Source organism: Canis lupus, chromosome 37, assembly GCF_048164855.1.
Source record: "Canis lupus baileyi chromosome 37, mCanLup2.hap1, whole genome shotgun sequence".
Taxonomy (NCBI): domain Eukaryota; kingdom Metazoa; phylum Chordata; class Mammalia; order Carnivora; family Canidae; genus Canis; species Canis lupus.
In genome coordinates, this window is record NC_132874.1 from 12973091 (window position 1) to 13045179 (window position 72089).

At 43.3% G+C, this 72089-nt stretch overlaps 2 protein-coding genes and 1 long non-coding RNA gene across 4 annotated transcripts in view; 1 reads left to right on the forward strand and 2 right to left on the reverse strand.

Moving 5' to 3' along the window:
* Positions 1 to 6863: 6863 nt before the first annotated feature.
* On the reverse strand, positions 6864 to 16804 carry LOC140626010 (uncharacterized). Its single transcript, XR_012025251.1, has 3 exons — positions 16556 to 16804; positions 9407 to 9498; positions 6864 to 7052 (listed from the first exon to the last, which is right to left on the reverse strand). It is a non-coding gene; the product is annotated as an uncharacterized lncRNA (long non-coding RNA).
* Positions 16805 to 38320: 21516 nt separating this feature from the next.
* Positions 38321 to 38719, forward strand: LOC140626287 (large ribosomal subunit protein eL31-like). The gene has a single exon (XM_072813979.1). The coding sequence runs from the start codon at positions 38342 to 38344 to the stop codon at positions 38717 to 38719; it is 378 nt and encodes a 125-aa protein (XP_072670080.1). The 5' UTR covers positions 38321 to 38341.
* An 18191-nt stretch (positions 38720 to 56910) lies between these two features.
* CD83 (CD83 molecule) overlaps positions 56911 to 72089 on the reverse strand; it is an 18827-nt gene continuing 3648 nt past the window's right edge. The window contains exons 3-5 of one of the 2 annotated variants that reach the window (XM_072813621.1): positions 61804 to 62008; positions 59332 to 59435; positions 56911 to 58067 (exon numbers count right to left, since the gene is read on the reverse strand). In XM_072813621.1, coding sequence (XP_072669722.1) covers positions 57942 to 58067; positions 59332 to 59435; positions 61804 to 62008 — 435 coding nt within the window. In that variant the 3' untranslated portion in view covers positions 56911 to 57941. Of the gene's footprint in view, positions 58071 to 59331; positions 59436 to 61803; positions 62009 to 72089 lie in introns of both variants that reach the window. The other variant, XM_072813620.1, reaches the window with a different exon arrangement.

Genomic DNA, 72089 nt, shown 5'->3' on the forward strand with positions numbered 1-72089 from the left:
TAATCATTAAATAAATATTTCGTGACCACTAGGTAAAAAGCACTGTGTACAATGCTGCGAGGAATTTAAAAATAAATGAACAGAACATAGTGGCAAAGAGGGAAGACTCTGTAATAAGGGCCTGAATTTAAATTCTGGTTCCAATACTTACTAACTGTGTGACCTTAGACAAAGTCACCTAACTTCTCTGTTCCTATGTGTCCTGAGCTGTGGAATGGGATAATCAGACCTCCTCATGAAGATGTTGGGAGGATTAATAAAACAATGCATATAAAGCATTTGCAATGGCACCCAGCACAAGTAAGTGCTCGATTTTAAAGAAGATTTCTTTATTTATTTGAGAGAGAGAGAGAGCGTGAGAGAGTACAAGTTGGGGGAAGGGCAGAGGGAGGAGACAAGTAGACTCCCTGTTGAACTGGGAGCTGGACACAGTGTCCTGAGATCACGACCTGAGCCAAAGTCAAGAGCTGGACACTTACCCCATTGATCTACACAGGCACCCCACCAAGTAAGTATTCAATAGCCGTTAACTGTTAGTCTCAGATAAATGAAATAGATATACCTAAGCCTTGGCAATGAGCAATTATTATATCAATGCTGTCCACAAACTTAGAGATTGCATTTTGCTCTTACTGTTTAAATTACCAATATCTGAAACCATAAAAATCTCTTCCTGTGATATACTAGTGATTTTCCACTCTCAAATCTTTTCTGTAATCAGGCTTTAAAGAAAGGAAACCACACACACACACATTTTTTTTTTCGGTGCCTGGCATTACACTAAGCACTTTACCCCTGGGTTTCTGTTTTGTCATGTTTTTAATCCACTCAACAACTCAATTTCCTATTTGTAGATGAAATCCTCTAGACTTCAAAGAAGATAGATAGCATCCTGGTATCAGACCTGGGATTCAAAACTCAATCTGCCCAGCTCCAAAGCCTGAGTTCCTAACCCTTATAGGAATCTCCTCACTGACCAGCTCTGTGATTCTACACTGGTCTGATTAAAGAATTTCATAACCTTCTAAGAATACAGTCAAGAAAGAAAAGATATCATTGTTTTAACCTGCCTCTGAATCTCAGAAATGACGGGCCTTGATATTAATAAGGCAGCTTCTCTCCTAAATGCAGAGGTCCCTTGAAAAGGGTATTTTAATCATGGGTGTCATATTTTATGATAGTGTCTGTTTGTATTTAGTACACTTGTTATCCTTGATGTTTTTGCCCTGAGGACATCCAACTGAACAAAATTGCATACATCGTTGTGGATTACCCTTTCTGCATCCATAAGTTATCCGCCCTTTTAAAATAATTTGCACTAAAACACCAAGTGTTTTTTCTAATGGGAATAGACAGCTAGTGTTTTTTGATGCAAATGACTTCTCCTCACTTCCCCCCCAGCCCACAGCGAAATCTGAAGCATCAACAGAGGGCTCTGTGCTTCCAGAAGCAATGTAAGCACAGCAGTTGGGAGCTGCGATGTGTCTTAAAAATCCCCGCTTGATGTTAGCAAAAGCTAAATGAGACATTGGAAAAAGATTCGGTGTGATGAGCAGTGATGTTTTAAGGGCACTGATTATAATATTCACCTTTCTTCTTTTTTTTTTTAAAGATTTTATTTATTTATTCATGAGAGACACAGAGAGAGAGAGAGAGGCAGAGATATAGGCAGAGGGAGAGGCAGGCTCCCCGCAAAGAGCCATATGCAGGATTCGATCCTGGACCCCCAGTATCATGTGCTGAGCCAAAGGCAGATGCTCAATTGCTGAGCCACTCAAGGTGTCCCTCACCTTTCTTCTTTTTAAGAAACCAGCTACCACTAAGGTAGTTTTGTGTTTGTGGGTGAAGATTAAAGTGTTAAATAAAATCATAAGCATAATCCATTGTATCACGGTATTCCATTTTCTCCTGGAGGTAATATGTTGGGCTGCTTCTTCTTCTTTCTTCTTCTTCTTCTTCTTCTTCTTCTTCTTCTTCTTCTTCTTCTTCTTCTTTACTTTGATAGTATTTCTGAACTCTATCCATGGGAAAAAAAAAAAAAACACCAAGATTCCATTTTAACTTATACTTTATTCCAGCACTTAAATGTACAGTGTTATGAATTCCTAAGTGTGTCTTTATTTAGCTACTTCTACCTGAATAACGAAGCCAAATCTCAGCTCAATACAACAATGGATTTAAATATTTAACCAGAGAAGGGGAGTGAAGCATTGCTCCCAGGAAGAAAAGTTGAGTGTGCTACCTCTTGGCTAAAAATAAATATATTTCTCACTCTAGTCCTTTTTCACTTATAACCGACTTTGGGGAGAAAAAAATGCATAGGAAAAAAGACTATCCTAAGATAAATGAGATGCTTGAGACATGAGCTCTGCAGGCAGAAGGCAAACCACAGAATTACGCGTGGCCTTCATTGTTGTTAGGACCGTAGTTAATAACTACACGTAGTTCTCAGCAGTCACAGCATCAGTGTCACTTCCAGCAAGGTTCTGGCTGGAGCACTGGGGACCCTGGGCTCCCTGCCTGCTTGCCCTTGGACAGCACTGTTCCTCTGCGGTGGGAATGGAGACAATTACCCTGGGAACCCTGACTTGGAGGGCTAGTATGTGAAATTGTTCTCAGACCACTGAATGATCTGCACGCTGGCGCAGCAGGGAGCCCCAGAGCAGCCCTCCATGCACTCCAACTCGTCCTCCTGTCCACTCAAGACCATCTGCATCCTTGTGAATCCTGCAGTGGATTCACACTGCAACCTGTACTTCCAAGTCAGATTGGAAGTGCTCCCCTCAGTCATTCTGGCATCTGCACAATTCTCCTGGGATCCTTGATTCTACACCCTTGTCTCCTTAACCTAGTGTTTCTCAGCGTGTGATGTGCAGATTCCCAAACCCTGCCCGGACCTATTGCATTGCCCCCCAAAGGGTCCTGGGAAAACGCTTTTGCTTGGCACCTTCCTGCCTCCCCCTGGTTCTAATGCATGCTGGAGTTTGAGAACCACTGTGCCAATCAGATGACTCACTTATCTTTCTTCCTCAGACTCCTCCCACTCTTGCTTTTTCTTCTTCTGCATCTCTCTTCTGAGAGCTCGCCAGAATTCCCAAAAAGAATACAGCGAAGACTCTGTGGTCCTCTCCTAAAAGCCTTCTTTCTGCTCAGTGTCAGGCCCTAAACTCTCTCATGAGGAGACTCAAGGGCATTTTAAATTCCACCCTTTTCCTCTCTCTCACTATAAAAGCAAATGTTTGCATCCTTTAAATAATCACTCTTGTGTCTCCCTGGCCTCTCTTCAATCCCTTTGGGTGTGGTGATGATCAGAGTACAGACCCAGGCTTTCTCTCTGCCTTCAGGAGGCAGGGGATCTGGGATCAGCCAACACAGCTTCCTACCAGGAGACTGCTGCCAGCCCCTCCCCATCCCACACCACCACCACCACCGGAGAGCCTCAGCCCTTTCTCTGGGTCATTCCAGGGTGTATTCCCGATAGAAGGAATGGGATTTGTGTTCAGACCAGCCAATGAGAACATCAAGTGTGTGATCATGCCCATCTGATATCAGCCCCCACGTGTGGTCCTGTCTACAGCTACACAGGGATTACAGACAGTGTAAGATGGTTCCACTGTCATGCTCTTCTGAACCCAGAGAGAGCCAGTGTGGATTGGACAGATGCCTTCTCTGTACTGAGTCCCCAGGGAGAGTTCTTTCTGTAGGTCATGAGGAGGGAAGATTGAGCTGGCTGGCTGGATCTTCTCAAAACCTTCCAGAGCCCCTTGGGTGAAAGGAGCATTATAAGTTCAAAGGATGGCCATCAACTTATTTAAAGAAAAAAAAAACCTTTCATCCTACACACGAGTTATAAATATTGAAAGCGGGATTGTTCCCACTTTTCTCTTTGTTCCCAGAGCAAAGACTCCATTGGAGTCAGAGGAAAGAACCTTCCGCATTTTGGCACAGAGGGAAGCCCTTGGTGCATTCCATTTTGTTTCTGGAATTGTGATATCCACTACCCCAGAGAGAGAGATTTTTTTTCCTTTATGGAATAGAATCCTTACTATTTTTCATACCAGTCCCGTGAGATAAAAAAAAAAAAAAAAGAAGAAGACTGACAAAAAACATTGAGGGTCTGAAATTTGACCTCACATTCTATTTGGGACAAGATGAATTATGTAGGAGAGATTTTACAGTGCTGTCTCTGACCCAAATAGTAAACGAATATCCTCCTTTCTTGCTCCCACTGCTTAAGCAAAAAACAGCTGTGCGCAGCATCTGGAAGAGTGGTTCCAACCTTGTTTCATCCTATTTGATTCCCACTGGCTTTTATGTTTTCCATAAATGATTGAAGAAAAGTTCTCAGTTGGAAATAGCAATAAAATCTTCCATAAATTCTTGGTTAGCACCAGCTTCAGGCAGCTCATTGGATTCTCACTCTGCATAGTCCCGGGGTCTGTGAAGGCTGGCTGGCCAGGATGAAAAGAGGGCCTGGATCCTGCCAAAGAGAAAGCCCCATGGCCAGCGTCTTCTCCTGGGCTCCTTTGGCAACCACAAAATACGCAGTTTCTCTTTCCAGCCACAGTACATTCCTTATGGCCTCTGTACATTCCTCTTTGTCTCAGAACTCGAACTTCTCCACCGATTGGATGAGGGTATCCACCTCTGAACCCTTAGGACAGTGCCAAGCCCGCAGTACACATTTATTATTATTATTATTATTATTATTATTAGCCATTCACTTAATATATAATAATGAAAACTATGCACATTTATTGACTGTGATAGGCATTCCACCTATTTGTGTTATTTAGTGTTTAAGACAGCCCTCTGATGTACATATTTTGACTTCATTTTATAAGAAAAAACGTAAAAGATTTGCAAATTTAAGCAATGGACCAGGGACTCTCTCATAAAGGGGGAAGCAGGGGCTGTGCTCACCAGAACTTGTGCTCTTTCCAACATTCAACATAATCCAGTGGCAAGAGCTTTCTGGATGCTGGGGATTCAAGAGAGATGAGACAGAGAAAATTCAAATCTCAGACTGTGCATGCCACTTGCCATGACTTCCTCCTCAAGTGGTTGGTGATAAGGTTGTGGGAAGAATATGATCGGAGAGCCACACCCCACTACCTGTCGCCACCATCACCCCCCACCCCCACCCCTGAGGACAGTCTCCGGGTCCTCCTCATGTGCAAAGTGGCCTGCTCCTTCATGTTCCTGTGGCCATTGGAATCCTCTCCCTGCCTGGGTGTTGTGATGCTCTCGGCTTCATTTCTATCCATTGGTAAAACAAGAGCTCTACCCAGACCAATTGTCTGTCAAATGGGCTTGGAAAATTCATGTTTCTCTTGGACAAGAACCTTCTCAGAAAGCCTGACTGAAGGATTACTGCTCCCGAGAGTTCAGTGTCTGAAAACCGGAGAGAAAGGAAGCCAACAGACAACAAGCATTAACAAAAACTGTGAGAAAACCAACCCAAAGACTGAGCAGCACTTTGCGTCTTCTGATGAGCACCATTGTATCACATCTCCAGGGCCACACTGGGTGATAATTTGACTCCAACTATTAACTATGAAAGGGGACTTTGCAAATTTATAATTTCCAAAGGGCACATCAGCCAATATTCTATAAATTTCTTAACTCCACTTCTTTCAATAAGGGGCTCTTTTTGTTCCCAAATGGGTCATTAGCTTTTTCCCCACTTTGTTTAATTTAACTCATATTATCAACTGCTGCCAAAGGTTGTCCGAATGGATAGAAAACTTTAGACTCTTGCTTTCACACAGTCTTTCACTAGAAGAAATTCCGTCAACTGCAATAGTGTTTAAAGGACTTTAAATTGGTTTCCTGTGATATTCTCCAAAATTGGAATGAATTAAGAGTGTTTTGCATTTCCCACAGGATAGTTGCGACCTCACCACAAAAATTAGTGCCAAATTGCATCCAGTTGAGGCTCCTTTAATAACTCAATGCCACAATCTTACCCGACTCAAACCATAGTTCATCTATCCCAAATGTCTCCTTCCACTCTACCATTGCCTGTTGTTTATTTTTTGGCCAAGAGAAGTTTACCTTCTGTTCTTTAGCAAAAGAGGCCACAGAGTCATGGGTAGACAATTGCACCATCAAAACCGTAAATCCCATACAAGTCTCAGAAAGTAATGGAATGAAATCACTTAGGGACCTCTCCACGAATCCCAAAAATTTCTGAGATGTGTGGAAGGGGAAGGACAAATGTGAAAGTTAGAGCGTTTCCCACATGATAGATTGGGAACTGACCGTTTCTAAATGCTAGCTTCCAGAAAAGGGCAAAATGGGGAAACAGGGCTGAAAGGTTGTGTGTTGGGAAATTGTTTTTATATCAGGATTTCAACAGCCCTTTCAGATGTGCTGTGGCGAACAACAATAGCACATCTCCTATCGTATCGTGAATCCTGGAAGACAAAAACAAAATGTACCAGTTCTGCCTCTCCTGCCTGTACTCCTTTCCCCATCAATTTTCATGGAAATGCCAACAACTAATTTTCCAAGTCTACTGGAATATGGATCACATCTCCTCCTCTCAGTCTAAAGAGCTGGGCCATGGGAAGGGACAAGAAAGAAGCTAGCCTGGGAGGGAGAAAGAAAAGAGCCATGTCCACAAACATGGGTATCATGAGCTCTAGTTGTGGGAGCCAGTGAAAACGTCGTTAGGCCCAAATATAAATATTTTGCACCTTTCTGCCAGGCTCTGTAGTTTATTACAGGAAGCACGGTTTAGAAATTCACAGGCAAATGTTATAAATTTGAGAACATAAGTTGGACCCCTTCCCGTTCCAATAAGCAGTCACAGGTGTGGTTTTCATGAAATTGTATATTTAGGGAGGGAGTGGGAGGGAGGGAAGGGAGAGAATTGCATGTTCTAAGCACACTGTATTTGCATACACATTATGCATGTACCCAACACACACTCGTGCAAAGATGATTAAATATGTTCTGTGTTGGCAGGCTCTTGGCGTGTTTCTTTAAAGCAGGAATAGCAAATAGGTTCCTCTTGCATGCCAAATCCAATCAGGCTGTTTGAAGTGCTATGTCGAGAAGGATTCAGAGGTCATATCTGGGTTCAGTCAACCATTTTTATTTTGTGCCGACTATGTCCCAACACACAACATGCGGTTGCTACATTTTATTACTTTGGTGGCAGCGTGTGTTATACTCCCAGAGAGTTCAATACCACCCATGCCTCCTGCAGTGGTACAACCCAGCTGCCCCAAATTCCAGGCCTTGAGATCTGAGATAGGTCTAGAAAGAATGTAGTGAGCAATTAGCAATATCTGCCGAGAAATCACACCAGCATGAGAGGGCAGGAGTGGGGTGGGGTTGCAGTGCTTGTGTCGTAGATGAGTCATTTCTGCTGAAGAACCATCAAAAATACACTCATCTCTCCATTTTGCCAACTAACATGCTTTGTTCATGTGAACGATCCAGCATTTCGTTCATGTGAACGAAAGCATTTAGAGTTGGGACAGAGCGATGCAGTAGTAACAACAGAATAAAAGAACCATCCTCCATCAATACAATGGGAGCAAGAGCATCATTTTGGTGGTCTTGAATGTTTGCTATCACTTTCATCAAAGACCAGGGCATATGGAAATTCTCTGTACTATGAATTTCATTTTTTTCTTTCTATAGCCAAGTACATGTTCACTTGGATATCCGTTAGCTATTCTTACAGGGTATTCACTGACATCCATTAAAGACTAGTGGGGAAGGAACTCAAGGTGTGTTTGTGGGTCATTCTACTGCCTTTGGCTGAGTCACATCCCTGGAGAGAACAAGGGTCTGTCCTGTCATGGAATTCCAGGTGAGGAACCTCCCAGCCAGCCTGCAGGCTCCAGGTCCTGTCTTCTCTACAATATTTGAGAGATGGTGGTTGAGCCACGACAAAGCAAGTTAAGACCATGCACATTGGAATATTCCATCCTTCTCTCAAACCTTTTATAGGTTCACCTGGGGAGTAAAGCAGGCAATCCCTGTCTAAGAAAGAGAAGGTATGGGGGTTCCCTGGCTGTCTCAGCGGTTTAGTGCCTGCCTTCTGCCCAGGACGTGATCCTGGAGTCCCAGGATCAAGTCCCACATCGGGCATGGAGGAGCCTCCTTCTCCCTCTGCCTGTGTCTCTGCCTCTCTCTCTCTTTCTCTCTCTCTCTCATTCTCTCTCTGGGTCTCTCATTAATAAATAAATAAAATCTTTATTAAAAAAAAGAAAGAGAAGGTTATGAACTAAACTTAATGGCAGGCTTTATCACCTGAGCCCATTAATAACTACAGATACTATAATTTCTTCTGCTTTTTCCTAGACCTACTTAAATGTTGTAGGTGCAAAGAAGCCTAAAAAATTATTAGAAATTCTCTTATTACGCTTTGTTGTATTTTGCATGACTGGGTCAGTTGAGTTGATGCTAGTTAGTCATGCGACAACCATTTGGCTCTGATTTCTGACCTCTGGGGCTGGGTTAGGATAAAAGGAAACATGCTAATGCTTTGAAAATGTACTTGTCAAATGTGCTTTGCCTTTGAAACAGCAGCTCCATTTCTAGCATATTTCCTAAAGAACCAATCAGAGGAGTGCACAGATAGGTAGGTACAAGAATGTTCATCACTGCTGCATTTATAATAGGAGAAAGCAGGAGGCAGAGAGAAGAAAGAGAAAACCACAGACAATCAGCAAGAAGGGGTTGGATAACTAAATCAAGACACATTCAGGTAGCTGGGTATAAAGTCATCTTGTAGAACTGTTTTTCTGATATGTGGAAATGTTTACAGTAGGTTCCTGAAAGGGAAAAAAGTCAGACTACACAAAGATGTGCCTCTGTCTAGGGGCCTGCAAATCATGGACCAAAAGGTGGTCTCTGGATTGGCAGCAGCATCGCCTGGGAGCTTGTTGGAATGCCAAGTCTCAGTGCCCACCCAGACCTCCCAAATCAAACCTGCGTTTGGGCAAGAACTCTAAAGGCTCTGAATGCACATTGCCATTTGCGCTGGTCTACACTACAGCCTGCTGTTCGCCTCTAAGGACATCTCCACAGGCCCATGGCATTGTGAGGAGGGAGAAAGCTCAACATACTGAGTTTTTCGCAAAGTTAAATAAATTTAATTTCTAGCACCGCTGTTTCTTCTGAGATCATAATCTTGCTTTTATGGGGTTAAACTCCTTTCTTGTATCCAGTGGGGGTGGGGATTTGAGGATGGTAGGTTTTGTTTGTTGTTTTGCGGCTGCTTCAGTGGCCTTGGTTGGCAAAATAAACAGGCGGTATGGTAATCCTATGTGTTGTTTTGGAAATGTTACTAGGAAATCTGGGAATCATGATGAATGCTAACATACACTGCTCTCAAGTAAAATAGTATGTGTGGGTGTGTGGTTTAGGGGTGTGTGTAAATTACCTGTAAACCATGGTTCCCTTTGGAACGTGGGACCGTTGACGTTTCCAGTGTTTTCTTGTCTTCGGAGTTGTCCAAGTTTTCAGCATTTGGCACTAAAAAGATAAATGGCGGTTAAAGCTGGAGGAGCCTGCAGAAGGCAGATGTGTGGTCTCCATAGCTTAGAAGTTACAACCCCCGATGCAATGATAATGAACATGGACTGTGGACCCACTCAGCCTGGTTTCCAGGCCCAGTGCCACCTTGGTCAGGTCCAAGGCCAAAAATTTTGTGTCCTCGATTATGTCCTTGAGTCTTCGGTTCTTTCTCTATAAGATGGATGATGGTAGTAATAGAACCTCATTCTAGGGTGGTTGTGAGGCCCAAGTGAATTAGCATCTCTAGTATTTCACCAGGATTGCTGAAACAAACTAGCACCACCTGGGTGGTTTAAAAAACAATACAAATTTAGTCCTTCACACTTCTGAGGGCCAGAAGTCCAAAATCAAGGGGTTGGCTTGGCCCTGCCCCATCTGAAGCTTCTAGAAGAGAATCCATCCTGACCTCCTCCAGTGTCTGGTGGCTCCAGACTTACTCCAATCACTGCCTAGCCTCCACACAGACTTCTCTGCTCTACATGTGTGTTCTTCTTCTGTCTCTTACAAGAATTCCTGTTATTGGATTTAGGGCTCACGTGGGTCATCCAGGAGGATCCATCTTGAGAGCGTCAACTTAGCTACATCTGCAAAGACGCTTTTTCCAGATAAGGTCACATGTACAGGTACTAGGGCTTAAGAAATAGAGATATCTTTCTAGGGAAGTAGGGCACCGTTCACCCCACTACAGCACGTATAATCCAACTTAAAATAGCACACAACACATAATATAGTGTAGTCTTTGTCTCATTTCCATTCTCTGGGAAGCTTTTGTTTTTGTTGTTGTTGTTGTTGTTGTTTTGTTTTGTTTTGTTTTTCTGGGAAGCTTTTGTTACAGAATTTTCTCTATAGTTTCTTGCTTGGATAGAAGCCTCTTGCTTTCCACTTTCCAACCCAATCGAATTATTATTACTAAAGATGTCCATCACAAAAACCATTGTTAATAAGAGGCTGAGCATTTTGGTTCACCATGGTTGCCACTGAAAATAAGAAGAGAGGCTGAGGAAAACAGCGTCAAGTCCTAACAGATAAAAGATTCAGTAAAAGTGAACCCACAGAGCTGTTTTAACCTACAGAATTCCATCTGTCTTTATTTCTCTCAACAGCCATCTTGCATTAGTTTAACAAATCATATTCCCCACAGGGTATGGGGCATGGGCTGACGTTAGGCATGGGACAGTTTGTCTTTCAGGACAGCCTTTCACAAGGGCACCCTTCCAAGGGCCCAGGGGGACAACCACATCTCCCAAGTGGTCGTCCAGACCTGCTGGGAGCCTAGCGCTGGCTCTCCAGACTCTGGGGACAGATCGCTATCCTCACCACTAAATATCTCCCCTCTGCTTCCAAAGGCTGAACGAATAATATTTCCTTGCGTTAGGTCAATGTAAGCAAAGTATTGGGCCTCTGATAGGAGCACAGGTTTTGTTGAATGAGTGAATAAATGAATGAGTGAATGAATATGTTTGTGATTTTGAGAGAGTCAAACTCTAGAATTCAAGGAATAGTTTCATCAGACAAGTCATGTACATTCTTCAAATATATAAGTCCACCTCCCATTCCACACCCCTACCTATGAGGGGTTTCTCTAAATGGGAAACCAGACTGGCCAGAGGGAGCCCCATTTCTGCTACTTGCCATGGTGAGTCCTGCCCTGGGATGCATTGATAGAATCAGCACTAAAGGGAGGATCCTACCATAGGCTTCTTGAGTGTACGTGGGAGGGACCTAATCACCCTCTGGCTGCTGCCCCACTGTGGGTCCTCCTGCTTCCAGGGTAGAAGCCAGCCTCACCTCCTCACGGCATCATACAAGGCAGCCACAAGACAGACTCCTTCCCAAAGCCTACCCAGGCAGCTTCCAACCTCAGAATTGCAAATCCAGGCCACAAGTTGCTTTTCAGAGAGCCCATGTAGACCTTTCTTTATACATATTCAAGGACACATTTGCAGCTCTTCCTGGTTGGCAGGAGAAGCAACATGCTCAAGCTCAATCATCCTTTTTCCAGCAACAATTCAAACCCAGCTCCCTAACACTTAGCCCATAAAATGGTCATCTCCATATGCTCACATAGGGGGTGTGAAGCTGTCATTTGGATATTTCAGACTGAAAATAATTATAGCCTCCTGAAAAATTCAGACGACTAAGGCAGAAGCCTATGTTGCTGTTACCTGGATTAGCAAGAAAATGGGTTCAGTTCTTCCTTCAATCTGCAACCACCAACGGAAAAAGTTTCGAGTGATATCCCTGCTGTTAGTTCTGCCTTTCTCTTGTGGGCTCTGGAGTTAAGCTCGTTCAGCAGTGAAACCATTCCAAAAGCATCCGTAAGTAGATTTTTCCAAATAATTAGAACCAACAGCAATTCCAAGAGTTTCACAACTGCCCCGTGGAATGGGGTGTTTGGCCAATGTTTTTACAACCCATTACCACAGTGGTGTTTTTATTTCAAGGCTACAGGCAGGCTTTGTAAGAATGTGAAAATCAATACAAAAGGTTTGTCGGGGGTGACATGTTTGTTAATGTTTTATTGATTATGCTATTGGTTGTAAATTTTCTAACTTAATAAAGCTCAAGATTTTTTTTTTTTTTTGCAGTAAAAGACAGAGGTTATTTAATTAACTGGAACTTAATGCAAAAGTACTAACATGACACATTGTGACTGCTTCAAAGTGACACCCAATTCATCACTCTCCAAGTGGGCATGATGTTACACACACACACACACACACACACACAGAAGGACATTATGCCACTGAAAGAATTGCACAAGAGAATGTTGATATAAAACGAAATCATCTGGGGATCCCTGGGTGGCACAGCAGTTTGGCGCCTGCCTTTGGCCCAGGGCGCGATCCTGGAAACCCGGGATCGAATCCCACATCAGGCTCCCGGTGCATGGAGCCTGCTTCTCCCTCTGCCTATGTCTCTGCCTCTCTCTCTCTCTCTGTGACTATCATAAATAAAAAAAAAAAGTCTTAAGAAAAAAAAAATGAAATCATCTATACACACACTTAATACTAAAAGAATTTGGCAGGGTATACTTCATAGTAAAAGAAAGGCTAAACAAGCATATAGCTGTTTTCTTTATAAAAGGAAGTTAAGAACAGGATCTGTAAAAGCTAAGCAGAATTACACACGCCCATCATTCAGTCATCATTTGTAGAAAATTCGTGATCACACTCTGTATCGAGACTGAAAACACTGTGACTTAACCTAATGATCTTGTGAAATCACAGTTATTTATTTTATGTATCTAAGAAATCACATACATTCAGTCCAACAATGGTCTATGTTACTCTTTCCCAGGACTGTTAGGTCCATTCTGTATGTACTGTATATTCACGATGCTAAGGTCCTGCCCAAAACTGACTTTATGTTCTTCTCTATCACCTGAGTTCTCATTATCTGCTTAGATCAGTGGCCGAAGTACAACATTGTTAGACTCAAAGCATTTTCCAGTGAACCATGAGTGAAACAAACCTGTCTCTCTTCAAATACAAATCCTTTAGGAAGGGAAACACAGGTCACTTAGTTTTTTTTTTTTTTTTTTTTTTAATTGCCCTCCTTAATCCCCATCACCTACTTCACCCATCCCCCCTACCCACCTCCCCTCTGGTGACCATCAGTTTGTTTTCTTGGTTAAGGGATGTTTCTTGGTTTGCCTCTCTGTCTCCTTTTTTTCCCTTTGCTCGTTTGTTTTGTGTCTTAAATTCCACGGATGAGTGGAATCATATGGTATTTGTCTTTCTCTGACTTATTTTGCTTAGTTAGCATCATACTCTAGCTCCATCCAGGTTGCTGCAAATGGCAAGATTTCATCCTTTTTATGGCTGAATAATATTCTAGTGCTTGTGTGTGTGTGTGTGTGTGTGTGTGTGTGTGTGTGTGTCACATCTTCTTTACCCATTCATCAGTTGATGGATACTCGGGCCGTTTCCATAGTTTGGCTATTGTAGATAATGCTGCTATAAACATCAAGGTGCATATATCCCTTTGAATTAGTCTTCTTTTTGTGGGGAGAAGGGGACAAATACCAGGAGTGAAATTTCTAGATCATAGCATAGTTCTATTTTTAATTTTATGAGGCATCTCCATACTGTTTTCCATAGTGGCTACACTAGTTTGCAGTCCTACCAACAGTTCACCAGGGTTCCTTTTTCTCCACATCCCCACCAACACTTGCTGTTCCTTGTATCCTTTATTTTAGCCATTCTGACAGGTGTGAGGTGATATCTCATTGTAGTTTTGATTTGCATTTCCCTGATGAGCAATATTGAGCATGTTTTCATGTGTCTTTTGGCCATCTGGTCCTCTTTGGAGAAATGTCTATTCATGTTCCATTTTTTAACTGGATTGTTTGGTTTTTAGAAATTGAGTTGCATCAGTTCTTTGCATGTTTTGGATACTAACTCTTTATCAGATACGTCATTGCAAATATCTTCTCCCATTCCATAGGTTATCTTTTAGTTTTGTTAATTGTTTCCTTTGCTGTGCAGAAGCTTCTTATTTTGATGTAGTCCCAATAGTTTATTTTTGCTTTTACTTCCCTTGCCTCAGGAGATGTAGCTAGAAACATTTTGCTACAGCCAACGTCACAGAGATTACTGCCTGTGCTCTCTTCAAGGATTTTCATGACTTCAGGTCTCACATTTAGACCTTAACCCAGTCTGAGATTAATTTTGTGTATGATGAAAGAAAGTGGTCTGGTTTCATTATTTTGCATGTGGCCATCCATTTGTTTTTTGTTTTGTTTGTTTGGCTTTGTTTAAAGAGTGAGTACAAGAGCCGGGAGCAGGAGGAAAAGAAGGAGAGAGAGAATCTTAAGACTCTCCGCTGAGTACAAAGCCTGACTTGAGGCTTGGTATCACCACCCTGAGATCATGACCTGAGCTGAAATCAAGGGTCAAATCAGCCTCTAAACCGACTGAGCCACCCAGGAACCACCACCCCCGTGCCCCCCACCAAACACCATCATTTTTCCCATTGGATATTATTTCCTGTTTTGTAGAAGATTAATTGACCACATAATTGTGGACCTATTTCTGGGTTTTCTATTCTATTCTGTTGATATATGTGTCTATTTTCAGTTCAGTACCATATTGTTTTAATTACTACTGCTTTGTAATATTACTTAAAGTCTGGAATCATGATGCTTCCAGTTTTATTTGTCTTTTTCAAGATTGCTTTGGCTATTCAAGTTCTTGAATACATACTTTTAGGATTGTTTGTTCTATTTCTGTGGAAAATAATATTGGTATTTTGAAAGGGATTGCATTAAATCGTAGATTGCTTTGGGTGGTATAAACATTTTAACAGTTTTTGTTCTTCTAATCCATGAGTGTGGAGTGTTCTTCCATGTCTTTGCATCTTGAATTTATTTCATCAGTGGTTTCTAGTATTCAGAGTACAGGTCTTTCACCTTCCTGGTTAAGTTTGTTCATAGATATTTTATTGTTTTGGTGAAATTGTAAATGGGTTGTTTTCTTAATTTCATTTGCTGCTACTTCATTATTATTGTATAGGAACACAACTGATTTCTATACATTGATTTTGTGTCCTGCAACTTGACTGAATTCATTTATCAGTTCTAGTAGTTTTTTTCCTAGATCTGGATATCTGTTTCCTCTCCCTAATTTCCCTTGTTTACTTTCCCCCACTATAAGCTCTGACACACAATATTATATTTTTTGCAGCATTCCCAGAATTACATCAGGGCATTCCACTGATGTCTGCCACAATGGAACTCTGCTTTCACATGTGCCAAGATGTGACATTGCCTCTAAAGTCATAAAAAGCACAGTGTGGCTGGTAAACATCTATTTCAGTCCTGATTGTTTTCCACACTAATAGCTAAACTGGCATTAATTTTTTTAATCTTCTTCCAAACTCCTTTCCTCAGGAAATGATTTAAATCACTGTTTTGTAGTCACAAAAGCCTCTTGAATCACCATCTCTTTCAAGAAATTGTAAAGATTCTCATGGATCCGCTTCAATTAAGCAATGATTTCCTCAGAAGAAGGGAGAAGGGAAGAATTACTATTCTGAGCACTCATTTCCCCAATTACCGTCAGTGGCTTGTCCCTTTACCTGCCAGGTTAATAACCAGCCTGTTTTATCACCCGCCGTATATATATATAAACCCTCCTTATCTGGTAATTACCTTTCCCCAATCTCTCTGTTTTTTTTTTTTTTTTAATTCTTTTTAACATATCTTTTCAGGCCTTTTCAAACTTTCTAAAGGAATCCTTGTGTGAATGTTTCAAAACCTCCTTACATTTCAAATCTTACATAAGCTCTCCCAAATTCTCAACACTAATTGTCAATTAATAAGAAATTTCACCAAGGCATGAGTTTTTTTCTTTTCCGCTAACTGAAAAGTCTCCCACGGTGGCTTCCTAAAATATTTGGAAAACAATTTTCAAATGGAAATTATTCTATAAATACATAGCCATGAAACCAGATTCTCCTTGGGCTTGACCTGGTCTTGGTTGTGTGTTAACACTTCCTGGAAAGGGTCTTTTCTTTCTCTTTGGATAGCTTTGTGCCCTTTTATGGTAAGTTTAAAAAAAAAAAAACACTAGAATTTTAAAATATACCTCTTAGGGATTCATATGGATGAGATAAAGCCATGTATACACATTTAAAGAACAACATTAGGAACACAAGATTTTAGATGTTCTTTCCTTGGGTAGATACAGAGAGACGTGTTATCCTGGGGATGGTGACACAGAGAAAGTCATGGTCGAGGTCCTAGTTTTACACTGGCTGATGAGTTCACATGTGCTTATTAAGTAAACATGAACAAATGAATGAGAATATACATGGAACCATATTTAAATTGAGCCATAACCAAGATTATAATTAATCCAAATCTGCACAGTTGATGCCATAAAGATAAAGCAAAGAAAAATAAATGCATAGGCAAGATCTTAATTTCTAGCACTAACAAATTACCCTCCAAAATGGCAGTACAACTATACACCCTGCATGGTGTTTTTTCCCTATTTCTCTTTAAGCTTACCGGCACATTATGGAACATGCGATCTCCTAGTTTTGATTTCAGTATTCCTGATGAGGGAAGAGTGGAGCCAATTTTCATATGCTTACTGGTCACTTTTACTTCCTCTTCTGTGACTTGATGTACATATCACCCGCTTTTCTACACTTCAAGAAACTGAGGTTTTATTAACTTAAGCAGACTTCAACTTCCAGTCTTGATAGAATTGCAAATGCAAAACTGTGATACCCCAGAGAAAGGATCCATAAGGTGAGCCCTGAAACATAAATGGTTGGTCAACATCACACACAGATATACTCTGGATACCAGTCGTTTGTCCTGTTTCATGAAGGCAAACGTAGTCCTCTGGTCTCCAGGTTATGTCTTGTAATACAGAAGTTTTCATTTTGATATTGTTAAATTTGTGTATGTTGACTTCTATAGGTCGGTATTCTCAGTCTCCTTCAGAAGGTGCCCCCTATGCAGAGTTATAAACAAAGTCACATATTTCTTCATATAACCTTAAAAATTATGCCTATAGTACATCCTGATTGTATTTTTATAACCAGTGTAAAGTAAGGCGATTACTCTTCATGAAATGAAAGCCAGTACTCATGATACCATTTCTTTAAAAATCTAGAAGAGTGTAATCTGTGGAGGGAACATGCAGTCACGGAATGTGAGAGATACAAAGACCAAAAAAAAAAGAGAGAATACTCTGTTCAATGTCCAGTGTTTCAGGTAAGGAACTAGGGGGGAAGGCCACCCCGTAGGGAAGCAGTAGAATCAGAAATCAAACACAGGCTGCCTGTGGCCCAGCTCAGAGTTCCTGTAGACCATAGTGCCTCTTCTGAAGACATTCCTCCAATATCACTTGAATGTACTTCCTGGATCCCACACTCACTTATTAAACTAGTTAAAAGAACCATTCTAGTTATTCTAGTATGCATCCCTGCACTGAGTGTGCGTGTGCATGTGTGTGCATGCATGCATGTATGTGTGCTCACATACGTGTGAATGCGTATTTGTTTGTCACAAAAACTTTTTGTATTACACTACTTCACTTAAATTTATGTTTATTGAGTTTCAAGCCCCCTAAGTGAAAATGATCACTGCGTTTGATTCAAATAGAATAATTTTCAGTAATTTGTTTGAAATAGAATAAGAACATAATTCCTGGAGACATAAATTTTTTTAACTAATCAAGGTAATCACTCCATTAAATTAAGAAAGAGCAGGGGGTCTTGGTCATACTTGACTGAGGGGAGAACAATAAACCATACATCCACCTCAGCAGCCAGCTTAGTAGATATTGAACAGACAAATGTATAACATGTTTTTGGGGAAAATCCCCTCTAATTCCAGGGCAATCTGCACAGCCCCAAATATGGAATATAGATTTTCTTGACATTGCCACATAAAAGCAGAATGCTCAGTTTAACTTTCAACTTAAAAAAAAAAAAAGAACTTTGAGTTTTCCCATTCAGAGATTAAAATAATGGTTGGAGCTGTCCTCCATGCATGCTTACTACATTGTTAGCAGGAGGCAAATTACCCATATTTCACAGGAGACTCTAAGGAATGAAGGAAAATGTGAAGCTGTGTTGAACAGGAAAGAAAGAGAGGAGATGGCATGGAACTAAGCTGACCCCAACAGACACAAGGATATAGCATTCCTGGAACTATTCTAGGTGTTTAGACCTTGTATCATTCACAGGGCAACAGAAACTCCAACAAAGAGGGACTTTTAAAAAAGGAAAAGCAAAGGAGTTTATTTTTCTCACACTGGAGACAGACAACCCAAAGCTCAACCATGCTCTTTCATCTTTCTTCTTTGCCATTTCCAGTTGACAGCCATTGTGACAGTCACAATGTAGTTGCTGAACCTCACACTTTGGTTTAAGAGAGAAAGAATGAGGAAGTGGTAGTGCCAATTGCATTAGTTTCTCCTGTAAAAGCTTTCCTAAACCACCTCTCTTACCCTAGTAGGTAAATTTTGGCTTGTCTATTGGCTCAAACCACTCCACATGACCATCTCCACACAGATGGAAACAAAGTAGAGATATTTATTTCATTTGCTAGTAGTTGTAGTAGCTTTACTATGTGGAGGTTGGAGCTGAGTGGTTCCTGTGCCTATCATAGATTCCTGTGCCTACATGGATCCGGGATCTGAATGATTCCAGGACTCATGGTGTCTTCCAGAAGTCACTGTGCTGCGACCATTACATGGTCTGAAACCAAACCTGAGAAAAGGAGATACATATCTCTAAGAGCCTACAATTTTTACAGTGAGCTAATGAAAGAGCAAGATAAAACTGGATCTCTGACTCAAGAGCAAATGTAGATCTTAGATTAGATTCATCTATATTCTCAATGACAGAAAGTGTAGGTCATGAAAAAAATTCATCATCCTCTCTAAGACCCACATCTTCATATGTAAAATGTAAATAATGATTCCTAGATTACAAGTTTGTCATGAGATTTCTTTGGAATCCTGCAAAGGGTGCAACATCAAAATAATGAATAGCAAGAGTGGTGCCCTACTTTAGACAGCTGGGCTTAAATTGAACATGGACACCAACCAGGTAGGTGATCCTGGGTAACTGATTCAACCTATAATGGCTTCACTTTTCTCATCTGTAAATGGAGGATTGTGACATACTTCTTCATAGCACTATGATGAGAATAAGGAAAAAATATCTTGTGAAGCATTTAAAATAGTGCTAGGCATATGGCAAGTACTCAATAAATATCAGCCCCTCTTCTATTTAATTATATGCACCTAGAAAGGATGTGATATGTACAGACAGTCAATGACCACTGGTTTTCCTGTCCCATGCCAAGAGATTTTCATGGGGACCGAATAAGGTTAAAAAAAGAAGTTAGGAATCTGCTTGGAGAGGTCCGAGGAGTCCCTGAAAAGAAAGCATCTGCTCTGACAGTGGCAGGGCATGGGGAGGGGAGACTCAGGGAGCAGACAGTGGGGCCAGCCAGGACCCCACCGGGTCTGCGGGGCCAGTGCTGTGTTTACTGCACCTGCCTCATCCCAGTCAAGCACATTAGCCCACAGAGATAGAAAGGAATAAAATAAGTTTCCATGCCTTGGCCAAACTCTAAAGCTTTCTAGCAGATGGAGGAGTCATCATCTTTCAGACAAGTCGTCAAGGAAGAAACAAAGTCTCCCCAAGAAGCTGAGCCAGCCCATCCTGGCAGCTAGAGTTGTTGTCATTCCCTCCCTGGAAGACCCCATCTGCCGTTGTCAGGCGGTGCAGGCATTTGGGGCTCCAATGCCCAGAGGGACAGGAATACAGACAGGGTGGCTTCCTCCCTGCACCGCCCCAGACACGCTTCTGATGTGCCACTGAAGAGGAAATTAGTGTCCACTTCTGCGAGACCAAGACAGGTCCCATGCGGTACAAAACTGGTGATGAGAGAAGAAAAGCTGGGTGCTCGTTCTCACAGGGAGATGGACCCTGTTCCCAAGCCTACGGAGCATCCTGTCCTGGCATTTTGTGGGCTCGTTTGGTCTGTGAAAAAGCAGCATTTGCCTTGGGAGGTGATCACTGGGCCTCAGGACCTCTGAGGACTGTTGATATTGTCAGTAGGGACTGATGGTGGGCACCAGTTTTCTTTGCCTTTGGAAGGGCACCTGCTGTGCCTTCTCACTGATAGAAAGAGAAAAGAGAAAGAAGAAAGAAAGAAGAAAGAGAGAAGAAAGAAAGAAAGAAAGAAAGAAAGAAAGAAAGAAAGAAAGAAAGAGAAAGAAAGAAAGAAAGAAAAGAAAGAAAGAAAGAAAGAAAGAAAGAAAGAAAGAAAGAAAGGAAGAAAGGAAGAAAGAAAAAACGAAACGAAAGAAAGAAATTCTCTCCAGTCCTAGAGTTTCCATATTTAATCAACCCCCAGGCTCCAAGGCATGCTCTAGCCCTGCAGAGGATGGGAAGGTAGTTTTAAATCTCTACTACAAAATGGAATGGCTCTTGCCAGAGAACTTGCTGGAAGCTGCCAAGCCATGAAAGCAGAAGAGCAGGTGCTCAAGATTCATTGAATATTAGGGGACCTAGAGTTTCGTTGTCATGCTCAACTCTTCCACAAAGCAGCTGCTCTTGGGTATGATTTTGAACTCACTACTTGCGGCTGACTGATCATCACTCACAGGCAGAAGTAACCCACAGAGAGACGAAGTAGTAATAATAATGAGGACACATCAAATGCTGGTTCTGTTGGGGGCACTTACTTTGCTCAGGCTTTTGTATGCGCTGACTACTTTTTTACTTCATAAACATCCTGGAGGGAGGTACTATTTTAACCTCCACTTCAAGACCAACAAAACTGAAGCCCAGAGAAGTGAGGTAAGCACCTCGTGTTGCAGAGCTGGCCCGTGGTGGAAACTACACAGGCATCCCAGTCCTCGGGGCTCCAAGCTCGATGCTTCTTCCCGCTGATGCGTGTCCCTGAGAACACTGTACACACGCCACCACCACCTCGGAGCAGAAGACCGTGAGTGCGAGGCTCTGCAGCACCCGCAGTTCAGCTCCCTGTATTTATCTATATCAGGAAGAGTACTTTTACTTGACCCTTCATGAAGCCAACAGAAGGGCTCCCTTAACAAGAATGATGACATCTACTTTCTGAATTTATATACATTTTAGAACCTAAGCCATTTAAAAGTAGATTCTGACATTCCTCTTCCGGTCATATCAGGGACAAGCAGCATGGCTATGTGAATAATTCAGAGTGTTGCCTGCCATCTTTGTCTCATACAATGTGGTCTTCTCTGGAATGTCTTCTTAATCAACCCCATTACCAACAAGACCAAAACTATGCTTAAGCCCTTTTACTAAGTGCTTTCGAACGCTGACTTGTTGTCCAATAGATTCCTCCAGGAATCTACTTCCTTCCAATATGCTTTGCCAGGTGTTCCCTTTAACAACTGACAGATCCCTGTTTGGATAATGTGAGTTTTGCGGGTTAGGCCTTCTTCTGGGATATGGATATTGGATATTGTGACAATGCAGAGCATGGTGGGTGCAGAGGCTTCCTTGTTAGAGCTGGGGCTGTGGGATCCGCTGTCAGGAAGATCTGTAAGCGCCATCACCATGGTCGTTCCCATATAGCACCATTAAATGTCCTTTGCCAGCCAGAGCTGACGGACATGACTGTTGAATAATTTAATGGATTATGTCATGTGAGCCTCAACAGCATCTTACCTAGAGTTTTCCTTGGTCCTCTGCCCTGGGTATCTCAAACCAGCTCAGATGAACAGAGATACATCCCAACCCTCCTGTTACTCAGGAGAGATCAACATGCAATTATTACAGACTTTGTTTCTCAAATCCGTCCCTTAAAGTAAATTTCCTGCTGCAGCCCTACCAGCTTTGCAATTCCGTTTCTATTGCTCTTGGGCTCTGAGCCACTTGATACTACACAAAGCCAAACAAGGTTTCATCTGAAGACGATGCTGCCTCCACCAGCTCAGCCTCGGGATGCAAATCTCCCACTACAGGTCCGCTGCCTCCCCAGGGCAGGGATGTTTATACACATGGCTCTAGGTGAACAGAAAATTTCTTCTTTGATGGAGTGCCGCCTGAACCATCACTCTCCTCCCCTGCCAGTCCTCAGCCTATGCAGCCGTTTCCTATCCTGTAAGTGAAAAATCCTTCCTCAGGGAAGGATAGATGCTAACCAGCTGAGCTGGTACAGTGCTACTGAGCCATGCCGCCAGAGGGAGGAAGGTACAGACACTGAAGCCCTCCCTCTCAAGGTGTATGAGTTTCCTTGTGGCTACCACAAATTCAGTGGCTTGAAACAACATACATTTCTTAGTTTATAATTCTGTAAGTCGGAAGTCTAGAATGGATTGGCAGAGCTTTCTTCTGCAGGCTCTAGGGGAAAATCTTGTTTTCTTGCCTTCTCCAGCTTCTAGAATCCACCTGCATTCCTTGGCTCATGGACCCTTCTTCCATCTTTGAAGCCAGCAGGATAGCACCTTCAATTCCCACCCTCCCTCCCTCCCTCTCTCTAAGCCAGACATTCTTACCTCCCTCTTTATAAGGATCCTCATGGTTCCACTGGGCCCACCAGGATAACCCAGGGTAATCTCTCCATGTCAAGATCCATCATTCCATCTGCAAATTCCTTTTGTCATGCAAGGAAACACGTTCACAAGTTCCAGGGATTAGGATGTCGACATTCTGAGGTGGGGGAAGTGAGGAGGGGGGGCGTTATTCTGCCTACCACACTAAGGAACAAGACAAGATGCCCAAACAGAAAAAAGTAACCCTTCATAGAAAGAGGTAGATGAATTCACGGCAGATTCTTAGGCCATCAAGATTTTCATGGCAGTCCATGAAATGGACTTGAGAGATGAACTGACATCCCCTTTGCAGAAGAAGAAACTGAGGCCCAGAGAAGCACAAGACTTACCACCTACACGTGATCTGGTTAGTGACCTGACAGGGCCCAGAATTGGGCACGTGACTCCCAGACCCAGGTTGTCCACACAACAGCTGAATCCTTCCAGCCAGTATCTTCCACTCCACATGGTATCTGCCCTCTTCTTAAAAGAAATGTGTCACCATATGTAGCCACTCAGCCTCCTGTCTGCTTCTAGGACAGCAGACTGCTCATGAAGCTGAGAACCCCTTCCTGCAAGGCCTTTCCATCACGTGCTCTAGAAACATTCACCATGCATATTCTTTGAAGATCCTTCTCTTTCATCTCTGCTCGAAATAGCACCTGTCCTAGCGTTAACCAGGGAATCTTCAGAGTGTAGACCCAAAGGAATGGGTAGATTTATCACCCGGTGAACTGACCTACATTCTGCTTAATTGTTTTTGGCCTGACCACAACCTCAGGCATCAGAGGCAAAAGGAAAGAAGGAGATGATGAGCTCTCAATGTGTATAGATTTTATGGCTCCAGTTGATCTTAAAAATTAATAATGTCAGGAGGAAACATAAAGAGAAAAGACTTTTAGCATAGTTAATTTTTACAAAAGACCCATTTCTGCTGGTGTTTGAGGAGGAAGAAATGATCAAAATGATGAGTGGTGCCTTTCTCAGAGGTAGATCATCTGGTCTGGTTCAACTGCTCTTTTATCACAATGTGTTGGGTCAAGTCTTATTTTATTACAAAAAAAGACTAAAGTGAATGTCACATCTTTTATATGAGGTTTTTTTAAGCATGGGCAAAAGATCTCAGATTCTCTCTAATGTACAAAATGCTTTATATTACCAGATGTAATTGAAGAAACAAAGGTTTTAATAAAACATGAGCTGAAATTGTTGTCGAAAGATACTTAAGACGTTTCTAGGGTCACCATCAAATGCATATCATCTTATTTTTTTAACACCAAGGTTGTAAATCCTTTTGGAGAGCTTCAAAAAGACATTCACTTCCTTCCGATTTGATCATTTAGTACATTTGGCAGCTGTTGAGTTTCATTCTCTAACGTGTTTTCAATGGAGATGTACATAGCGTGGCTTGTTTAATATAATTTGTTGTTTATGCTCCAGCATTCATGGTATTATCTGCCTAAATGTGCAAAGAGGGGCTGAGTGAATAGCTGTTTTTGTTTTTCTTTTCTTTCTTTTTTAATTTTTAAATCAGCAAGGGTTTTCTGCATCTTGCAAAATGTAATCAGTACTGATAGAGTTTGCACATTTCAGCAAAAGAATGATACTCCTTCAGATCTCTCCAAATAGTCCCCAGACCTCCAATTACTACAGTAAAAGTAAGACAGGTAAAATCTCAGCATAATAAATGCCACTGCAAAAGAAGCTTCTGCTCAGTAAAGCAATTTTCCTGTCCCATGGCAGAGACCAAAGAAATGAAACGTTTGTCTGACCACAACACGGTTTGCACAAAGACTGTCCATCTGTAAACTCCCCAGGACCCATGGACGCCTCTGATTTAAGTGTCCAGAGTCGAGTTCATCACACTCCCCTCAATTTAGTCTTCTCACTACTTTCCATCTTAGTCGTGGCCACCATGGGGCTGTGTGATCCCCACATCCAACAGCCAGAGGCCATCACCAATCCTATCAGTGTTTATCTTCTGAGTCACTTTCTCTCTGCTTTCACAGCCAGAGCCACCTTCTGACACCAGGGAGCCCTGGGCACTTTTGCCTTCATGGACCCCTTCTGCCATAAAAAAAATATATTAAAAATTATGTGCTATCACTTTGTTCATATAAAGACAGATAAAATTCAAGTTGAATTCATTATTATATGTTCATCATTATTATATTCATTTTTGAATTCTGATTTTAAGATAAGCAAATTAAGCACTTTCATGAACCACTAAAATGTGCTGTGGGCCATGGGCGCTGTGCCTCCTGTGCCAAATGGCTGAGCCGGACCCGCTCCTGGCCCTGGCCCTCACCTGTCCTCCTCTGATGGTCAGTTGCCTACTCTCTACCCGCCTACTCTTGGTAATCCATTCTCCAGCTGCAGCCAGAGGACCTAAATATTCAAATTTGCATGCAATTCTTCAAGGCCTTGCATTGCTTTTTTCATTTTTTTTAGGTTTGCTGAGATATAATTGACCTATAGTGTAAGTTTGAGGTATTCATACTAGAGACTTGATACATGTTGTGGAGTGATGACCACAATAAGATTAGTTTACATACTCAGCACCTCACATAGTCACAGTTATGTGTGTGTGTGTGTGTGTGTGGTGAGAGCTTTTAAGACAGACCCTCCTAGCAGCTTTCGAGCATACGATACAGCATTGCTAACTACAGTCACCACGCTGTACGCACTTCACATCCTTATTCAGCTTAGAACTCTTACATTTATGCCATTTGACCACCCCTTTGACCCACTTTACTCCCCCACAAACTGCCACACACATCCACCCCTGCCCCTGACAACCACAGTCTGTCCTCCATGTCCCTGACTCTGGTGTGTTTAGAGTCCACATATAAGTGAAGTCATACAACATTTATCTTCCTCTGTCTGACTAATTTCACTCAGCATGGTGTCCTCAAGATCCATGCATATTGCAAATGGCAAGATTTTTAAGCTTTTAGGCTAAATAATATTCATCTCTCTCTCTCTCTCTCTCTCTCTCTCAACTATTTGAGCACAATTGACACACAGTGTTACATTAGTTTCAGGTGTCCAAATTAGTGATTCAACAACTCTCTACATTGTGCTCTGCTCACCACAAGTGCAGCTCCCTCTGTTACCAGACAACACTATCACAATTCCAATGAGTATATTCCCTCTGTCGTGCCTTTTACTCCCATGACTTCTTCATTCTATAACCAAAAGCCAATCTCCCCCACTCCCCTTCACTGCCCTCCCTTCTGGCAACCATCAGTTCTCTATATTTGTAGGTCTGATTCTGTTTTTTGTTTATTAATTTGTTTGATTTTTTTCCCATTTTTTTCTAACTCATTTGTATTTTTGGTTGTGATTCCCTTTCCAATTCTGAGTAGCCATCGAATGGATTTGTTTGCTCTTTTGCAGGTTTGTTTGTTTTCTCCTTCCTACCTGAATGCCATACATCATCATGCTTTGATTGCGGTGACTCAGGGTTCCAACAAAGACAGATGCCTTCAGCACCTGTTCTTCTAAAAGCAAGTTTAAATCATTTCCCTCCTCATAGGTCTAAAATCTATGCTGCTCTAGGAAACAGAGGAGAACGCATCCCACATCGCATGATGCTTTTGCAGGATAAGTCTTAGCATAGTGTGACCATAGACCCAGACTGAATGCTATGCACATTTGGTCCACAGATTTGGGCTGGTCCATGAACTATCTGTCACTATCTGCAATAAGTATAGAAAGCGGGAACAGGAAACTTAGAAACTTTTGTTTGAAATTTGACGTTACCATAGCATCCAAGTCTGTGATCTTGTATTTTATAAAAGCAGCAGTCCATGGTATGGTGGAAATAAAAAGTGCTGACCCTTCACCACAAATAGTGTGAGAAGCCCCAACTGAGTTCCCAGCCAATCAAATGTAGAGATGGTTCAATCCATCTATAGAACAGGCTGTGAGCTTGAGGACTGTCGACATCACATAACTTTCTGGAAAAACTGTAAACCTGGGGTAACAATTCCTGATGGGTAGGAGTCATAAGCCCTTGCGTATGTTTCTGTAGAAAAAAAATTCTGTTTATGGAATAATGGACATTACCCCAAAGTTATGTAGGATAACGCGGTTTTGAAATCAATTTGTCTTCTGTCTTTGCAGCACACAAATGGAGCTGCTCTGCAAGGAAAACCTCATTCACTGGTTAAAAAAAAAAAAAAGGCAGCTGTACCAGAGGAGGGAGTAATAGGGGGAGCCTGTACCAAGTCAGAATATACCTCATTGACACTAAAGCTGATTGATGAGCAAGGAGCCTTCTGAGTCCAGAGGAGAACAAAAGGAAAACGAGATAGACAAATGGTACCAGGACACATGAGAAACCGTAGGTGTGACACAGATTTGTATTCTCTTGCAAGGGGGAGATTAGGGTCTTTAAAGACCGACAATTGTTGACAGTTCAGTTGACATAAATTTTACTAATGTTCATGGAAATGTACTAGAACAATTTACCAAAGCCACTTGCAGCTGTTGAGTTAGAGTGAGACAGGAAGCCATTGTAGGAAGAAGAACCCACGAGGTTTTGTACTCTTGAATGTGAACAAATGCATATTTTAAAACTGCTGTATACACAGAGTGTCCCCCAGTGTGCCAATTTTTATTTTTCTTTCAAGTTATTCTTTCAAAGCATAAAAAACTACAGCAGATTTTGTGATTCCAGAAAGCCTTCTCAAACTCTCTGCTTTCTCCGTTTTAAGACTGTGCTCCTTGGGCTCACAGGCTTTTATTTCTAACAATGTCATATATTTTTTTTAGGAAATTATGTTCTTTCATCCTTCCTCATGATGCTAGAATTAGACATTCTCATCTGGGGTGAGTCATAAGAGTCACAAAATATTCTGGAATGCCAAGGCTTTGCTTTCAGCTCTGGAGTGACAATGCCAAGGACATGTAGAGTTTCTACAGATAATGGGTCGAATATAAAGAGCATGAAAAGTCAGCCTTGAAGGGCGTGAGATGCAGCTCGTGACATCTCTACGCTGCTGCAGCCAGTGTTTGCAAAGCAAGCCAGAGAGTTGGTGGTGGGAGGGAAATACCTTCATAGATGAAATATCTCCTGTTGTAAAGGAGGTAACTGGATGGCTTTCCATCCAGAAACTTCTTCAAGTAGCTGAGCAACACAGATTGTTCCTGAAGGCTGCTTGTGGCAATGGGGATAGTTGCAAATAATGGTTGGGGCACTCAGAAGCATTCAGAAAAGACAAGGTAGGGCTTTTTAACAAGCATGAAAGCTGGAAGAGAAGGAACCCAGCATTGATAGAACTCTTGAAGGATAAAGATAAATTGTATTTTATATAAAAGGTGACTTGTGAAATCCTGGGCTGGCATCTTGCATGAAATGACTCTGGATGAACGAGAGAAAGGACAAGGAGAGGAAAGCCCCTGGTGACTAAAGTCTCTCTCTACCTAGGGATCCAGCAGCAGAATGGCTCTGATGCCATAGAATACAGTGTTTTCACCAGGGTTTGTCCACTCCAGGTTGTCCAAGCTCAGTGTTTTACTTAGTATTTTCAGCTGACCCTCTTGCTGTGTATTAGCACCATTGCCCAAGATGACCATGGAAAATAGAGGCCATGGAGGTTCATGGAATAACAATTCTTAGAACGGTCTTGTGTAGACAATGCTGAAGCTTCTGTGCTGGCTGAGGGGAGTGTGACTTGTGCTTCCCCAGGCCACACTCCACTCCCCCCACTGCAAGCCTGTAGTTTCACAGTGACAATGATTTTTGAATCCAGAGCCCCATATAGACCAGCCCCTGGGATCCATTGACCCTAAGCCCCCTCGTTGGACCCTAACCAGCTCATCTACTCATGGCAAAAACAAAAATCAATAACAATAAAAAGATCTCTGAAGTTTTCTACCAACTTTTGTCATTACTTCTGAGACACTTCTGCTCCTCCCTTAGGGAGCTCCTCCCTGCTCCAGACCCTTCCTTGCTGAAGCCTCTTTGATCTTGCTCTCCATGTCCCTTTTCCCAGATGGATCCTTTGAATCTCTTCATTATTCTTTGGGTCAAGGTATGTGGTTACTCCTTCAGAAGTTCCAGAGTCACTTTTCATGAAAAGTCATTCCTAGCGGCTTCTCCATATAATCCATAACCATTTATTGAACACCTACAGTATATCAGAGCTTTTGGCAGAGGCCAAGCTCTGGTTTCTACCCATGCCTTATTTTTTTAAATTTATGAATATGCCAAAGCTTTAATGCCACAGCCTAAGCTAAAGCTCAAGACCCCATGGCTCCAATGGAAACATAAAAACCATAGAAGAGAGGCTAATGGTTGTCTAAGTCTGCAAGGGCTGCCATAACAAAATACCACAGACTAAGTGGTTTAAACAACAAAAACGTAAGTTCTCACAGGTCTAGAGGCTACAAGTCCAGGACCAAGGTGTCAGCAGGGTTGGTTTCTCCTGGGACCTCTCTCCTTGACCTGTAGATGGCCACCTTCTCTCTGTATCCTCACATGACCTTTTCTCTATGCACAAGCATGCCCAGTGTCACTTCGCTTCTTATAAGGACATCAGTCCTATTGGATCATGGTACCACCCTTATGACCTCAATTAACCTTAATTATCTTCTCAAAGACCTTATCTCCCAACACAGCCACGTTGGATGCTAAGGCTTCAGCATATGGACTTGTGGTGGGCAGGGGAAGGGAGCACACAATTCAGTCTGTAACATAAGTAAGTTTTTTTCTGCAAATAGTAGGTACTCAGCTCTTACATTGTGTTGTCCAGAGGAAGAGTGTCTCCGGTGTCTATTCTGGAGCTCAACTGGGACCCAATTTCAACAGTAAACACAGAAATTATGTCCAGTTATGTGCATCAATTCAAAGACAACTACTCTCAAGCTCAAAAATTGGTTTAAGATTATGTGGGTCTATTCTGCCCAAGTTAATTACTATGTAAGAAGTACCAACAGCATGCATTAAACCAGGCTATATTATTGCAGGGCACACAAGGCTTTTACATGCTTATTATCATTGGCAATGACATTGACATCACTTCCCTCTTTTGTTTATCCAGAGCACAGTGAATGAACAGGCACTTAGCGTTGCCTAGGCCTTAAGTCAAAAGTCTTCAAGGCCACCAAAATGCATCAGAAACTAAAATACCAGGACACATGTGAGGCTCAGTGGTTAAACATCCATCTGCCTTTGGCTCAGGTCATGATCCCAGGATTCTGGGATCAAGTGCCACATCAGGCTCCCTGCAGGGAGCCTGGTTCTCCCTCTGCTTATGTCTCTGCCTCTCTTTCTCTGTGTCTCTCATGAATAAATAAATAAAATCTTTAAAAAAAAAGAAACTAGAATGCCTCCACCTTGTTTTATGAATCCCAGGGCAAGGTAAGCCACTTCTGCCTATGCTGAGAATTGTAAAAATCCAGATGTTCCAGAAAATATAAGTAAACAATAAATAAATGTTGTCACCCTTGAAATCAGCTCTTACCTGCCAACTGCATAATTACAGCCAAGATTCACACTTCAGGGAACCCCAGAAAAGGAGTTTCTGCTTCTTGTTACTCCTCAGTGTTTGGTTTGGTTTGATTTGGCTTCCACTTTTCTTGACTTATCACGGCTTCCAGCAGCTCTCCATCCTCTTCTCTCAAAGATTTTCCATCTTCCTTTTCACAAACTTAATGTCTCTCTGCTTTCCACCCCCAATCCTCTCCAGTCTTTGCTTTGAGTTCCTGCCTCCTGCAAGAAAATCCCTTTCGTCTCCTTCATGTCTCCCTCTACCCTCCCCACTGAGGCCCTCAGAGGCAGGTTCCTTCCAGAAAACCTGAGTTGATGTCTTAAACATACCTTTAGGAAGTGCCTTCTTTGCACATGAAGGTGCTTCTGGCAAGAACCAAGCATTGTCCATCATCTAGACCTGGAAGTTTCCATGAAAGCCTGCCCCTGAAATTGGAGAGGAGTACTGGGCATTCTCTTTGCAGAATTCTTTCATCTCAGAGAATTCCATTCTACAAGCACACAATGTTAGGTTGAAGCAGATCAAGCCTCAGCAGATGCCTTTAATAACTGTGTCTTCCCTCACAAGGGCTGTATGTTTGCAACGGATCAGACTTTTGAAAATAGAGATGTGCTTTGGTCTCCCTGATGCTCAGTTTCACAGTTTTAAACCATGAGCTCCCTTGTTGTTGAAGTTGGGTATCTATGGACCTGGTACCAGGACACTTTCTATCCATAGAGACAGAATGACTGGGGTTCCACTACGGGAATATATTACCTCTGCCTTCCCTGTGAGCCAGCAGCCTGACTCATCCTCAAACCCCAGCACTTGTGCAGAACGGAAGATGTGAACATGTGGAATGAGACTCAGGACTAGATAAACAAGTGTTAAATGACTAGAGAAGCTGAAGTTTCTCCAATAATGATTGTTAAGCTACTCTGATAAGGAAGTCTCAGACCAATTCTGGCCATTAAATAAATGCAGTAAAAAAAATAATAATAAATAATAAAAAAATAATAATAAAAAAATAAATGCAGTAACCCTAGAGTCAGAAGCCTCAAGAATGGATTTATTTAGTCCTCATAGAAGAAGCTTAGCCAATTGAAGGGGATCCTTGGTGACCTTGTCATCAGCAGAGTGGGGAGATATTTTTAAGTAAGTAACAATGATTTGTACAATTTGTATAGCAAGCAAACACAGTCAACTAGCAGAGGCATTGTACTTAGGTGTGAGGCAGATAAACTGCTGCCTCTAAGTAGAAGTTTCCAGAAATTACTCAAGACCAAAATTGACCTGGTGAATAAATATGACAATTGTCTCAATACCACAGCAGCTTTCAGGCAAAGGCCCAGAAGGATGTCCTGATGACTGAGCTGTTTGGGGGAGTTGCAGGGCATACACACATTTGTCTTCCTGTGGCTTGAGTATGATATAAACACAAATCTTTTTGCTAGAGAGAAAGGGGTTTGGGAGGTGGTCCTCTAAATGCTGGTTGACCCGAAAGGAGAAGTTCCTAAATGTGATGCCCAAAGTAACAGGAGGAAAAATAACTCTAAGAAGATAGAAGTGAAAAGAATGTCAAGAAGCTTGTGAGTGAAAAACACATCATATGAGGGTAGAAATGCACCCAGCCCTTAGCACGGTGTCTGGCACAAAATACTTACTCCGTGCGTGTGACTGAAAAAGCAAAAATCTAAATGAGTATGTGGAAAAGGTTTAATCCATTATATGTATCAGGAGTAGGTTCCTTCCACAGAAGGTGTATCTGGAGCTTCAGAAGGAAGCAGCATAAACATATCATAATGCACAGGCAAATAAACCTGGAAGGAAGAGACTCATCGTGGTAGCTGGAATCTCCCCAACTGGGGGTGGGGGCAGCTGTGGGTACACATAGCACAGCCAATGGGAAGTAAAAGAAACATGACGGGCATCTTTTCAGCATTCCCCAGACATCCTGAGAGCTACCCAGCGTATCTGATTCAGATGTAAACAGATAACATCCACAGGAGAGGCAAGCTTGAGTTTGGGGTAGAGGCAGTGTTTTCAGCATTCCTTCCACTGAAATCCATGACTGGGAGTAAAGGAGCCTTTAAGAAGTAAACAGTTGAAGTTACTGTCTAGAGTATACTCAAGAGTTCTCCATTTGAGGGTGAACATAGTTTTCACTCAGGACGGTACAATATTTACTTTGTAGGCCGACAGTGCAGTCCTGCTTGCTGCCCATCAAACACCAGTTTTGTGACCCTGCAGTCACAGTGACAACCAACAAATGCCACAACACAATTCCAGCTGCCTACCTGGGGAGTAATATCCAGTTGATTAGTAATGGATTCTCCTCAGGAACTCAGGTTCCTAACTCAGCTTAGTCTTCTGGATCATAGTCTGTTGGACTAAAATGATAGGCTTTTGGAAAAGGTAGGGTTTATCCTGTTAAATATCGGACTCATCTAGTTAGCAAGAAGTGATAATGTGTTCAAGATAACTTTGAATGATACTCAAGTGCAGAAAAGAGAAAAACTCAGACAAGCACTATGTCATTGCCCAGCCAAGTTTGCTCCCTTCAAATGTTCACTCCATCACAGAACACCTACCGAGTGCTCAGAGTTCATAGACTGAGGTCCTATCCGTTTCACTTGCTTATGCCCTACTTCCATTCCAGGCTTGGCTGCCTCATTTCCATCCTTTGATGGAAGATGCTTTTCATCTTCCTCTCTGGCTGGTTCTCCTACTTCCATTCACTGAATAGCCAACAGCCAGCTCTCAGCCATGGCTTGGTTTTCTGGCTACTGCTTTCGTACTCTTCCTTCATCATGGCAACCCAGGCAGATCATCAGGGAATGACCACTGTGACCAATATAACCCTAGAAACCCCCAAATTTGGACAGAGTCCTTCAAGGCAGTCCTCTCCCAATCTTGGTTTAGTTTTGGTGGCACAGCTAAAACAGGACACAGAATGAACAAAGAGTAGTAAAATGGGCTCCCAAGTATTCTCAGGAAAGAATAGAGAAGAAGAACATTTAAAACAATGCTTATAGCTTCACAGTTCATATGCCAGAAACCAGAGTAAGAGTCATACGATAAAATTCTAAGAATACGAAATAAATGTGATCTCATGGGTTCAACTGAATCGGTGGCTCATGGAACTAAAAAGTCTAGGGGTAGATCTGGTTTTATTTTTATTTTTTTTAAAGATTGTTTTTTCATTTTTTTTAAGATTTATTTTTATTTATTTATGATAGACAGAGAGAGAGAGATTGAGGCAGAGACACAGGCAGAGGGAGAAGCAGGCTCCATGCTGGGAGCCTGACGCGGGACTCAATCCCGGGACTCCAGGATCGCACCCTGGGCCAAAGGCAGGCACTAAACCACTGAGCCACCCAGGGATCCCCTAGATCTGTTTTTAAACAAGGTGAATCTAGGTCCCTGGGTGGCTCAGTCAGTTGAGAGTCTGACTCTCGGTTTTGGTTCAGGTCATGATCTTAGGGTCGTGAGATTGAGCCCCACATGGGACTCTGTAGTGGGCATGGAGCCTGCTTAAGATTCTCTTTCTCACTCTTAACTACAGGAAACAAACAGGGTTTCTGGATGGACAGTGGGTGGGGGGATAGGGTGACTGGGTGATGGGCATTGAGGAGGCACAGATGTAATGAGCACTGGATGTTACATGCAACTGATGAATCACTGAACTCTACCTCTGAAACTAATAATACACTATATGTTAATTGAATTCAAGTAAAATGATTTTTAAAAAAAAAAATCTTCCCTCTCCTTCTGTCCCCTCCCTCTCCCTTTCTAAAATAAACAAACAAGGTGGATCAAGGAGTTCAGTCAGTAAAATAGGTGTAAACTGTCTTGGTCTGGCTTTCTTCTGTGTTGTCTTCATTCTTTAAAAAATTTCTACCCTGGAAGGTGATTGAGATAGCCACAGAAAGAACTGTTTGCCTTCTATGACCTTCAAACACAGTGTAAATAATTCCTGTTATTCAACGATTTCAGAAAAAGTCCTGGTCCCTCATTCTTCCTGTTTAATATGTTACATATGCCTGAACTATTCACAAAGCTCAAGAGTTTGAAGCACTGTTGTTGGCTCCTAGATAGCCAGAGGTGGGAAGGATGGCTCCCCAAAGGAGAGCCAGAATGCTGCTATCAAAACAAGAGACTAGGAAGTCCGAGTTACCAAAAACAACAGGTGTCTGGGACATTGGTCAGGAACTCTTGACTTGGGTTTGGTAGTACAATTTTATTTTTTACTTGTGTTTTTGTATGTATATGTGCCCATAAGCTTTCTAGAACGTAAATTCCACAATCTACAAAGGCAGCAATTTTTTAGTACACTACTGCATTGCCATGTTCTAGAACAGTGCCTAGCACATAGTGGCTTCCCCCTAAATAGCTAATGAATATATGAATATGGAAATCCATGTATATGAAGGGAGAGATCAGAGGAGAGTGTGCAGGTAGAGACTCTATGCTATGCTGCAGACTGCCCTGCTGGATAGAGGACACCACTAATGCTTTCCTAAAATCTGCCCATTACTAGTGATGGATTTAAACTCTCCAGATAGGTGCTAAAGACAGTACACTAGCTGCACGGTTTCTTTGATTTATTTTGCTAATAATTTCATTTTCAGAAGGTAGAGAAAGTTGTGTCCCTGAGAAATGCCTCTGACCAAATAGTAAGAACCATTTAAGATCGAGCGTGAAAGAGATAAAAACTTTGAAAGACAGTGGTCATATCATCAAAGTTTTAAGGGTATTGGTAGACATTCACTTCAGGTATCACTTCTAAAAATGCAGATATGATGATTCAAAATTTCACAGTGACACATAAACAAGATTTATCTGGAAAACTATGAATAAAAAGAGCAGTGAATGGAGAATACATATGCCAGATATAAAAACCTATTCCAAGACAGTAACAAAGAAAAAGTATGAGACTACCTCAAAACAGACAGACACATCAATGGAACAAAATAGAAAATGTAGAAATAAATAAAAATGCATCCATAGGTGACATTTCCAGTGAGTGAGGAGAAAGTGGATTACTTAATCAATCGTGTTGAAGTCACACAGAAGCCATCTTGAAGAAGTAAAGTTGGATCAATACCTCACACCTTATACTAGATAAATTCCAGATGTAGAAAATCGAAACCCCAAAGTGGTAGGAAAAAGTTTAAGGGAATTATTTAGTGACTTTAGAATAAGAAAGACTTTTCCAACTGTGACATAAGATTCAGGGCCCATAAAAAAAAAAAGATAATACATTCCACTATGGAAAAAAATAAAATAAAACTTCTCCATGCAATAAATGTTATGAGCAAAGTCAGAAAGACAAACAGCAAATCAGGAAAACTTTTACTTCTTCCACCATAGACAAAATCTCAGTTTCCCTGATAGATAAGTTCAAATTAATTTTTTAAAAGACTATCAGGTCATTCAAAAGTGGGCAAAGGATATAAGCAGTTCACAGAAAAGTAAATACAAAAAGGCTCTTCAGGACTCCTGGGTGGCTCAGTGGTTGAGCATCTGCCTTCAGCTCAGGGCATGAGCTCAAGGTCTGGGAAGTAGCCAGAAATCTGCTTCTCACCTCTCCCTCTCCTGCTCCCCCTGCTTGTGCACTCTAAATAAATAAATAAATAAATAAATAAATAAATAAATAAATAAAATAAAATCTTTAAAACTGCCCTGAGATACTATTTTTTGGTCAGTCAGATTGGCAAAGATCCAAAAGTCCAATAATGTCCAGAGTTGGTAAGGCCTGAAGTATATAGGGAACTCATTTATCACTGGAGGGGAATAAATTGGAAGGCTACAAAGGTCAGTATGGCAATATCTATTAGAATTACTAATGTGTCTCTCCTTTGACCCAGCAATTCCATTCCAAGACCTTTATCCTACAGTTATACCCACGTATATGCAAAGTGATGTATATACAAGATTATTTGTCACAACGTTGTAGGAGCAAAAGATTGGAGACTTCCTAAATGTCTATTAAAAAGGGACCCAGACAAGGCAATATTATTCAACTGTAAAAAAGAATGAAAGATCTCCAAACTGTACTGATGGTTGAAAAAAATTAAAGTGTGAAACGATGTGTAAAGAAGAGGAGGGGAAATACATATTTACATTCTATTCAAGTGCATAAAAATCTCTGGATGGACCTTCAAAAAAAATCAGGTCACTAAGGCCAATTTATATTCAAGGAGAGAGGAATCAGATTCTATCTTTTGATGGGAGGAAAGACCTATCTAAAAACCACACTTAGTTTTTATACTGTTAGAATTCTGAACCACATCATTCAAATATTCAACCAAATATAATTCAAATATTAAATTAATCATTTTTTAAAATAGCCTCCACCCCCAGCTTAGAGCCCAATGTGGGGCTTGAACTCACAACCCAAAATCAAGACCTAAGCTGAGATCAAGAGTCGGATGCTTAACTGAGCTACCCAGAGGCCCTAAAATCAGTCATTTCCTGAAAGTGAATACTTATGGGTTCACTGGTTGCAGTGGTTTGTTTTCATTAAAAGAAAATTCCGGGATCCCTGGGTGGCGCAGCGGTTTGGCGCCTGCCTTCGGCCCGGGGCGCGATCCTGGGGGCCCGGGATCGAGTTCCACGTCCGGCTCCCGGGGCGTGGAGCCTGCTTCTCCCTCTGCCTGTGTCTCTGCCTCTCTCTCTCTCTCTCTCTCTCTCTGTGATAACTATCATAAAATAAATAAAAATTTAAAAAAAATAGAAAAAAAAATAAAAGAAAATTCCAATTTTCTTCAGAATTTTTTGCAATTTAGGCTTGATTTCAGCCTAAATTGGTTACTTGTGGGGATCCTAGCTAAACCAAGCAGACAGAGAAAGATGTTCTACATATGGTAGTTAATGATGAGGTAGTTGTTATGCTCTTCTTTATACTCCTTTGTAATTTTTAATATTTCCTCAATGAGCAAAAATTACTTCTATAACTAGGAAAAATGTTATTTAAAATTCATGATTTTTTAAAAATTCACATGTTACTTAAAATTCATATATTGCATATTGGCCTTGTCTTCCAATGAAGGTCAATTACTAGAAAAATATTACTTTTGCTGATGTAGTGCTAAGTGGAAGGATGCTAGTTGGAAAATCTAAATAAGAATCATCGTTGTCTCTATTTAAGAAAGGAAGGAAGGAGGGAAGGAAGGAAGGAAGGAAGGAAGGAAGGAAGGAAGGAAGGAAAGAAGGAAGGAAGGAAGGAAGGAGGGAAGGAAGGAAGGAAAGGAGGAAGCTATGATGGACGGATAGAAATAGAAGAGCCAGCAAAGGCTGAAGTGAGCATGGCTGCAGAGGTTGCAGAGTAAAGTCACTGGGAGCAGAAAAGAGCCAAGAAGAGATCACCAAAAAAAGGATGCTGGGGACCTAATGTAGTAGATATTAGATACGCTTAGCATGCCATATATTTTTAAATGGAATGTTATGATGTTTGGCTTATATGTGCATTTCTTCTCAATTTCTTTATGAAAGCATCAGTAATTTTGCATGTCTGTATATCTATATATCAGAGCCCCAAAAGAAATTTAGCAGAAGAGGAGCCTAGAAGAGACCTTCAGCTAGGGAAGGTCACGCCCAACAGAGTCACTGGAAGTGTAAGCAAGCCAGCCGGCCTGAGTATGAAGTGACACATAGGGAGGGGCAGGAGATATGCTAACAATAGGCGGGAGACATCGTGGGGACCACTGTGCCCTGTAGGACATGTGGACTTGACCTCATAGCTTATGTGGAACCGCCAAAGAGCTTCAAGTGGGCATTTCTTACATTTGTCACTAAGACTGACTGTGTGGCTGCAGCTGGAGGACAGCTCACAGTGGTCAAGATTGGAGACAGGGAGACAGATCAGACTTTTATTTTACAACAAACCTCATCCAGGTGGTGGATGAAGAAGGCAGAGTAGAGTCATGGTGCAAGGGTGAAAGAAACACACCGGTGTGGGAACTTTTCAGAGGATAGAATCAGCAAGCTGTAACGATGGGTTCAATTGAGGTCAGATGAGGGAAGGGTGTTAGGGATGCTTCTTAGAATGGATACTGTTGACAAATGAGAAAAAAAGACAAAGCATATTTAAAGAAGACCAATTGTGTATGCCTTGCTTCTATTTCACTTTCTGTTTCTTTATTGTGCAACAGTATGAGTTTGGTTCTGAGGTTACATTTGCACTTTTTATGAGGCACACAGGTAGAAATGTTTAAGAAGTGGTTGGGTCTTCCTTTCCAACTAGGGCCCGGCAGAATGGCTCCCGCAAAGAAGGGTGGAGAGAAGAAGAAGGGCCGTTCTGCCATCAACCAGGTAGTGACCAGAGAATACACCATCAACATTCACAAACGTATCCATGGAGTGGGTTTCAAGAAGCGTGCCCCTCGGGCACTCAAAGAGATCCAGAAATTTGCCATGAAGGAGATGGGAATTTCAGATGTGCGCATTGACACCAGGCTCAACAAAGCTGTCTGGGCCAATGGAATAAGGAATGTTCCAAAGCATATCCACATGCAGTTGTCCAGAAAACGTAAGGAGGATGAAGATTCACCAAGTAAGCTCTACATGCTGGTTACCTACGTACCGGTCACCACTTTCAAAAATCTACGTACTGTTAATGTGGATGAGAACTAATCGCTGATTGTCAAATAAAGGTATAAAACTGAAGAAAAAAAAAAAGTGGTTGGGTACCTGGCCTACAGTTTGGAAAAGAAGCATAGAAATCATTAGGATATAGGCAAATAAGTGCTAGAGAAGAGATGGGTTTGCCCCTGGAATATCAGCTCAGTAAGAAGGATGCAGACTCAGGCATGATGCCCTTGGAAAGTGATGTTTGGAGATGCAGATGTGACTCTAGGGTGTATGGCTGGCGTGACTGATTGCCTGATGACCCCACTATTTAAGTCAGGCACCTTCAGTTGCAAAAACAGAGACTCCCTCAATATATCTCAAGAAAAGTGGGGTTTATTGGAAAAGTCAGTTGACCAGAACCTTAGAAGATGAGGCAGGTCCAGGGGTCTCTGTCTCTCTCCAACCTCATTTCTCTCTGTGCATCTTCTTCATTGTCTCAGTACCAACCAAATTTATGAGTTCTTTTTTAAGACTAACTACCCCAAGATTTAGAAGGTGTATAAATGTCTTGAAACCATAAGCCAGATGACATATATGTATTCATTTGTACATTTCTCTGGGAGGAAAGAGTCCACACCTTTATGACCTTCTCAGAGTGATCCCAGACACACAAGAAGCCTTCAGACCTCTTCCTCATCTGTCTCTCTCCCTAGGCAGAGGTAAGCTTTGGCCTACCTCAGCCCCAACTCAACGTGATGATATCCTTTCACTTTCCAGACCTATTACAAATTTTATAATTCTTTTCACTTTTGTCATTTCAGATTGGTCTAGCTTTTTTGCATTAGGCCAAAGATGATAGGAAGGCTGCTCCTGAGTCAGGATGAGCCAGCAAGGGGGAGCAGTGACAGATGTAAAGCCAGACTCCATAAGTAGGTTAGGTAAGGGAGTTACCCTTAAAAAAAAGACAGTAGAGCCAGGATGGCAGCCACTAAGAAGAAATAGCTTCTGTATCAGGCACATTGGCTAGAATGATCAACCTCTGGCTGATTGAAATGAGCTGATATTAAGCTGGAAAGAAATCACTGATGGAATTCTACAGAAATTGTTCCTCGCCATATCTTTTCAACACTTTCTGCCAGTAAGAGCATATCAAACATGAGTATCAAATCTGCATTTATCAGAAAGCTTGGAACAACATATAGCATATTTGAATACAGACCTCAAAAAGAGCTTGGCAAATTGGAGTGACAATCTAAATCAAAGACGATTAGATTTGGGGGAACAGAATATAAAATACCATATTTAGAATCACTGAAATCAAACACACAACTGCAACATCAGAAAGAAGAGGCCTAACTATATGTTCACCTATAGATTCAAATAATCTCTAACTAATTTGAGCCACTAGCATAAAATGATTGCAAAAAAGAAAAGAAAATGTGTTGTATTAATAAATGTCTAAATGCCTAGATCCAAGTATAATGGCCTGTTCGTCATTGACTAGCTAATATCCGTCTACATGTAGATCTTGGTTCCTGGGGTCATAATTTTGTTTAATGTAGTAAGATTTTTCTTCCTTAGAGCAGTTTTAAGTTTGCAGCAAATTTGGGGGATGGTACAGAGATTTCCCATACGCCCCTGGTCTCCCCCCTGCCCACGCATTGCCTCCTCCCTTCCCAACAGCCCCCAGAGTGATAAGATGACTAACATCAATGAACCTACGTTGACATATTAGTACCACCCAAGACCCAGAGTTTACATTGCAGTTCATTTGTGGTGTTTGCACAATCTAGGGGTTTCTGGGGCCACATTTTGAGAGATACAGTGAGCACCACAGACTGTGCTCCTTAGACTGGCCTGCCCGGCTCTGATAAGGATTTCTTTCCTCCTAATGCTCACCCATGCTCTATCCCTTCTGGATCCTGAGCAAATGATACCTTTCCTCCTGCATCTGGGCCACTTCTAGCACTTGCCCTCCAGTTATGTTGGAGAGATCACTCCATGTCCTGGACACAGCCTTGGTCTTTGCTATCACACACCTCACTCTTCACTTGGAAACAGACTCCTAGAAGTTCTAGGGAGCAATCATGAGGGCTGACTGTTTAGTCTTTATGGTACCCACACATAAGAAACTGAGGCAAGGAATCAAGTCTTGAAGTAAGTGATTGGTACGGTCAGGGTTCAGACTCCACATATTTGACCCTAAAGGTGTGTCAAGCCCCAGTCCACCTTTTTTGGTTCCTCTGTGAGCTATGCCAGTGCAAGATCCCAGAAACCATTTTGAAACAGCCTGTTCTGTCTGCTTGGAATTCTTGTTTTTCCCCCATGCAAGTTGTCAGCCCCTGTTTCCTCCATCCACCAGACCTCAGTGTCTGTCTCTCTGCCCTTCCCTGCTTCTGCTCACCCTCCCTCACATACAGAGTCAACTCAACAAAACGTTTTATTTTTATTTTGGCACCTCATTTGGGTCTGTGAATCTTGAAGTTGAAGAATACTGCAAGACACAATAACCTTCAGTTACAGCTTGGAAAGGACGGGGGTTTGAGGCTGTCCTTGGATGAGCTCATCACGTAAGTCTGCGTAACCCATACATCATCAGTGAGATCAACTCACTTCCAAACCCAGCTGTGAATGTCCAAAGACTGGTACATTTCTTTGCACATGGGATAAAATTGATCCACATCAGAAACTGGGTAAACTGCCTATGTGAGAACCATGCAACAGACCAAACAAAAACAGACAAAATCCTCTATAGGCACAGGCTCGTCAAGAAGAAACTCCAACTTTTGAAGAAATCACAGCTTGGGGACCTGGGTGGCTCATTCTGTTAAGTGTCCAACTCTTGACTTCACTCAGGTCATGATCTCTGGATCCTGGGATCCAGCCCATACTGGATACATACTGGATACATACATGGAGACATTGAGCTCCGTACTCAGTGTGGAGTCTGCTTGAGGATTCTCTCTCTCCCTCTCCCTCTACCTTCCCCCCATCTCATGCTCTCTTTGTCTCTTTCTTATTCTCTAAAATAAATAAATAAGTCTAAAAAAAAAAGGAGGAGGAGGAGGAGAAGGAAAAGGAGAAGAAATCATAAGAGTATTGTTTGAATTTCCCAAACTGTATAGGGGGAGCTGGAGGCAGAAGTGAGGCCAAGTCATGCAGGAGAGTAAGGGCCAGTCAGATGGAGCTGGCATAGCCACGGAAGCAGTAAGATTTGAAAAGACCAAGTGTAATATCCAACAGAGCCAAATGCTTATGCTGGGTAAATGAGACTCTGGGGTAGACCAACCCTTCTTCTGACAGCAAAGAAACAGGGCAGGAGTGCCGATCTGAAGCAAAGCTTTAGCCAGATCCAGGGTTGTACGGGTCCCATGGGACAGGAGGCCAGCCTCAAATGGCAGAGCCTATAAACTCTGCATAGTCACTATTCCCTTCCTCAAACCTACTGGCAAGGCCAAGTATACATTTTCTGGCTAATGATCTATTAGGATGCCAAACTAAACTTCATTTTCTGTTTGAAAGATTTTTCCATTTCTGGCTCTAGCAGAAGCCTTGGCAGTTTCACCCAGAGTTCTTCTTACACACAGTAATAACAATTAACCAAAAGCAACTATGTGCCTTAGGGTATCAGAGCCCCATAGAAGGTACAAATGAGTCCCAAGGCAGCCAGGGAGTCAGGCGAGGGGCACATCTGCTCATTTTCCCTTCCAAAATAATTGCAGCACTAAGATCCTATCCATGCTTGCCAGGAAAGCACTGCCCAGTAACTGGCTGTGGCCAGCAGTGACCACACATCGTTCACCACGTAGCAATTCAGGGTGATGTCCCATACAACGAACAGTACATACATTGAGTTGTAATGCACTTCAGACTCTTATGGCTGATGTGCACTTAAGTAAAAGTTACAGTCACTCTTGGAGAGCATAATGAAAAGTTGGTCTTTTTTGAAGGGCTATGAACTATTAAATTGGTCCAATAACATCTCTCCCTGAACCTTACCCCACTACCCACCAAGTCACAGAGGGGACACAGGTTATGTGTTATGTTACTCCTCCAGCCAGAGGATGACATCACTCATGCCCCTGTAAAGAGGCCTTTCAAGCTTTTCTCCAGCATGAGCCCCTTTCCTTTCACACAGTCTCTTAAAAAAACATGCTATCAAAAAAAAAAAAAAAGAAAGAAAGAAAGAAAGAAATGCTATCCACACTATCACTGCCAGGCAATCAATCAAAAAGTCTAGTAAAATGAGGAACTGTAAAAAGAAAAGAAAGATTGATATGTACAATCAATAAACCTTTTGCTTTAATCTAAAACCAAATGTACATTAATTGGCCAGTCTTTCCTTGAGCCAACAATGCCTGATTTCCCTCTGACCACAGTCAACTAGGAAAGAAAGAGAAATGTCACAACATTCCCACAATTAGTTCCCTGAATAATCGGAAGATGATCCTGGCTGAGAAGTCACCTGAGGGTTTAGTTCATCCAACTCCTTCAATGGAATTGAACATGATGTATAATTTTTATCATTTTACAGATAAATAAAACGAAGTCCAACCAAAGGTGTTAGCAAGCCCAGGAAAACCCTATCTTCAGTGTCTCCAAAAAGGGATGTCAAGATGAACAATGATCTACTCTCTAGAATTCTAAAAAGATTCAGAAGTTAGAGTGTCATTGAAGGCAGGAGGGAGGCAGGAGACTGGAAACCGAAGGATTGACTGGAAGTCATGACAGGCAAGATCTCCCAGACAGTTCCACTGGCTTGTCCAGCCAGGCAATTGATCTCCATCCCCACCCACCAAGTGGTGCATGGGTCTTATTTGAGAGGCTCCAAAACCCAAACCACTGGGTATGTTGGAGGGCAAGGGAGTGCACCCTACTGACATCAAGGCATTGGGTAAAAGCCCACATGCTGAACCCTGAGACCCTACTGCCACCTCATCAGCTGCTCAAATCTGAGAAGGTTGGCAGCCATGCAGTTACCCTAAGAAACTGGAGTGTGACAGGAGGGAAGGATGTGTGCTAAGACCCGGGGGTTCAGAAGGAGCTACAACTGGACAAATGGGGAGAACAGTGAGCCATGAGAACAGTGATGTGGGCAGAGCCAAAATAGGGAACTTGAACCTCATCTTCTAGCCTAGAAGGAATTGCAGAGGGCTCTAAGAAGCAAAGCAACACGATCACATCACCATTTTAATGAGATCATTCTGGTAGTCGAGTAGGATCTAGATGGTGAAAGAGTTAAAGTTGGGAATGTTTGGTTGGGTACACATGATGATAGCAACACCTCAAAGAAGGCATGTATACAAGAGGGGAAAGAGCAGGTTTGATACAGGAAAGAATACAGTGGGAAAGTTAAAACACAAAACCAGAGCCAGATAGCCTCTCACTGACCTCTTATTCCAAATGGCAGGACTCCAAACTCGCGATGTCGCCCCTGAAACTTACCAGTTAATAGATCCAAGAACAGCCCAAGCCATTGATTGTAGAGGAGTAAAAGGGATTGAGTGCAATAGTTCCTGTTATATTTTCAACTGCTTGCCCATCCCTTGCCAGGAAATGTCACTTAATTTGGGGGTAGATGGGTTTGCCAGGAAATATGCCCTAATAGAGTAGAGCTGAGGAATGGAGGTCAGCTTTACAGTCATGAAATAGCTAGATTTTCCAGAAGCACCAGAAGTCCTCAGGCCATGTCCTTCAAGGGCAACTATCTATCAAAGTGATACCCATACAGCCTCTCGCCAGTGAGCACACCAGTGACAATGACATGTGGGCAAAGAGTTCTGGGTGCACAGCTGAGCAACGCCATGAGCTACATAGCTTGGGAGAAGAGGTTGAGGCTCTTCTACAAACATCTGCAGCAAGGCCTGAACATCGAAATTAAAGCTGAGCACCTACGAAGACCCTCACTATATCCTCCCATGGCCTGGAGAGTTCCTGGACTTTCCATGCCACATAGAGAATTGACATTACTCCCAAGAGAACGAATTCCAATGAACTCCTGCTTGGCACTGGAGAGGACTTTAGTTATGACCAAGCAAATGACAAAAACAGAATGCCATTCTTGCCTTAGACAATTATCACCTAGAGGAATAGTGCAATCACTCTTTTTCAGTTTGGAGGCTGAAAATAGATGCCAGCTAGTATCTTCAGCTGATCTCAAAAACAGCCCTGCCTCTGATTCGAGCCATGCCTGAAGGGAGCTGGAACCAGGAAGAGGTCATTCATCTGGCATGCAACATTTGAAGTGATGCTAGAAAACTCAGTAATCAAGATAAATAATGCCTTCATGTGGTATTTTAAAAATCAAAATTAATGTGAAAAAATCAATGATGAATGACAGACCAAAAGTTTGTGAAAAAGTGCTGTGCTGAGTCACATTGGAGACCGAGGCCAAAAAAAAAAAAGGAAGATCAGTAACGTCAATTGTTTATATATTTAAAATTTTGATATGTTGGACACCTGGGTGGCTCAGTGGTTGAACGTCTGCCTTTGGCTCAGGTCGTGATCCCGGAATCCTGGGTTCTAGTCCCACATCAGGCTTCCCGCAGGGAGCCTACTTCTCTCTCTGCCTATGTCTCTGCCTCTCTCTGTGTCTCTCATGAATAAACAAATAAAATGTTTAAATAAATAAATAGATAGATAAAGTTTTGATGTGTTACTTATTGTGTATTTTTTGCATTAATTTTTATTCTTAAAAATATATTACATTAAAATATTGTAGCTTGAGTATTGACTTTTTGGAAGACCTCCTTAAATCTTATAACAGAGACAAGCATCTTGCTTGCCTGACTCTCAGCCTGGCCATGTGGGCAGGAATGTATCTTCTCTCCCAGCCTCATCCACCCCCACCCATCCCTACACACATGCACACACACACACACACACACACACACAAAATGGCATGGAGAAATTAAAAGCTACTCTTTGGAAACGTAAGCACACATCCTGTTCATTTGTAGAGGTTATAGAGGGCATTCTTGAAACAACTCTTCTCATTTATTGTTTCAAGAGTGTTGCTGTTCACCTTTAAATACACACCTGAGATCAGCGTTTGTAACAGAGCTGTACCCTCGGGTTGTGCTCACACACAGAAAGGAGGAAAATCAATTTCAATCCCCGAAGGACAGAATTACTGGTGCAGAAGGTCAGTAAATGCTAGCACTGCTCAATGGGCCTGGAACAAGATCCTTGTCCGCACTGCTTCGCTGCACACCCAGTGGAGGGAGGAGGGAAGACTGGAGACTCTCATTCTCACCAGGGAAGAGAAAGATGTCGCTTGTACAAGCCACAGGATAAATACTTTAAACAGCGAAGGGGAAGAGGCAGACACATGCACGTGCAATGCGGAGTCGCAGACTTATGTTTGCACCTAACGCTCTAGAGAAATTGGCCAAGACTGGCTCAACCAACTGAAAATATTACTGCTGTAATTCTGTCAAGGTCACTTGTCAGGCTGGGTTATCTACTACCCAAGGGCTTGCTGCACAGATCAGCCTTACCAAAGGGACATAACTCATGGCCATATCTCAGGAAAACTTCCCAGGCCTGGCTGCCATTTTGTGCACGCCCTTCCCTGCTCAGGTGTCAGATTCAGACCATCTGCAGTCTATAGGCAGAGCTTGGAGCCTGTACCAGTGGTCACGGCAGTCCTGAGCCCTTCCAGATGTCTGTGGACTGGTGCCACTTCTGTCACCTAAGAGATTATTACAAATATTTTATTGGAAAGCTCATGAACAGTAACCAGATCTGTGGCTTGGAGGGACGGCAGAGGGAGACAGCCAGGCTTTGCTTGTCGATGTGTCAGAGCTGTGTACCTGTTCCCAGGAGCACACACATTTTCCCCCCGTGGGAGGAATAGGGTTTCATGGAAAGAGCCAGAGTGTGGAAGTCAAATAGATCTGCAGACCCAAGTCTGAATCCTGGCTCCACTCATGAGCTATGAGACCCAGGGACATGATTTAACCTCTCTGAGGTTCAGTTACCTAATCTATAAAGTGAGGGAAGGCTAATGGATGTGAAGTGCCTGGCGCAAAGCCCGTGCTCCTCACGTGTGTACTCCAGCCCCTGTTCTCACAAAGACTTGCCACAGAACCTCTGTCGTCTCTTCCTCCTTTTAATGCCCAGAATCTCAGGGTTACTCTTGCTCCCTGTCATCACGTTCAAGGCCCTCTCCTTACCAAGCATTTGGGAATTGGGGACCACGGGATTGGATTTTCATGAGCAAAAAAATACCCAGATTCTCGAATCACATTCCCAGCCAGCATGAGGTTAGGCAGGGAGGCAGGGAGGAAGAACTAGAACAAAGGCACATCTCTTCCTCTCCCTTGTCCCTTTGTGCCCCTATCTTGTCCCCAGGACCTGGGAAACCAAGAAAGCAGTCCTCTCAGCCCCATCCCAGCCAGTCAGCTACAGTTCCAAGCTGAGTCATCAGGAAGGTCATGAAGGGCATGCAGGTTCTGAGGCTCAAGGAGATGGCTGGACACCTGGTCTCTTTTTTTTTTTTAAGATTTTATTTATTTATTCATTGGGGGAGGGGGTAGAGGGAGAAGCAGACTCCATGCAAGGAGCCTGACGTTGGACTCAATCCCGCCCGGGCTGAAGGCAGGCGCTAAACCACTAAACTGCTGAGCCACCTGGGCTGCCCATGGACACTGGTCTTACCTCCTCCCGCAGAAGGGATGGTGTAGGAACCCTAGGGAATGTTAACAGTACCCCTAGCACAATCAAGAGCCCTAGTATACCTAAGCTTAAAATATGAGGACCTCCTCTCTTTTTTTAACTTAAATTCAATTAGTCAACATAAAAAACATCATTAGTTTTAGATGTAGAGATCAGTAATTCATCAGTTGCTTATATCACCCAGTGCTCATTACATCACGTGCCCTCCTTAGTGCCTGTCACCCAGTTACCCCTTCCTCCCACCCGACCCTCTTCAGCAACCTTCAGTTTGTTTCCTGTATTTGTCGCTCATGGTTTATCTCCCTCTATGATTTCTTCCCATTCTGTTTTCCCTCCCTTCCTCTATAATCCTCTGTGCTGTTTCTTATATTCCTCATACGAGTAAAAACATATGGTAATTGTCTTTCTCTGATTGACTTATTTTGCTAAACATAATATCTTCCAGTTCCATCCACAATGATGTAAATGGTAAGATTTCATCCTTTCTTATGGCTAATATTCCATTGTATGTTTATATACCACATTTTCTTTATCCATTCATCTGTCAATGGACATCTTGGCTCCTTCCATAGTTTGGCTATTGTGGACATTGCTGCTATAAACACTGGGGTGCAGGTGCCCCTTCAGATCACTACATCTATAACTTTGAGATAAATACATAGTATCACAATTGCTGGGTCACAGAGTAGCTCTATTTTTAACATTTTGAGGAACCTCCATACTGTTTTCCAGAGTGGCAGTACCAGCTTGCATTCAGTGCAAGAGGGTTCCCCTTACTCCACATTCTCGCCAACATACATTGTTTCGTGACTTGTTAATTTTAGCCATTCTGACTGGTGTGAGGTGGTATGAAGACCTTTTCTTAAACAAAAAACTCAGACTCACTTGAGGGCAGTGAGAAAGATGATTTGGAATTACAAATGCCCATCCAAATCTAGGATATGTGGCAGCCAACTTCAGTAAGCCTCCTGGGGGAGATTATTGAGAGACCTTAAGTCTGATGGGTCAGACTCTTCCTGGGATTAAGAGTCTTTTTTTTAAAAAAAAAAAAGATTTTATTTATTTATTCATGAGAGACACAGAAAGAGGCAGAGACAGAAGCAGAGGGAGAAGTAGACTCCATGCAGGGAGCCCAATGTGAGACTCGATCCTAGGATCTAGGGATCACACCCTGAGCTGAAGTCAGATGCTCAACCACTGAGCCACCCAGGTACCCCTGGGATTAAGAGTCTTAAAGATGGGAGATAAAGTCTGCCCCAGCATTTGATGCCCCATGTGGGCAGGGCAGGCCTCCTGCAGTAACAACTCTGGTGTGTTCAAGAAAAAAATTATGTATGATACCTGCTGAAGATGATAAGGCAGGCCTTATTCAACCTGGGCTACTACAGTGGACCTTGCGGTAGAGGAGAGAGATTGGACTCAACCCTGCCTCTAACAAGAACTAGTGAGGATTTGCAGCAAAGGAGCAGAGTGGGGGTCAGTGGTTGGAAAATTTTAAGAGGAGACCTCAGCAATAGGGGGGATTCTTGCTAGACCAATTCCACAGAATCTCCGCCGAAGACAGGCCACCCCGATATCAGTGTGGTACCAAGAGGAGTCAGACAACAAGGGTGGGGAATCTTTACTAAGCTGACTTCATAGGATTTTGATCACTTTACTCAAACTGGATTCTATAAGAATAGAACGGGAAGCCAAGGCTGGGTCTAGTCCAGCAGAAGGCTCTGAGGAGCCTGGCTAAGGTTTGGTCAAAGGAGAGAGTCTTTGTCAAGTGTCTGGGCCCTACCACGGGCTTTGGATAATTGCAGAGGGACAATATGTTTCTGAACACAGCACCAGGGTGGTGGAAAATGCCTCAGTTCTAGGAAGAGAGGAAAGACATTTCAAGAAGTTAACTTATTTAGGGAGCTTTTATTGGTAAGAGAAGCCTTTCCAAGTTTCCTGGCCTCAGCAGTTGTAGGAGGAACAGCCATAAATGGCACTGGTCAGCCTCCGACAGGTAAGCAGCAGGTATAGGGGATGCAGTTGCTGAATGAGTCCAGCAGTGGCAGAGCGAGAGTAACATGGCCATCCAAGAGGAAAACATGGTGGTGGCCAAGAGTAGTGGTGAACCACTCAGGACCCACAAGGAGTTGGTTCTGTGTCTGGGATACCAGCCATATGTGGTGGGGGAAACTCAACATTAAAGATATTTTTATCATTGGGGCACCTGGGTGGCTCAGTCAGTTGAGCATCCTACTCTAGATTTCAGCTCAGGTCATGATCTCAGGGTTGTGGGATCAAGCCCTTCATTGTCAGGCTCCATGCTCAGAGAAGAATGTGCCTGAGATTCTCTCTCTCTCTCTTTCTCTCCCACTGCCCCTCCTCCCCAATTGCTTATCTCTCTTTCATAAATAAATAAACAAATCTTTTTTAAAAAATACTTTTTTTTATCATTATCAAAGCTAATACTATTTCCTTTGGTTGTATAGAGCCTGAGGGAAAACAAGAAGTTATACTCAAAACTTGTTAGCATTGAAAAAAAAAAAAAAAAGAAAAGATAATCAGCCACTTGGCAAAAATTGTTTCAGTTTGGGTCAGTTAGAGCTGATGCATTTAACTGGGTGTCAGAGATCACTATCCAAGGAGGCAAGGTTGCTGGTTTCTCCCTTGGCCCAATCTGATAGGAGCACCTTCCATTTTTTTTTCTTTGCACTGCATAGCTCCCAGCCTGTGAAATTGGCTCCATTGACAGCTGGAGCTGCCTCCAGTGGCTCCCCATCTCCAGGCCGCTGGATGTGGGCCCTGCCTCTGATGGCAAAGGCAGACAAGGAAGCAGCCCGATTGGCCATGGCTGGCTACTACAGGCAGGCTGCTACTGCTCTCACTCCCAGCAGCTCTTTGGGGCAGGGATGGGGGGGTGGGGTGCTAGGCAAGGAAAAAAGAAGAATCTTAGGGAGCAGGGTCAACCTGAGGCCCAGCAGAGAACGGAGCCACTTCTCAAACCACAGTCCCTGGCTGACTCAGCTATGCAGGATCAGTTGACCAAGGGATTTCCCTCGACCTCCCTCTCTGCCCCTCCCCAACCTGCCTCCCCCTCTTCATCCACTCTCCATAGGAAGGAGAGCCACTTACTGAACATGCACAAGCACTACTGATATACTACACATACTACATGCCAAGTGTTTTATTTTTAAGATTTTATTTGAGAGAGAGAAGAAGAGGAGCATGAGCAGGCAGAAGGGGCAGAGGGAGAGGGAGAAGCAGACTCCTCACTGAGCAGGGAGCCCGATGCTGGGCTTGATCTCAGGACCCTGGAATCATGGCCCGAGCTAAAGGCAGATGCTTAACCAACTGAGCCACCCAGGGGCCCTTAGATGGCAGGTTTTGAAAAAAATACCAACTCACTGAATTCGTACAACAAGCCTATGAGAGTATCATTATACCCACTCAGCAGAGGAGTAAATCAAGACACAGAGAAGTCAACCGACTTGCCTGATACCACAGAGCTAGTAAAGGATAGAGCCTGGATTCCAACTCACATCTGTCTAACTCCAAAGACCATTTCTTTCTTGCCAGTATGGAGCCTGGCATGATTGGATTGCTTTATGTGTTGCCCCTCTTAAGACTCTGCATTTTTTTAAAAATAAACCCCAAAAGGGCAATACTGAACTCAAATGCAATAGATAGTCTCTTGCCCTAAATGTCAGCAACCTCAGCCAGGCCAGACTAATTTTCCCAGACTTTGGATCTGAATTCCTGTAGATTATTTTTCCTTCTTGCTACACTTGTTCTGGCTTCTGGATGCATTGCTTGATTTTCCTCACATTTCCTTATACGGATTAGGAAATGGGATGCATTAAGCACATTTGCACAATTGCAATTCAACACATTATAATAGGACTGACCTGCCAAAACATCTAAGTGGTTGAGAACGATCAGTGTGTGCCATGTCAGAGGACACGGTGCTGTCACTGTCACTGGCATTTCAGCACACACACACCCCCCCCCCCCCGTCCTCACCTCCCCCTGCCATATCCCAATCTCTCCTAGAAACCTTCCTTCACTTATTACAATGGTGGAATGAGTTTTTAAGTAAATGACCATTTTATGATGCTACATTTGGAACTTCCAGTGTTTAGACTATCAGGTTAATTTCTTAGAGCTGCTATAACCAAGTACCGCAAACTGGGTGGCTTAAAATAATAGAAATTCTCTGATGGTTCTGGAGGCTCAAAGTCTGAAATCAAGATGTTGGCTGTGCCACACTCCCTCTGAAGACTCTAGAGGAGAATCCTTCCTCGCCTTTTCTAGCTTTGGTGGTTGCCAGCAATCCTAGGCCTTCCTTGGCTCCTAGACTCATGCCCCCAATCTCTGCCTCCACCTTCACATAGCCTTCTCCTCTGTGTCTGTGTCCAAATGTCCTTTTTCTCATCATTGGATTTAGGGACCACTCTGGTCTAATATGACTTCATTCTAACTTGATTACATCTACAAAGACCCTATTTCCAAATAAGGTCCTGTGCACATGTGCTGGGGGCTCAGACTTCAATGTATCTTTGTAGAGTGTGGGGACACAATCCAACCCACTACTACTTTTTTCCATGTGCAGGGCAAATATTGGTAATCGACCGTGGTATTTTTCTGCAGGGCATCATAATCCTTCACACCACCGTCCCGGCTATACTGCAAGGTAGGCATAGTCAGCACCTCTAGTGACCCCGACCTGCCATCCCAAATGCCACTAAAGGAATGAGTCTATAGTAACAGCAGTCCGGCATGCGGTGATGAACATGTGCCGGCTCCCTTCAAGCCCAGGGCAGGTGGCCGCCTGTTAACTTTGTGCATAAGGAGGCTCCCGCTGGGGAGTGGTCCTAAGCTGCTCTGCTGCCAGACTGTCTCCTCCCCGGCCCAGCAGGTACCATGGCACATGACCCTAGCCTTGGCTTCATAGGGGACAAGGTCCCGCTGCTTTTTCTGAGTCCACAATCCACGTGCATTGTAGCATGGCCCGGTTCCAACTTCACTCCATGCATACATCTCTCCTCCCTCCACCCCCTGCAAATTGGAAATAGTGATACACAGCCATCTCACGGGGCTGCAGGGCAATTTAATTAATGTTTATAAAGCACTCTGAGGTCTTCGGATGAAAACTGCTGTGTAAGTGCAAAATTATTATTAGTTCTCAGCCTCCTGTCCCTTGACTTCTGACATGGGCTTTTGTTATTCCTGAATAGGAACCGTTTATGGGCTGTCCAGCTGGCTCTTGCGGGTGCAGAGGCAAGTACATACACATTTGCAGATTTTTTTCCCCCTTTGTAAAAAGCATTCCAACTCTGCGGGATGTCTCGAAGCTTTTCAGTGTCTGAATTTCTCTCTACTTGTCTCTACTAAGTACCATAATCTAGAAGAGTAGATTGTAAACAGGCTGCTTCGGCAAAGCGTGAGGAGGGGAAACGGTCAATTTGAAGAAATAGCCCCTCTTACCATGAAGAATAAAACAATATCTTCTTCTCATGCAGAATCTAAATGAACCACTAAGTGAGGTCTGTCTCCCTTGCCCAGAGGGATTCTGTACGTGTTCGTGCATTGAAAGGAGAAAAGAAGAGATTTGCTTGTAGGAGCCAAGTTCTGCCCTCCTCCCTTCACCCTAACTTCTCAGGAACCATGGAAACAAACACACCCTGCCTAGATGATGTTTTCCTGATAGTCCTTTGTTACCTAACTGTGTGCCTGCCTGGGATCCCATGGGGAGAATGAAATAAAGAAGTGGAAAAGAAAGACTATGTCTGCAAGTGAAATGCCTTGCCTCAAAGACAGAATGGGGCTCTTGTGGCATTTGTCAAGTCCTGGGGAGACAAACCATGTTACGTGGCATCACTTTCCATGCAGACATATTCATACCCATCCCATGCTAGCCACACACCACCTAGTAGGCTCCCAGGAAGGTATCTCTTTTGGGTTTATCATCACGCTTTTTGGACGGGGTCTGTTGGTCAGCCAACTGCCTGGTTTTATATGTCAAATTTGCTAAGGAGCAATTATGCAACATGTCATCAGCTGGACAAAGGCCTAGGGGCTCCGAACCAACAAAAGAAGCAAACAACGTTCACTATGTGGTGGTAAGCACAGGAAAACATACACCTGCAGAGCTCAGATGATGCACTCCGTGTTCCCTGAATCAACCAACCGTGGACCAAATGTAGTATCATTTGGTCAATAGACCCCAGACTATTCTGCTAAGACAAGGAAACTGAGGCAGGAGTGGGCGCAAAGATGGATAAAACCGGTTTTACCCATGCCACATCTGGTCACTACAGCAGCACCAGGGTCCTATGAGCTACCACAATGGCTGTGACACACAAGGGCCTTTTCTGTGGTCTAAGATGATTCAAATTCAACCTGTGATGGAGAGATCAGGACAGAAGGGATGGCTTCTTTCTTCCCATTCTGTTATTTTAAAAAAAGAAAGCAGACCTAAGTTTACAGCAGCTAGGATTGTAAGCAAACCCAGGACTGAAGGTAGAAATGACAAAGCAAAAATAATAATAATAGTAAAAATGAAAAATAAAGAAATGACAAAGCATAAGAATTAGCTCTTTTTCATTCCTCCCTTTCTCTCCTACTCATGCTGTGTTTCTTCGGGCTTCCATCAGCCTCCCAGATGGTCTTCCTGCTTCCCATCTTCTCCAGCTCCTTTGTTTCATCCTTCACTTTGGGCTTCTTTGGTTATTTTCTTGGAAATGGGTCTAAGCTTACAGCTGCCCAATTCAGAATCCTTCCTTACCATCCCGCCATACAAATTCTCTACAAAATCTTGTCTACTATCCTTTATTGCTTCCTCCCTACGTGGCCTGGACTCTGGGTCCCCTCTGCCTACAAAACCCTCATACAATTCTCTATTCAAGTGTGTGCTCTACCTTTTGCTTTAGAGAGTGTGTCTTTCCCATTCCCACCGCCCTTCCGTACCCATCACTACCACCCCAAATCTTGCTTATCTTTCAAGTCCAAGTTCAAATGGAATCAGTTCTTCTAAGGAGTTCCTACATTAAGTTGGACCTTCCCACAGTCCTTTGTGTTCCCATTCTTCTTTGCATAGTCGCCTAATGTTAACGGGTAGCTGTGCTTAAAGCTCTTGAATGGAAGGGTGGGTCTTGCTTTTTCTGAGTAGAGCACAGAATGCCTACAGTAGTACTTTGTCCCAAGTAAGCGCTCAGCAAACGCACTTACATTTAACTTTACCCATTCAACACACACATCCACACAAGACACTCCAGGCGTTAGAATTCTACAGTTGGTAGAATTTTAACTTCTTATGTAATTTAAAAATGAAAGTTAGAAAACAAACACAGTCTTAAGTGAATAAATAGTAATAATAGACTCTGACCAAAGAGTTGATTGATTGTATTTTACCAACCAATTCGATCATTTCTGGCTCTGCAAACAATCAGTTGTAAAACTGTGACGGATTAATTGCTGCTGAATTAAGCAAGCAGCTCCTAGACTAGGATTTTTATGCCTTTTGATGTTTTTACGTAGGAAAGATGGAGTATCAAACAACTATCCAGTTAATCCAGCCAAATAAAGTTGCCAATGAAGGAAGGGCGGGAGAACCAGAGCATTATTCTGAGACTCCTACTGTCCCTGAGCTATGGGGTTGAACACATGAGCCTCACATACTCTATGTCCACAGGCTGTGGCTAGATCCCTTCTCCTGCAACCCCAGCAAATAATCGGGCTCTGTTGGGTTCTGTGAGTGCAGCTCAGTGTTTTCTATGATGAAACCTCCTAAGAATTTTTATGAAAACAAAAACCACAGGCTGTCTTTTGGAAAGATGTGGAGCTGATACTCATGTCTGTATTTGTGTCTTGGGACATCCCAAGGTGAAATTATTTGAACTATAGATCTAACTCCATAGACAAAGGAGGGCCTGGAGAATCAAGCTTTCCCTGGCAGTGGAGACAAAAACAAATATGATCATCTCCCTTCTTCGATCAAGGCAGTTCACTGTCCTTGATAAATCCTGCCCTACCCAACTTACTCTGCTCTCTCTTGCGCGCACGCACACACACACACACACACATAATCTTTTCTCATACCAAACAGTAGGTGCAAACTGTGGAGTCTGATTTCTCCATGATGTTTTTAGCCTGAATCAACGCAAGCTAATGAAGGGTGCCCCCCATCCTCCTCTTTCCTGAACTGTAACCCTAATGGCCACGAAGCATTTGGTTTCTTTTTTTTTTTTTAAAGCATTTGGTTTCATTGTGTATTTATCCTCTGAAAGCAACATGCCTTCCATACCAAGTCAATTCCTTCCTTTTAACAGAAGCACTTTGTCAAAGATTCATGGCCACTGCCACCTTCTCTGCTGCCATTTTTGTTCTTTCTTGTTCTAATATTACTCTAAGGCTTACTATTTGCCAGATGCTGGGCTCAGCTCTTAGACCTCTTACCTCATTTAATCTTCACAACACACTTATTAGGCAGACAATGTTCTTATTCTTAGTCTAGAGATCTGCCAGCTTAGGCTGCCAAAGGGGCAAAATTTGTCAGTTTTGCTTCAAACCTGGGTAAGGAGCTCTTAATTACCATGCCAATGGTCTCCCCAGCACTTTTGGTAAAGCATTTGGGAAGGGAGTTGATTCCACTGAAAGGGAATCTACAGCTTTTACATTTTATGAACCTTCATCTTTATAAAGAGCCATGTTCCAAAGAGGATTCACCTATACTTTTACAACTATTATAACCACCTGTACTAGGCTGCTCCTATCATTTTGAGGGTAATGGATCTATCTGAGAATCTTGAGTGAAACCTGAGAAAGCCCAGGTACAGAGACTCTGATTGTACACATCCTTCTGAAGTCAAAACCCCCATTCTTTCAATCCCCAGGCCAGTGGTCATGCATGTAGTCAAATGATCATGGGCTACGTAGTGGCAAGGCAATAGGAGGATAGATTCAGGGCATCCTCGGGCACAAGGGGGTGCTGTTGCATAGAGGTCCACCTGCCATAAACACCCTCCCTGAAGAAGGGCTCAGCCAATGTGACATCTCTAGAACTTCATCTTGGGTTCTGGTTCTCAAACTAGTTTACAGATATCTTAGCACTTATTCCAACATTTTATGAGTAGTTTTAAATATAAAAAAAGAACACTCCCTATTCACATGCACTCATCTCATGACATGAAGGATGTGACAAAGAAGCAAGAACATGGAATTATCTTGGCTTTCCTTTGACTCCCTAATATCAGTGTGGGCCATCCACACACTACTCATGGGATCAAATCTCTTTGGAAAGCAAGTTGGGAAAGGGCCAAGTTTTATAAAAGAAACCCAACAACTATCAAAATGTCGATATAGCATTTTATGGACTCCCTTGTCCCCATGGACCAGTGGTTCCTGTGTGTCCATATCTTGGAGTACTTTTAGCTGCTGTGTCACTCACTGGCCTCCTTACTTCCCCAGAAGAACTCCTAGAAGACTATGGGAAGGTCTTATTTGTGGCTTTCTTTGTTTGGAATGACGGAAAACATGAAAAATGAAAGGCATTCTCTCAGGCTCAGAACACCACTGTAATAATAAGGATAATGACCCAATAGAGCTTCAAATTTTTATAGTGCTTTATGCTTTTCCAAAGCATTTCCACATATGTTATTGCAATCTACTCAGACAACAACCTTTCGGTTTACCATTGAAAAAGTAGAAATCATGAAGACCATGATTGAGATCATACAGTCAGGTAGTGGGACAACGGGCTAGAGCCCAGATTACACAATCGGCCCAACATTTCCATCAGGTCATCACCTAGCTCACTATCCTGTGGTCATGTTCTCTGGCTTCTCTGACATTGTACTTACTCTCCATACTGAGGTGACTTGTCTGTCAGCCCTGACAACTACAGATGTAGATTTCTAAAGGAGAAAACAAGACAAATCCTTCTTTGACAGGTATCTATGGATTTAAAAATAAATGTGGCACTCTTCTTTATTGCTTCCTTATGGGTGTCTTTCCCAGATGAAAAAGCCCCATTGGGGAACACTTCATCAACTTGTTATTTCTATGTACAGAAATACTCCTTAGTTCTAGCAGAGCCTTCACACCAGGAAATTATTTGCTAAATATTCCCCACTGTCTTACAGTTTGGCCTGTCGATTTCTCCCAGACATAAACCATCTGGGTTAGTACAAGAAAACACAGCAAATTCAAAAAGATGTTTCCCAGATGTGCAGAGGACGGCAGTCGTCGAGAGTCTATCACAGGGCCAGCTCCAGGCATCAGAATTTCCCAAGACCCTTTTCCAACTGTGTCTCACCATAGCTTGTATATGACTGAAAAGATTTCCAAGAGGTTGACCAGATAGCTGAGAAAAATGCTAAAAGGTAGCTGTGAAGCAGCAGCACGAGGGACTCCCTGCAGGTGGCCCCATGCTACATGGTCATGTAATGGCTTCCAAAGTCCTGCTCACAAAAAGTGGGCCGGGACCTGCTGTCAGGGATTTCAGAAGGACTTCACAGGAAGGAATGCCTTCTTCGGTGTGGGGGCTCATTCTTCTCTTGTCCTGTGGGACATACAGGCACACCACTGAGCCTTCTTCGCCTTTAGGAAAAACAACCTGCAGAGATCCTGCTCATACCACTTCTGTCTTGTGAAAAGTCACTGACTCCAAATGCTTATGTGGGGAGGTGACCGGGAGAAAAGCTCGTTCCATGCGAGGCTTAGAAAAATCTGGAAAAATACTCTGTTGTTGTGCAAACTTCTGAAAAATAAGAGTTAAGTTGAGAAATTAATAACTGAGAAAATGCATCATTCCCTTAACGCTGGCTGGCCAGCTCATTCTGGCAGCCTCACTCACTCTACAAGTGGGTTCGTACTATTTCACTGGCAGCTCCAGACTGACCAGAAGATGCTCTGACTACAGACCGAGGCCATTTCAAGCCCCTACTGTTTGTTATCTGCCTAGAAAATCATTTGCCAACAAGAAACTAAAGTCACTCATTTTTAAAATTTACTCTCCAGTAATTCCAATTATCTTGCGTGCAAATGACTCTAATGACCAAATTGAAAGCTCCTGGAGGGCAGGAACTATGTCTTATAATCTTTTTATGTCCCCTGCCAGTGCCTAGCTTAGTGCCTGTACACAGTAGGTGCTCCCTGGGGTCTTTAGATGGACAGATGTTCAAAATAGCACCCAAGAGAGAAGTACATGGCCAGAGAGACAAGGAAGTGAATGGAGGGGGCCAATGAGTGAAAAGCACTGGCCCAGAGATAGCTCTTGGATGAGCTCTGTCCTGGTCCCTAAGTAGCCAGTCCATCCTGATGGCATTGAGACATACAGGACAGATCACCTCCTAGTGGGTCAGGACCAGAGCTGGCCTTGGTCCCCTACAACTTTGGGAAACCAAGGTGTGCAACCGTGCAGAAAGAGGTTCAGGGTCTTTGAGCTGGAGGGTCTGCTACCAATAGCTCAAGGGCATGCCAAGGACATTTAAGTCCTGGCCAGCCATCCTCCATCCCAGGACACTCCCTGTATATACCCCACTACCCTGGCTTCTCAGGGTTAATTCTCAAGCAGTGGGTGGAAGTTCCAAAAATATAAGAGGAGAACCCACCAGAAGGAAATAGTTCAAGAACAGGAGATAGAGACTGATCTACCACCGTGGCTGTGCAGGGTAACCAGCCTCTGGGAAGAGGGGTGCCTCTGCCCCAGGACGGTGGGAAGTCGGTGCTGTGCTTTCTACCATTGTACCCACCAGGCCTTTCTCAAACCTTCCTCACACACCTTATTTTGTTTTCTCCTTGCAGTGCTGTGTGCAGACCAAGCAGATTGAAAACAAGTGGGGCCCTTCCAGCAATGATCTTCACGGTGCAGGTGGGGGGAGTGTGCTCGACAAATGCAGGGTTCAGAGAAGAACATCTCTCGCCACCATTAAATGATTCACACTATCTACCAAATATATTCAGATTGGCACCCTGGGTGTTCTTTTCATAATAATAGGTGTTTTTAAAAAGATACTTACACAAGTGAAAATAATGAGTGTTAAGTAGAAGACGACCAGAGCCAGCAGCAGTACAATCTCAGCTCTGTATTTCTGAAAAGTCTCTTTGCGTTCCTTAGGGCATCCTTAAAAAAAAAAAAAAAAAGAAAAAGAGTAAAATGTGAAGCCATTTAACAGGACTTTCCTACCATGATAAAAAGCTGAGAATGCTTTGCGCTGGTGTTTTTTCAGTTCTGCTTGTCTTCCACTCCTAAGCTCACGTCTGTGCCACTGGGAAAGAAGAGCAAGAGCAACAGCCGTGACAGTAGTGACGGGAGCGGCTGGTGCTTACTTGTGCACCTGCACCTGTGCCTGGCTGTGTGCAATGGGCTGGGCCTACAACATCTCAATCACAGGAGGCAGGCCTGAGGATCCCCATCCTACAGATGAAGGGCTCGGGGTGCAGAGAGGGTGCAGAGAGGCTGCGGGAGTAGGGCAGGTGGTGGAGCCGCGAGTCCGGGCCAGACTGACCCTGCTGCCCATCTGCCTCCACTTCAGGTGCTGGGCCTATCCTGGCTTCTCTGATGTCCTCACAGCAGATGACACACCATTTGTTAATCTGAGTTACCTAGCTTCGGTGGTGCTGTGCAGAACGCTAGGTGTTCTCACCTCAGGAGGACTAAGGGCTGAAGGAACAAGGCAGGCAAGCTGCCCAGCTAGTACTGAAGGAAGAAGTCGGCACATTTTTATAGAATCATGAAAGCTCCTCTGCCAAGGCCGGCAGCAAAGGTGGGCTAGGGGCTCCCCTGTGGCTGCAGCACTTGGGGACGCAAAGGAAGGAGGAGCCAGGCCTTCAGCCCAGGAGGAGACGTGGAAGGGACAGCCAGCCCTCACTCAGATGTGACATGCAATGTGTGCTGGATCTGCTGGAAGGCCCAGGCAGGAGCAGGTGGATGCAGACAACTGGGGGGTGGGGGTGGGGGGTGGGCAAGGGGATCCTCCCTGGGGCCCTGAATGGGCCTTGGTATAGCTGGCAACCTGTGAGGCTGGATTCAAAACTTCAATAGCAGGGGTGGGATGGGTTCACGCCACGGTCCATGACTCAAGAAAAGAAAGGTGGAGAGCGACTGTCCTAATGGCTCCTAACATTTATGCGACACTCCATGTACCCCAGGCACGGGACAAGGCACTTTTGTGTGACATCCCATTCAACCTTCACCATCAGCGCTTGTGGGAGATGTGTTCGCCCCCATCTGAGAGATGAGAGAACTGAGAGTGGCCCAAGGTCAACACACTCAAGTGCCATCGCTCCTAACTGAACCAGATCCAAGTGACTCCAGAGTCTGACCAGCGAGCTCGCAGGCAATGTTGGCCTCGGGAAAACAAAGGAGAGGAAGGCAGCTGTTCTCCATTTCTCTCAGCTCCACTCCCCACACCACATGCCTTCCTCTCTCTGCTGTCCTCTGCAAGGTGGCTCTCCTCCATCACTCTCGCAAGTGCGAGTATTCACGGACAGCCTCCTGTGGGGCTGGCGCGGCGAAGAACAGCAGCCAGCGTGTGGTGTCCAGTGGAGCTAGGGCGTGAAGACAAACAAAAGCAGCAGAAGGGGCCCCAGATTGAGAAGGGCAGGGTGCGTGCGTGCGTGTATGTGTGTGTGTGTGTATGGTGAGCCCTACACAGCGACCGTGTTCTTGTGAAAAAACTAATGTTCTTAAGTCAGATTCCCGCTAAAAGGAGAAAGTCATTATGGTACAAAAATCAGGCACTCTTGTGACAACAACGTGTTTGTCATTTCAAGCCTCAGCCACGAAAAAGCACTGGGCTAAAGTCAAAGGCAAGGCTTATTTTAAGCTCCATAAAGAAAAATAATGGGGGGAAAAAATCCAAAGAGATAATCCTCGTCCTGGAGCTCACTTCTTGGTATTACTGCATAGAGCAAAAACGTGTATTCTATCACTGGAACATTATTTTCTCGCTATTTCTTGAGTTGAGGTATTGGGCAATGTAATTACTGTAAATGGGAGGGAAATGCTATTCTCATGGTAGAAAGGTGGCCACATGATACAGCCCCCTTAGGCCGGGTGAGAAGGCGCAAGCGAGCGGAATATCATACAGTAACCTGATGTGTTCTGGACTACACAGTTTCTCTGTCCTCCAAAAATTAGTCTGAGATACTTCCTATTTGCTTCAAAGGGCTCTTGTATGAATCAACAACACCCGGATTAGTGGTTTGGCTACATTTGGCATCTGTCCGACTAGGGTAGATCTGTCCTTATTAAGGAAGGAAGGAAGGAAGGAAGGAAGGAAGGAAGGAAGGAAGGAAGGGAGGGAGGGAGGGAGGGAGGGGGGAGGGAGGGAAAAAGTTCTGACACTCTCGCAGGAGAATTCAGCTTTGAGCCACAGACAGGATCTGAAGCTCTGGGTCAGACTCCAGTCGAGAGGATGAGTCCGAGGACCCGACTGCAAGTGCACACCCCTGCTGCCAGGAGGGACCAGGTACAGAGGTCACCTCACCTGTCACCTTCAAGGTCACAGTGCCGCTTTGGTTTCTCTGCCCGTCCAGCTCCTCCACGGTGCACCTGTATGTCCCTGAGTCGGAGGTGGTAGTGTTTCGGATCTTCAAGTGCAGCCTTTCCTCGGGGGCCGCTAAGGAGCCTTCCTTCTGAGAGTGCAGACCGTCCCGGAGCTCCTCAATCTTCTCCTCGCCGCCCTCTGTGAGCTGTTGAAAGAGAATCCCACTGCATCAGGCTGTGACGGAGCCTGCAAACACTGCTCCCCGACCCCGCCACCACCACCAGGGTTCCACCTCTGGGTTTCATAACATCCATCCTCAGCTAGTTTTTTTTTTTTTTTAACAAAATATGATGTACATATGACCTTCAGGGGAGGAGGAGAAAAATCTATGAAAATTCTTTAAGGCTCTGTTTTCTGGAATCAGATCAGGCTCGAATTTCATGATCCTGCGTACCCCAGCTTCCAGCCCCGACAAAGCAGAGTGCTGCTGCTGACGATAACGACGTGCTGACAAGGGTTATGAGATGAAGTACGTGAATCACTTTGAGTCCCATTTTGTTGCTGATCGTTCTGTATTAAATGTTCTCTTGTGTTCTTCAGATATCAACTCACCCACTGATTGATTCCTAGTTTTGTATCTCAGCTCTTTGTCTGGAAATGCTCCTAAACTACAAACCACTGCCCGACAACCCCAGTGAAAAGCACAGAGATGCATCAGAAACACCCCCTCTAAGTGGACATCTTGTTCTTCCAAACCTGGGTTATCTGTGGGGCCGCGCATGATGTCACAGGTCGTAGCACCCTGCCTCTCTGCCAGGGCGGGAAGGCAGCTGGCAGCGGTGCCATGTGGACACTTTACATGTCAGATCATGTGCTGGTCATACCAAGATGTACATGGAAGGACACTGACCGCTTAAATTTTCGTAGCCAGGACAGACCAGCCTGACCGTGGGAGATGCCAAATTCAGCCCACCTAACCTGGCTGGGTCTCTCTCCCTGAACTATCTTCTTGGTCAAATCGGTGGGGTCTTTTCATCATCTAGTACTTCAGAGATTAGGCCACCACATTACCACCACATTCCCCCAGATAGACTTTCAGTTTGCCTAAGTAGCTTGCCCGCTGGTCCTCCACTGAAATGTTTTCCAGCTTCTAAAACTGATTTACACAAATGGGGAAGGCAAGTCGTTGTTCTCAGAGCTCAGGGGCAGCCCTTGCCCTTGGCTGGATGGCCAGGGACCAGCAGGGAGCATGAGACTCAGTGGCATTCCTTACCTGTCCCTACCACAGGGACAGCACCAAGGAGCCACCCCAGGGAAAGACACAGCGACTAGCAGGTCTCACTGCCGTGCCTTCACCTGCCTTTCCCCGCGGTTACTCTGGGCTGGGAGGCGGCAACTCCTCTCCCGCTCTCCAAGGGCCATCGGTGCGGAGAAGCAGCAACCAGTGAGGCAGGGGCAGCTCAGGGAAGAACACGCACACACTCGGTACACACACAGCACACACTACACACGTGCTGCACACACATTTACACACACTATACATTGCACACGCCAAAAATACTACACACGTGCTATACACATACGCACACAACACACACGCACTATACACACACTACACACACTATACATGCACTACACACACCACACACACGGCACACACTACACACTTGCACACACATTACACACACTATACATTACACACACCACATGCCACAAAAATATTGCACGCATGCTGTACACATACACACACAACACACACAACACACATGCACTCTACAAACACCACACACACTATTCATGCACTACACGCACCACACACACACTACATACACACTACACACATAGCACACACTGCAAACATACTACAAGCATGCTGTACACACGCTACACACACAGCACACATGCACTACACACACACTATACACACACCCCACACACTACACATATGCAACCCACACGTGCGTACTCCACACACAACACACACCATGTACTACACACACTCAGTGGCTTCTGCTTAATTTACTAGGTGAGGGAATGCACCTCCAGGTCAAGAGAAAGCCAGGGCTCCAGCTTCCACCGCCTTCGCCTTCGGTGCTGGTTATGCTTGTTAGCATTCTGCGGAGCGGGCTACAGAGACATCTGGTGGCAGATTTACCGCTCCCGCAAGGAACCCTGCTCCACTCACTGCCAGCACACGGGGCTGAGACTAATGGCTTCTCTCAGGCAGAGTCTATGAAAGTAAATCCCATTTCTTGACGGTTCTTCTTGTGTTGAAAGGTCCCTTCCTAAATAATCAAGGATCTACAGACTGGAGCCTTTAGATGTTCAAAAATAAAGCAAAAAACAAGGAGTGCCCAAGGAAAGTTAGGAGGGGCTAAAGCCATCCAACTGAATCTGGTGTGTGTGGCATGTGTAGTGCATGTGTGTGGTTAAACATCCAATTTAACCCAGGTTTTCCCTTTTCAAGCCTAACTGAACCAAAAACTGCAGCCTCATCGTGTGCTCATGCCTGTCCCCTCCTCCACACGTGGCAGAGGGGCTCCCTCCTACCAGCGCTACTGAGGGGCAGGTGCCCAGGACCCCAGGGCCCATGTGTCCCGAGATCTGCCCTCACACCTCCACGAGACCAGTTTGAACGAACTCAGCCCAGTCTCTGCAGTCTCCACTGATGTCTCATCCTGCTTTTCTTTCCTGAATTTACCTCCAAATACATCAACTCAGGTTTATTTCTAATAGATTTCAGCAGACTCTGCTTTGCTAAAAACCTTGCATCTGGAAGGACGGAAACTTGGTTGCAGCAAATATTTTGAGATTATTGATCTCCGGGTTTCTCCTTGGGGTCCCCTGGTCCCATCCAGTGATCCTTCTCTCAACTCAGAAAGATCCATCTGAAAGTCAAGATCAACACTGCAGACCCCTCTGGAAGGGGCGGAAACATAAACTATTATGTTTATTTATAAAAAGTGGCCCTATTATCATGCCGGCTGAAGCGAGTGTGTGCAGATGATCAACGCTGGCTGGCGGTGGCCTTCCACCTATTTGCAGAAAAGAATTCCCTTTAAAAATCAGCAGTAACAACAGTGAACAGTCGCTTATTTGATGGTCAGATTTCCATGGGCCTGTGGCTAAACCTCCAGTGGCCTCTAGTTATTTTCAACCAGCAAAACAAAGGCAGAGTGAGATCATGAGAAAAACAGAGGGCAGACAGAAAGGCAGAACAAGGAGTGCCAAAGCAACCTACAGAATTTTGATTGATCCATCACACCCATCCGTGGGGTCATCACAAAATATCTCAACTCTCATTGAGGCCATCTTGCAACCTCTTCCTGGCTTTTCCTGAAAGACCCAGAAAACTTACTGGTTGAACTTGGGAACTCTTGTTAAAGTCATGAGCAGCGGTCTTTGCCTGATGACTAACTACCGCAGAAGGAACCTTCTGTGAATTCACACAATGCACCTGGAAACATTTCAGAATGCTCCCTCTAGCTTCAAGCTGTAGGTACACACAACGCCTATTCCATCCCTTCTTTATGCCATTTCGAGATAAACCTTCTCATGTGACTCCATCTGGGGATTCTGGGACTTGCCTACAGCTGCAAAAATAGTCGTAGATTTTATGTTCGTGTTGCACGCTCAAAATGCAAGCAGGTACCACCAGTACTGAGAGACTTTTTATGCAAAAGTTCAGATCATTAACTTCAGTTCTGTGCCCAAGCAGCTACCAGGTGAGTCTGCTGTGGCAAGAGCTGCACCATTCAAGAACCGGAGGAGACTTTCAGAAAGAGGCCAATGAAGCAACCAGCACATGGGCCATCCTCAACTTTGCTTTGTTTTATGAGTTCTTATAAACATTTGAGCTGGCTCAAAATCAACCACTGGCAAAGAACAGCTCTTAAACATTCCAAATCTGAAAGTGTTTCATTGCCTCTCTGCAAAAGCATTTTAGGAAATAGTAATTTATAACAAAAGGAACCCTCAGATTCATTCACAGCCAAGCATAATTGATGGGGACTATTTAATGCGTACTTTACAAAGCTAATATTGTAGTGTGCTAAACCACAACACGATTTGGGCAAATTAATTCCTCAAAACACTCATCCCAATTATGTTTTAAAAATCCACTCTCCATGCATTAACTCTTACGCTGACAATTCTATATTTTTGATTGGATTAGAGAAGGGTAAAATACAGGACATCTCATTTTCAGAAAGCCGAAGGATATTTGATTTGTCTCAAGGTCCTCTAGAAGACTAAATAATTTAAGCAGCATATTCTCTCTCTAAAATGGAGATTTGACCTTAAGGAAACCACAAGCCCCAAATTAAATAAACTCTTTAATTTGCTCAACGCTAAAGCAAGCAAATACAAGAATTAATTTTAAGGGCATGTGAATTAAGTGGAGTTTTTTAAATGATGGACAAATTTGAAGTCGAATAAAAGAAATCAAATAAAGATTTAATATGTTTGAAATTGAACTAATATTTCAGTCAAAAATCCTATTATGGTGGAAAGTTATTTTTTTAAGTTTAAATAATTTTATCCAAATACATGCTCACCTTCTAGATTACCATGTTTAAATAGAAGAGAGTAATTGTTCCATACCTACAGCAAAGAAAGGATTTAGATCACAAACCTGGAATTCAAATTTACCAGACATGAGATCTGTTAAGAATGTGATAGAAAACTAGAAGAAAAGGAAGAGATTTTTTTTTTCTGATGGGCAAAATGTGTGTGCTTATATATACATATAAATATTTAACTCAACAATTTGATTAAATGTATTTAAAGGTATGGACGTTATGTATTTAAACATGGTTTGAGAGTAATCTGCTATATTCCAATCACACTGAACAGCTTTTTCTTTATTGCATTTCTCATGCACTAACTTTCATGTACCTTGGTTTCTAACTCAATTAAAGTGCCAATATAATCCCCATTCATCATAAAAACAGCTCTTTATAACGTGCAAAATAGTTTGGCTCGGAGGTTGATGTCATAATGAGGGTAGAATGTATGCGCATTAACATCGTTTTTTTCTAAGTGTAGTTTTATTGGAAAAATGATTTTCCACTTTGAAATTTACTGGGTCTAATAGACAGAGCTGAATTTATGGCTGCTAAGAGAGTTATGAGTATGGCAGAGGCAATGTAATTAAGAGCACAGGTTTTGGAGTCAAACAGACCTGGAAGCAAACTCCAGTCCTACCATGGCTAGTTCTGCTCTTGGCCTACTGACCAAACAGCTCTTGGGCTCCCATCTGCTCAGTGGACACTAGGGTAATTGTATCTCATCAGGGTGGTGTGAAGACATCCATGATGATGGGCGCGGATGGTATGGCATAGTGTCTGTTCATCACACACGGAGCCCTAAACATGTTACTCTTCTCTCTCATTTTCCCAGCCCACATTCTAAATAGTTCCCAGCACATTGGAATTATTCAAAGAGCATTTGCTGAGTGAATGAGTAAATTTTAGAGAAAACAAGGGAGTTACAAGGGCACTGGCTTTGGAATCGAAGGCCCAAAGTCCAGATTCGTGGTCAGTTAGCTGGGTCTTCTTCAGTAAAGTACCTCATCTCTGAGTCTCATTTCCCCAACTGTGACTCTCTTACTTGCCACATGAAGCTATTTTAAGTATCAAAAGGGAAAATACATGAAAGTGCTTTACAATTGGTAAGGCTGGTCATAGAATTTGTTCTTATGTCTCATAGCTTTCCATTCTATCCATGTTCTTGGTCATTCTTTCCTGCTGATACTTCCCGTCTCCTCCTTGGCAACGTTGTTCTAGAAGTTCCAACCTCTGCTCTAAAGAAAAATTATTTTTCTACCCACAATGTGTCCAAAATATCCACAACATCTGGATTTTCTAAAGCATCATGATAATAAATGTGGCAAAACTCTTTGGAACTGGGATTTGCCCATTCATTGTTCATGCAAACCATCCTTCTTCCATTTGCCATCTTGTAGGTCCGGCTGGACCTGGAAGGGGCACTCCTATGACTCCGAGTCACGTCCTTCAGAGGGCACTACACCTGGTTCTAGAGAGGCACATGTAGCTCAGGCCTGACATCTGTGACCAGAGAGATTGGCTCTGATAGCCACACGACCCAATCAAAGCCACTTAAATATAATCAGACATTTGTTGAGATATTAGAAGAGAGACACTATCTTTTCCTTTGCACATGATCCCGAGAGGGTACACAAGACTGCAGCTATCAGCTATTACCTCTCTGCCATGTGGATGGAGGCTGATGATAAAACTAATATGAAGAAAGAAGACTTGAGGGACAGAAAGACACCACGTCCTAGGGATATCCATGAACCTCTAAATCCAGCTGTATTTGTTTCCTATGTTGCCATAACAAAGTACCATGAACTGAGCGACTTAAATTAACAGAAATGTATGTTCTCAGAACCCTCGTGGACTGTTGGTGGGAATCCAAACTGGTGCAGCCACTGTGGAAAACAGTATGGAGGTGCCACAAAAAATTAAAAATAGAACTACCCTACTTCCAAAAAAAAAAAAAAAGAACTACCCTACTTCCACTACTGGGTATTTACCCAAAGAAGATGAAAAGGCTAATTTGAAAAGATGTATGCATCACTACACTTACCACAGCATTATTTACAGTAGCCAAAATATGGAAGCCCCCCAAGTGTCCACATTGATAGATGAATGAATAAAGAAGATGTACGGTGTGTGTGTATACATACATACAGCCATAAAAAAGAATGAGATCTTGCCATTTGCAACAACACATATCTAAATGGCATAATATAAAGTGAAATAAGTCAATCAGAGAAAGACAAACACCATATGATTTCACTCATATGTGGAATTTAAGAAACTAAATGAATGAACAAAGAAGAAAGAAACAAAAAAAGAAAAGAGAGACAAACAAAAAGCAGACTCTTAACTGTAGAGAAGAAACTGAAGGTCACCGGAGGAAAGGTGGGGGGGGGGGGGGGATGGGGGAAATAGGTGATGGGGATGAAGGATAACTCACCATGATGAGGACTGAGTAATGTATAGAATTGTTGAATTGTTATATGGCACACCGGAAACTAATATAACACTATGGGATAACTATACTGGAATTAAAATTGTTTTAATAAAATGTAAAAAATAAAGAAAAGTATTTTCTCATAGTTCTGGAGGCCAAAAGTCCACAAGCGAGGTGCTGACAGGGCCAGGCTCTCTCTGAAGGCTCTAGGGAAAAATCTGTTTCGTGCCTCATTCCTAAAGCTTCTGGCATTGCCAGCCATCCTTGGCATTCCTTGGCTTGTGGACACAGCAATCCAGTCACTACCTCCACCTTAGGGTGTTCTCCCTGTGTGCCATGTCTGTATCTCTGTTTTCTTATAAGGACACCAGTCACTGGATTAGGGCCCACCCTAATCAAGTATGAGCTCACTTTAAATTGATGACATCTGCAAAGACCTTATTTCCATATAAGGTCACATTTGCAGATACCAGGGATAATCTTTCTGTGGGAAACAATTTTACCCACAACACCAGAGATAACTGAAGTGTGAATTACAATTTTGAAGTTTTTTCCATTTCGACTATATGAACTAATATATGCCCTTTACTTTAAGTGAGTTTTGCCCGGATTACAATGCTTCGCAACTGAAAGGGTGCTACTCACAGGTACACTTTGAACTGCCCCCATAAATAAATGTGTTACAGAGGGAGATATCTCCACATGTAGACCAGTCCTTCTTGTTCCTTGGGCTCACATGTTCCCCTCTCCTCAGGGAAGTGAGACATACAGGCCTAATCTGATTGAGAAACCAGAGTGTCTGGTCCAAGGTGATTATGAATTGTTTATGGCAACTGGCATCCTTTCTCCTGCAGGTTTTCTCCACCTGGATTTATAATCTTAAACAACTACTCACTCTTCTGGGATCTGTCATCTCTTAGAGATTTGGGACAAGAATATGCAGTAGACTAGTTGGTCTCGACAAAAACACCAGGTGATATAAATAAGCCTTGGGCTCCCAAGACTGTACCAATATTACATGACCCACACGGGAATTTTAACCAAATAGACCCCAGTGCAAAAACAAAAATCCAAGTAGGTCTATGGGTGTTCTTTAAATCTTGGGGAAGTACCTCTGGTTTGACTACAGCTTTTGGTAGAAAATTTGGGGTTATCACTGGAGTGGCCAGGAAAAGCTTATGCAAATGATTTCAGATGAAGAAACCCTTTTTTAGGTAATGAATCTCTTTTTAACCCTGCTTTACACTAGACCTTCCCTTACATCACTGAGACCTTCTCCTAACTTCCTCTTCTCTGTGTAGTGACATAACCAAATATAGAACTAAGATAATGCTGTTTCTCACATGACCTAGGTTCCCCCTTTTATTCATGGAAAATAAGTGTTCGATTTCTGTTTAACCCCCAGCTGCCTTCTTCTTCCTCACTCTCTTGCACACTGAAAGACTGTAGTAACTTTGCTCTGATTTGTCACTGTCCCAAAATCTCAGTGATGGCTCATTCACAGCTGACTGAGACTTCTAGAAGCCCTCCAGGGCAGCCACATGCTGTATTGCCCACTCCTCTGTAGAACCATGAGGACACAATGGGTGGCCAGGAAAGAAAGGAAGGTAAATTTCAGCAATGTGCTGACGTCTTGGCTGAGTTGACCTGATTGGATTTTGCTGTAGTGAGGGAACAAGGCCTCCCTCTGGGACTCATCTTCCAGGATGAATCAGAGTGTGTCTTTCACCACAAGAAATACGCTTTTCTTTATAGATTTGTGTCATTACATCATCCTCTTTGCTTAAAAATTTTCAGTGACTCCCTGCTACCAAAAGGAGTTCAAGCCATCATAGTTGGGCATTCAAGGTTCCTCACCATCTATCCCAGCCTTCTTTGTAACATCCCCCAGCCCTCTCCTGTGTAATTCTCCCTTCCAGATCACCAGTCCCCCCACTGGTTCCCCAAAATGCTTGTTGTGGATTCCTTTTCCTTGCCTTTGCTCTAGATGGTTCTCTGGCAAAAGTTCCCTGTTGATTTTAAGATGGCCAGCACAAGTCCCAGGGCTTGGAACACACTTGGGACTTAGAAATATTGACTAATGAAGTGTAAATATAAGAGACCTCTGAAAACCAACTTTATGTCTTTCGTGGTTTGACCTAAGGTAAAGCCCATAAAAATGATTCAACCAGGGCACGTAATATAGGTGCCAATGTACACAGGATGACTTTTCTTTAATGCTAACTACATACATCGTTTTCATGCTTCAATGTTTCAGTGCTTCTATGTTTAGTGTGTTTGTTCCCTTTTTCTCCTAAAAACGTGCTCTTAAATTCTATCTTATAACAGATAAAACTCTAGAATCAAGGAGGTCTAGTGAGTGGCACACACTGGCTCCTTCGTGAGTCCACCAGCATTTATGTCTGTACAGATTACATCTGCCCAGACCATTCATCACCCTCAGGCCCTATGACGGGATCTGCTTCTCTCAATGCTTCCTTGCTTTGCGGTGCTTTATCACACAAGATGATGGAGACAGGAAATACAACTACACAGAAGAGGAGATTGGCAACATACATGGAAGACGGTTTCACAACAAATCCAGGACAAGCAAGCTCTGCATGGTTGACTATCCTGGAACTTTTGAAGCAGCTTCATGCAAACCATGAACCTGCTCTCGGCCAGCATCGAGGGCCAGGGGGACAGTCCATGATCTGCCGCAGCTGGGGCTCTTCTCACTATTACAAAATCAAGACTGACCTCTGAAACCAGTGTGACTTCCTCTTTCTTCCTTCCGTTGGAAATAATCTGAAAAGGGCATTTGTCTTGTGACGCATCTCTGTCCTCACCCCCGCAATGTCATCCTAGGTTGACACTAAATATCCTCTTTCGTTATGCATCGACATAGGTTATCCGGGCTCCTCGTGTGATACAAGATGGTACTATGTCTCCCTGATAAATAACCGCTTGTTATTATTAATAGCCAACATCAGCATGCTCAAACCCTCCATCCAGTATCATCCTCTCCCTCCAAACCTGGCGCAGCCTCATTAAAGAGAGCATGCCTCCGCTTAGGCTCAGCACGAAGCACAGGAGTAGCCCTTCCATGGATGTTCTTACTCCCGGCAGACATAAAAGACTCCCTGCATCGCTCGCAGCCAATGAGAGAGAGTGCTGGACCAAAGTCGGCTTGCATATTTTCTCAAAATACCTCCCTAAACAACCACAGTCAACTCACAACTTCGAAGGCTAAATTTAGCTACAATCCAGATGGATATGTGTATGCACATTTCTATTTCTTCTCA

Excerpts from the sequence above, each read along its gene's own strand:
- LOC140626287 (XM_072813979.1), top strand. The coding sequence starts at position 38,342 with ATGGCTCCCGCAAAGAAGGGTGGAGAGAAGAAGAAGGGCCGTTCTGCC.